Genomic DNA, 72,089 nt, shown 5'->3' with positions numbered 1-72,089 from the left:
TGAACAGTCCCCGGCAGTCAGGGGGGGAGGAGAAGTCTCTAGCCGAGATCGGTCGGTGGGAGTGGAAGGATCTGTCAAAGATTGGGAGGGGGATAGCCCAGCACAAGGAAGGTCCTAGACTTCCTTGTAAGGCTCGAAGCAGCACTCCTGCCCCACATGGAAACCTAAAATAAAACTATAAAACTAACTTGCTGGACCTCTTCTGGCCCCGGATCAGGCACCCGGCAGATTTGGCTGATGGGGGGAGCCAACACTGCCCCCTACCCCCGCCCGCTCAGACCTCCAACTAAAATTGCAAATCGTGTCCTGTTGACATCATTGGGCCCAATCTGCATATTTAAAGTAGGACCCCGCTTCCTTCCTGCGGGTGCCTCGCTCACCTGCTCAAAAGAGCAGGTTAACATCTGGACACGGCGGGCAGAGCCAAAAGAATTGAAGCCATTCTCCAAGCATGTTGCTACGGAAGCCATTTTGAAGGTGGCATCTTTCTTTAAAGAGCTATTTTAAGCTACAAAACACAGTGTAGAGGGAAAATCCAAAAGGAAATAGTAAAACAGACTTTCATAACTTGGAACAAGACCAATTTCCGATCCATCACAGATATCATTCAACTATTTTGCAACAGGGCTGCTCTGGACAGTATCTTTGGACTTAGCAAAGATCAGCCAATTTAAGGTTTACCTCTACATAACTGAGGTTACAGATACCCTGTTTTGGCTGTTCGTCATGGACCCCAACGTCTCAAAGGCATCAGTGGGAGCATTCCTGAGAAATGCTCCAACTGTACTTACCACCTGTGAACCTGAGGCCTTCTCTGCAGATGACGCTAATCACTGACTGACATTGGCTCCCGTCTCCCTACTCCCAACACCTCAAATTTAAAATGTTCATCCTTGTGTTTAAATCACATCATGGTCTCACCCCTCCCTATCTCTGTAACCTCCTCCAGCACTACAACCCCCTGAACTTCCATTCCTCTGACTCTGCGCTCTTGTGAAACCTTCAACCTACCTTTTGCGGCCGTGCTTTCAGTTACCCAGACCCCATCGTCTGGAATCCCCTCCTTAAGCCCCTCTGCCTCTCCTCCTTTAAGACCTTCCTTAAAGGAAGAAAGGTGTAGGGGCCATAATCTTAAAATTAGAGATAGCCCATTTAGGAATGAAATGAGGAAGCATCTTTTCACACAAAGGGCAGTGGAAATCTGGAACTCTCTTCTCCAAAAAGGCTGTGGATGTTGGGTCAATTGAAATTTTCAAGACTGAGATTGCTAGATTTTTGTTAGGTAATGAATCAAAGGCGGGTAAATGGAGTTGAGGTACAGTTCAGCCATGATGGCGGACAGGCTCGAGGGGCTGAATGGCCTAAGCCTGTTCCTATGTTCTTTATATCCTGCCTCTTTGATCAAGCTTTTGGTCACGCCTCCTAATAACTCCTTCTTTGGATTGGCATCCATTTCTTCCTTTGTGGCTCTGTGAAGTGACTTGGAATGTTTTTCTCTGTTAAAGCTGCCATAAAAATACAAGCTGTTGTTAGATTTAATGCATCCGAACACACCCGAGCTCTCAGGAAGCAAAAAGGGGAAATTGTACACTCCTGACAATACGCTGAAAAAATAGAAAAACAATTATCTTCCATTTGAACAACTGTGCGCCAATGGGAAATTCACCCCAACTTAACTCACCCACTAAATTCCTGTTTATTTAATTCCCATGTTCCGTGGTTCTGAAAATAACAGGGCCTACAAAACAGCAATGACCACATTTCAAGAAGTAATTCATTGGTTGTAAGACATTTTGAGACATCCTGAGAATATGATGAGGCAAGATCACAACATACTTATTGTTGAGGAAGGCCATTCGGCCCATCTTAATTTGTCCTTCCAGAACAACCCTGCATTCCTCCCCCCACCACCATTGCTGCATCTATTTATTTCTTAAATGATTGAAAGGTTTTTGCCTCCATCACTTTGCCCAGAAGTCCATTCCAAGTGTCAATCACTTTCAGTCCTAAAGCTACCTCTTACCAGCTTGGACCTGTGTCCCCTTGTCTTACTCCCACTCTTTAACTTAAAGTAGTATTCTGGATCTACTTTTTCCATATCATTTACTACCTTGTGTACCTCGCTAAGATCACCACTTGGTTGCCTCCTTTCAGACTGAAAAGTGTCTCCAGTCTTTCCTCATAATTCAGACCCCTGACATTAGGGATCAGCCTCATGGTTCTTCTCTGCACTGTCTCCCTTGCTTCTCGGCAACCAGATCCGAACACAGTATTCAAGGTGTGGTGTAACCAGAGAACTGTACAGTTTGATCAGTTTGATTCTCTTGTGCATCACCGATTTTCATTGCTCCACCATTGGTGGCCGTGCCTTCAGCTGCCTAGGCCCTAAGCTCTGGAATTCCCTCCCTCAACCTCTCCGGCTTTCTACCTCTCTCTCCTCCTTTAAGATGCTCCTTAAAACCTACTCCTTTGACCAAGCTTTAGGTCACCTGTCCTAATATCTCCTTGGTGTCAAGTTTTGTTTGATAACGCCCCTGTGAAACACCTTGGGATGTTTTACTACATTAAAGATGCTATATAAATACAAGTTGTTGTTGTAAAGAGAGAGAATGTGCATTTATACAGTGCCTTTCACAATCTTTGGGCATTCCAAAGTGCTTGACAGCCAATTAAGTACTTTTGTAGTGTAGTCACTATTGTAGTGTAGGCAGATTTGCACACAGCAAGATCCTGCAAACTGCAATGCGATAAATGACCAGATAATTTGTTTTAATGATACTAGTTGAGAGATTAATATTGGCGAGGAGAATTTGCATGTTCTTCTTCAAATTGCACCATGGGATCTTTTATGCCCACCTGAGAGGGCAAATTTTGTTTGATGACCCTCCTGTGAAATGCCTTGAGATGTTTAACTGCATTAAAGGCATTCTATAAATGTAAGTTATTGTTGTTGTTTGTTGTTGATTTCCTCTGACTTGTATTCTACTGTTTTGGCAATGTACATAAGAACATAAGAAATAGGAGCAGGAGTAGGCCAATCAGCCCCTCGAGTCTGCTCTGCCATTCAATAAGATCATGGCTGATCTGATCCTAATCTCAAATCTAAATTCATGTCCAATTTCCTGCCCGCTCCCCGTAACCCCTAATTCCCTTTACTTCTAGGAAACTGTCGATTTCTGTTTTAAATTTATTTAATGATGTAGCTTCCACAGCTTCCTGGGGCAGCAAATTCCACAGACCTACTACCCTCTGAGTGAAGAAGTTTCTCCTCATCTCAGTTTTGAAAGAGCAGCCCCTTATTCTAAGATTATTCCGCCTAGTTCTAGTTTCACCCATCCTTGGGAACATCCTTACCGCATCCACCCGATCAAGCCCCTTCACAATCTTATATGTTTCAATAAGATCGCCTCTCATTCTTCTGAACTCCAATGAGTAGAGTCCCAATCTACTCAACCTCTCCTCATATGTCCGCCCCCTCATCCCCGGGATTAACCGAGTGAACCTTCTTTGTACTGCCTCGAGAGCAAGTATGTATTTTCTTAAGTATGGACACCAAAACTGTATGCAGTATTCCAGGTGTGGTCTCACCAATACCTTATATAACTGCAGCAATACCTCCCCGTTTTTATATTCTATCCCCCGAGCAATAAAAGCCAACATTCCGTTGGCCTTCTTGATCACCTGCTGCACCTGCATACTAACTTTTGGATTTTCTTGCACCAGGACCCCCAGATCCCTTTGTACTGCAGTACTTTCCAGTTGCTCGCCATTAAGATAATAACTTGCTCTCTGATTTTTCCTGCGTAAGTGCATAACCTCACATTTTCCAATATTGTATTGCATCTGCCAAATCTCCGCCCACTCACCCAGCCTGTCTATATCCCCCTGTAGGTTTTTTATGTCCTCCTCACTCTCCACTTTCCCTCCCATCTTTGTATCATCTGCAAACGTTGATATGTTACACTTGGTCCCCTCCTCCAAATCGTTAATATAGGTTGTAAAGAGTTGGGGACCCAGCACCAACCCCTGCGGAACACCACTGGCTACTGGTTGCCAGTCCGAGAATGAACCATTTATCCCAACTCTCTGCTTCCTGTTAGATAACCAATCCTCCACCCATGCCAGAATATTACCCCCAATCCAGTGATTCTTTATCTTGAGCAATAATCTTCTATGTGGCACCTTGTCGAATGCCTTCTGGAAGTCTAAATACACGACGTTCACTGGTTCCCCTTTATCCACCCTGTACTTTATGTCCTCAAAGAACTCAAGCAAATTTGTCAGACATGACTTCCCCTTCATAAAGCCATGCTGACTTTGTCCTATTAAATTATGTTTATCCAAATGTTCTGCTACTGTCTCCTTAATAATAGACTCCGAAATTTTACCCACCACAGATGTTAGGCTAACTGGTCTATAATTTCCAGCCTTCTGCCTACTACCCTTTTTAAATAAGGGTCTTACATTAGCAGTTTTCCAATCTGCCGGGACCTTTGCCGAGTCCAGAGAATTTTCGAAAATTATTACCAAAGCATCCACAATCCCTACTGCCACTTCCCTCAAGACCCTAGGATGTAAGCCATCAGGTCCAGGGGATTTATCCGCCTTGAGTCCCATTAATTTACTGAGTACCAATTCCTTAGTAACTTCAATTGTATTTAGCTCCTCCCCTCCTAGAGCCCCCTGTTTGTCCAGCGTTGGGATATTCTTAGTGTCCTCTACCGTAAAGACTGAAACAAAATATTTGTTCAGCATTTTTGCCATCTCCATGTTTCCCACCATTAATTTCCCGGTCTCATCCTCTAAAGGACCTACGTTTGCCTTAGCCACCCTTTTTCTTTTTATATAACTGTAGAAACTCTTGCTATCTGTTTTTATATTTTTTGCTAATTTATTTTCATAATCTATCTTCCCTTTCTTAATCAATCCTTTAGTTACTTTTTGCTGTCTTTTGAAGACTTCCCAATCTTCTATCTTCCAACTAAGTTTGGCTACCTTATATGTCCTTGTTTTTAGTCGGATACTATCCTTAATTTCTTTACTTAGCCACGGATGGCTGTCATTTCTTTTACACCCTTTTTTCCTCAGTGGAATATATATTTTTGGAAAGTTGTAAAATAACTCCTTAAATGAACACCACTGCTCATGTACCGTCTTACCCTTTAATCTATTTTCCCAGTCCACTTTAATCAATTCCGCTCTCATACCATCATAGTCTCCTTTATTCAAGCTCAGTACGCTTGTTTGAGAACCAACCTTCTCACCCTCTAATTGGATATGGAATGTAACCATGTTATGGTCACTCATTCCAAGGGGATCCTTAACTAGGACATTATTAATTAATCCTGGCTCATTACACAGGACCAGGTCCAAGGTTGCTTGCCCCCTTGTAGGATCAGTTACATACTGCTCAAGAAATCCATCCCTAATACACTCAATAAACTGTTCCTCAAGGCTGCCCTGCCCAATTTGATTTGTCCAGTTAACATGATAGTTAAAATCCCCCATAATTATAGCTGTTACCTTATTACATGCCCCGACTATTTCCTGATTAATACTTCTTCCAGCAGAGTTGCAACTATTAGGAGGCCTATATACTACACCCACTAGTGTTTTTTTCCCCCTTATTATTCCTTATCTCTACCCAAACTGTTTCATTATCCTGATCCTTTGTCCCAATATCATTTCTCTGTATTACAGTGATTCCTTCCTTTATTAACATAGCCACCCCACCTCCCCTTCCTTCCTGCCTGTCCTTCCTGATTGTTAAATACCCTGGCATATTTAATTCCCAGTTGTTGTCACCCTGCAGCCATGTTTCTGTAATGGCCACAAGATCATACCCATACGTAGTTATTTGTGCCGTTAACTCGTCCATTTTGTTACGAATGCTACATGCATTCAGATAAAGAACTTTCAAATATGTTTTGTGACACTTAGTTCCTGCTTTTCCCTTTTTTACTCCATACCTTCTGTCCCTTCCTGACACGCTTTCCTCTGTCTCCCTGCTCAGGTTCCCAACCCCCTGCCACAGCTTTGATGCTGGGTCAATCGCCTTACGCCTTCTAGTTTTCATTTTATCTGTCATGCCTAAAGTACACTTTCTTTCCGCCGCTCTACGCTTTTCCCTTTCACTTGTTCTTGAACAACTGTTTGTACTATTTGTATTGTAGATTTCCCCTGGGTCTTCCCCTCTCTTGTTGCTCTCAATTTTATTCCCTTCTGACTCCCTGCTCAGGTTCCCATCCCCCTGCCACTCTAGTTTAAACCTTCCCCAACAGCACTAGCAAACACCCCCGCGAGGACATTTGTCCCGGTCCTGCTTGGGTGTAACCCGTCACGCTTGTACAGGTCCCACCTTCCCCAGAACCGGTCCCAATGTCCCAGGAATCTAAATCCCTCTCTCCTACACCATCCCTGCAGCCACGCATTCATCCTGTCTATTCTCCTGTTCCTATACTCACTAGCACGTGGCACCGGTAGTAATCCTGAGATCACTACCTTTGAAGTCCTGCTTTTTAATTTATCTCCTAACTCCTTAAATTCACCTTGCAGGACCTCATCCCTTTTTTTACCTATGTCGTTGGTACCAATATGGACCACGACTACTGGCTGTTCACCCTCCCCCTCCAGAATGCAACATTCTATTGGCTGTGTTGATTGCTGCCCTGCATTGGTTGGCCACGATGACTGTCCAGTCTACTAGGATGCCTAGGTCTCTTCCAGCTTCATCCTTAACTATTTCAACACTATTCATATTTATGTTGCCTATTTTTCCTTCTTATGTGTAATACTTCACATTTGTCTGCATTAAATTTCAATTACAATTGTTCGGGCTACTCCCATATTTTGTTTAGCTCGTTCTCCAATTTCTGAGCAGCCTCTTTCGATTCCGCTGTCCCTACTAGTTTGGTATCATCTGCAGGTTTAACCAGCTTCCAAGACATTGATGTAAATTAGAAACAGTACTGGTGCCAACACTAAGACCTGGGGCACCCCAATCAGTACTTCCTCCCCCACCCTGACATTAACTCCTAATGAGTACCCATTGTTTTCTGCTCTTCAGCACTACATAAATGCAAGTTCTTTCCTTCTTTCTTTAACATCTGAACATTTTTTAGTGGGCTAAGGAAACAGGTACTGAGGTTTGGCTTATTCACCCTCTCTAATACTATCACTGAAAATCACTCCTGGAACTTGGGATCTCTGTAGAGATAGTGCCTGTGTTAGGTTTGATCATTTTATACCAGCTGGCAGAGGAACTGGGATAGGGCAAGAAGTTAGAAAATGCTAACAGGTCATTTATAGTCTGGACTAATTGAATATGGAATAAATGAAATCTTGTGACCGATCTTTTGGCTGAGACGTTAAACAAGGCCCTCTCAACTGGACACAAGATATCCCATGACACCATTCAAAGAGTAGGGAAGTTCTCCCAGTGTTCTGGCCAATATTTTTCTCTCAACCAACATGATTGAAAACAGTTTTTCTGGTCATTTATCACCTTGGTGTTCATGAGACCTTGCTGTGCCCAAATTGGCTGCAGTGTTTGCCTACATTACAACAGTGACTATACTTCAAAAATACTTAATTTGGATGTCCTGAGGCTGTGAAATGTGTTGTATAACTCTTCTTCTTTCCTTCCCCCTCCCCTGAGCATGTGCCGTCTACAATAACCTTGGTTAAAGCAAATTAAATCCTACTAAGCAATGAAGTGTGTACCTCAAACATTTAAGTTGGGAACAACAGTTGTTAAAAAAAAAACACTTGGAGGCCTCCCTTCTCTTTTAGAGCATGTTTCATTATTCCTCTGTAATCCTATGCTGTTATTTTTTGCTGCCTATGAAACTTAGGAACAAAATGAATCAGTGTGTTGCAAGGGGAAGAGAGATTCTGCAGTACGTCTATATGTAACAGTTCTATGAATGCCTGATTACACTTCTGTGAAGCGCCTTGGGGTGTTTTCCTATGCTAAAGGTGCTATATAAATGCAAGTTGTTGTTGTACTAGGGTATGTCTTATATTAGTGCAAAGAATAATTATACAACGTAATTTTAATTGCATGTAGTGCAATGATTAATATGACAACATAATACAAAATATTTTTGATTATACAGAATGTAAATAATGCTCCAATGTAGAAACATATATAAAATATCATGGTATCATAGTATGTTACAGCACAGAAGGAGGCCATTCGGTCCATTGTGTCTGTGCCGGCTCTTTGAAAGCGCTATCCAATTAGTCCTACTCCCCTGCTCTTTCCCCATAGCCCTGTAATTTTTTTCCCTTTAAGTATTTATCCAATTCCCTTTTGAAACCGTGCACCCACCAAGTGCACGGTTCATACTCCTGTGACTCGGCCAACGTTGTCTACCTCATACGTTGCAGGAAAGGATGCCCCGGAGCATGGTACATTGGCGAGACCATGCAGATGCTGCGACAACGGATGAACGGACACCGCGCAACAATTGCCAAACAGGAGGGTTCTCTCCCTGTCGGGGAACACTTCAGTAGTCATGGACATTCAGCCACCGACCTTCGGGTAAGCATACTTCAAGGCGGCCTTCGAGACACACGACATCGCAAAATCGTCGAGCAGAAATTGATAGCCAAGTTCCGCACCCATGAGGACGGCCTCAACCGGGATCTTGGGTTCATGTCACACTACACGTAACCCCACCAGCGAACAAATGTTATCTGTTTTTAATATAATGGGTCATTGACTGTCTTCCTTCTCTCTCTCTCTCTTTTTTTTGGGGGGTTTGTATATTCGGTGGCCTTTTAGGTGACACCTTTCTGTCTGCTCACTGTGATTGCCTTGGCAACGGGCAGTAATCACCAGGCATTGTTCTGTGATTTTCAAATGCGAAGGATTCGAAAATGTAATTTCGACACGATTCACCTGAGGAAGGAGGAAGCCTCCCAAAGCTTGTGGAATTTAAAATAAATTTGTTGGACTATAACTTGGTGTTGTAAAATTGTTTACTTTTGAAAGTTGTTATTGAATCATCTTCCAGCACCCTTTCAGGCAGTGCATTCCAGATCATAACAATTCTCTGCGTAAAAAAATGTTTCCTCATGTCCCCTCTGGTTCTTTTGCCGATCACCTTCAATCTGTGTCCTCTGGTTACCGACCCTTCTGCCACTAGAAACAGTTTCTCTTTATTTACTCTATCAAACATAGAAACATAGAAAATAGGAGCAGGAGTAGGCCATTCGACCCTTCGAGCCTGCTCCGCCGTTCAATATGATCATGGCTGATCCTCTATCTTAATACCATATTCCCGCTCTCTCCCCATACCCCTTAATGCCTTTTGTGTCTAGAAATCTATCTCGTTCCTTCTTAAATATATTCAGTGATTTGGCCTCCATTAAATATATTAAAGAAGGAGCTAGATAGATTTCTAGACACAAAAGGCATCAAGGGGTATGGGGAGAGAGCGGGAATATGGTATTGAGATAGAAGATCAGCCATAGGAGAAGGGTGAGTCACAAACCAAAGTTTTAAATTTAGGTAAGGCTGACTTTGGAGGGATGAGGCAGAAGTTGACCACAGTAGACTGGGCAGAACTATTAATGGATAAAACGACAGACAAACAGTGGGGGGTATTAAAAGAAGTATTTGGTAGAATACAAGACCTGTACATATCCCTGAAGGGCAAGAGCTCTATGTGTGTAATTAAACAACCTTGGTCAACAAGAGAAGTGGGAGATAATATACAACTAAAAGAAAGGGCTTTAACGAAAGCAAAGAACAGTAGAGATCCCGAGGACTAGGAGAGATATAAAGAACAGCAAAAGGATGCAAAGAAAGTGGCAAGAGCTGCAAAAAGGGAATACGAGAAAAAACATGCGAGGAATATCAAGGACAACACTAAAGGTTTTTACAAGTATATTAAGAAAAAGAGAGCGGCTAAGGGTAATGTGGGCTCCTTAATGACAGACGCAGGTGATATTGTAATTGGAAATCAGGAAAAGGCAGATTTGCTAAATACTTACTTTGTATCGGTCCTCATAGTAGAGAATGAGGATAAAGTACCAGGGATACAAGGAAAAATAAAAATAAATCAAGGGAAGGGAACTAACTAAATTCAATATAAGTTAAAAAATGGTAATGGAGAAAATAATGAGATTAAAGATAGACAAATCTCCAGGACACGATGGTTTCCATCCCAGGATAATTAAAAGAAACAGGTAAGGAAATTGTAGATGCTCTAGTCACGAGCTTCCAAAACTCTCTAGATTCAGGAATTGTCCTTTTGGATTGGAAAATTGCCAATCTCTTTCCATTATTTAATAAGGATAAAAGAGATAAACTAGGAAATTATAGGCCTATTAGTCTAATGCCTGCTGTGGGGAAGTTACTAGAATCTGTTATTAGGGACAGAGTGACTGAGCACGTGGATGCACATGAACTGATCAGAGAGTCAGCTGGATTTGTAAAGGGTAAGTCATGTCTAACGAACCTTGTTGAAGAGGTAACCTTTTTGAGGAGGTAACTAACATGGTAGATAAGGGAGTGTCTATGGATGTTATTTCTATGAACTTCCAGAAAGCATTTGATAAGGTTCCACATAAGAGACTATTAACAAAAATGAGAGTGCATGGATGTGATTAGTGGTATCCCCCAGACATCAGTACTGGGACCTCAGTTTTTCACTATATTTATAGACTTAGATGAAGGAATAGGGAGCCATAAATGCAAGTTTGCTGATGACACCAAGTTAGACGGCACAGTATATAGTGTAGATAGGAGCAGAAAGCGGCAAAGGGACATTGATGGACTAAGTGAGTTGGCAAAACTGTGCCAAATTGAGAGTGAGCTCATCCACTTTGGACCTAAGAAAGATAGATCAGAGCATTTTCTAAATGGTGAGAAGCAAGGAACTGTGGATGAGCAGAGAGATTTAGCGTCCAAGTACAGAAATCACTAAAGACTAGTGGACAGGTACAAAATATAATTGAAAAGGCTAATGGAATGTTGGCCTTTATCTCAAGGGGGCTGGAATACAAAGTCATGTCTAGTACCACCACTATGGTGGAGCTAACATAATCTATTATTGTCACTGACAGGAAGTGGGAGGACAATACTCACCAAACCCTTTGTCTGGAATGTGCAATTTAATCCAGTCTGCTGCAGAGTAATTCAAGTTCTCTGCAACGTGTAATTTGATCCAGTCATTATCAGGCAGGTTACAGAGTTCAGACAAGGCAACTAACATTACTGATTTCAGAGGACAGCACTAACACTAGCGAGTTCAGAGAAGGCATGGCCCTGACACAACTGAGTTCAGAAAGGGTTAAGGCCATGGTGGGATTTTAATATGGGGATGAGAATTTTAAAATCAAGGAGTTGATGGACCGGGAGCCAATGTAGGTCAGCGAGCACAGGGATGATGGGTGAACGAGACTTGCTGTGAGTTAGGATACGTGCAGCAGAGTTTTGCATGAGCTCAAGTATATTGAGGGTGGAAGATGGGAGGCCGGCCAGGAGAACATTGGAATGGTCAAGTCTGCGGGTAACAAAGGCATGGATGAGGCTTTCAGTAGCAGATGGGCTAAGGCAAGGCCTGAGACGGGCAGTGTTGAGGAGGTGGAGGTAGGTGGTCTTTACGATGGAGAGGATATGGGGTCGGATGGATGCCAAGGTTGCGAACAGTCTTTTTCAGCCTGAGACAGTGACCAGGGAAAGGGGTGGAATCAGTAGCGAGGGAACGGAGATTGTGGCAGGGACCGAAGACAATGTCTTTGGTCCTCGCAACATTTAATTGGAGGAATTTCTCTATCTACCCGATCAAAACCTTTAATCATCTTAAACACCTGAATTAGATCACCCCTTAATCTTTTACATTTAAGGGAATACAAGCCTAGTCTATGCAACCTGTCATCATAATTTAACCTTTTCAGCCTCTGTACCATTCTGGTGAATCTGTGTTGCACCCCCTCCAAGGCCAATATATCCTTCCTGAGGTGCGGTGCCCAGAACTGAATTTAATACTCAAGGCTCGAGGGGCTGAATGGCCTACCCCTGTTATCATGTTTCTAAGATCCATCTTCGTGACCGTGCTTTTGGTCATTCCTCCTAATCTCTTGCTTCTTGCTTGGCGTCTATTCTCCTTATAACTAATGGCCTACTCCTGATCCTATGTTCCTAATATCTATAAGGCTGCAGTTACTCCGGCACTTTCACATCGATGCCAAACGGTTTCAGGAGTGTGATCCGACTCCCACCTGCACTAAAGCCATCTCATGCGGGTTTGTGCTAGCTGCAGTATAACTTCAATCCAGCAGGAAGTTTCACTTTAAAGGCTGGCCACCTGGGAACTTCTAAAACATTGTACAGAACCCTTTTAATGAACAATGCTCCCATATTAAAAACCAGTAGCCCAGGTAACAGAGCTCTGCAAATGCATCCAAGCAAGTATGCGGAAGCTCCTTTGTGGCTGGCCTCACTTCAGCCTCGACTGATGTGCAGCTAGCAGTATAACTCCATTCTGTTTTGCACACACCAGTCTGAGACCAGCTGATTATGTTGTTTGTTTGCTCCAATCTTTTCCCTTGCTGCCTACTCCTGAACACACTGACATATGTTATCACATGTACCTCGTGTCTGGACCTTGAAAGTGAGTGTCAGCAGGCTTGGGAAGGCATCACAGGCAGACCTGATCTTCACCTGACACCCACGCACATTCACAGTGTTATCGATTCGCGGTCAGGAGTGAGAACTCTCGCTGATCTTTTCCTCACCAGCCCAGGGCACTAAGGTCAATTGTAACCCAGGCCCCTAGTGCCTCCTGGCCTAAATCAGGATTAAATCAGCTAACTCAGCACCAAAGGATCAAACTTTAAACCTTCCTGGTCTGTTTAGCTTAATACTATAACACACACTGCACTAATCCCCTCAACTATCGATGGAGCTCAGTTATTTTCCTTTTACAACGTTGAGTAGACCCTGCCTTCAAGTTTTACCCAGAGCTGTCAACAATGGACAAATGGCAGGTGTGAGACTTTTTAGCCGTGAATCGTTTACTGTCATGTACAACACCATAGATCACTCCAGTGAGCCCTCATTTCCTACTGACTGAACTATGACCGTATGCACACAATATCCGGTAATGTAGTCTTGGCTAGGAGTTGAACAGAACACCTTTGTTACTACAATTTGCTCAGTGCAATTGTCATGAGGCCAGTTGTGTTCTCCTAGCCTTCAGATGGCAGAAGGATAAACATTCTCCTAGATTATGCAACTTAGGCTACCAACTACAAATAGGGTTGCCAACCATCCAGGATTGCCCTGGAGTCTCCAGGAATTAAAGATTAATCTCAAGTTGCAAGCAACCCGGGAGAAAATTCATGGGGACATTAAAAAAATTGTGTTTTTCTTCATTTTCTTTAAGCACTTTGTTTATTAGTTCTAAAAATATCAGCGATGGGGAAAAAAGGGTGTATGGCTGACAGTCAAGAATCATCCAACTGGGTAACAAAGAGTCTTTTTGCTTTAAAATTGGAGTGGGAAGGCCACGAGGATAGGACTTGTGTGGTGGGGGTGGGGTGGTTGGAGGCAGGAGGTCATATGGTGAAACCTCGTAGAATATGTCCATCCAAAGTTGGCAACCCTAACTACAAATCAGGTTTATTGAGAACAAAGATTGAATAATAAGGAGAAAATCAACATAGCAGATTTTACTTGATTACAGAATTTTTTAACTTACACTGTCCTGGATACAAAAATAATAAATCTCGTGGCACTTCACTAACTCTGCTAATGATAACAAACCCGGACCAACATCCATAAAACAAATTTATGTGAATGATTTAGTCCATCTTCACGGAGTCTTCTGGTGTGCCCCTCTATCTCGATAGGTCTAGAAGAACTGAGGAGCTGCAGCAGACTGACTGGGATATGCCTCCTGTCCCCTCTGAAGTACAAATTAGGACACAGGAAATCAAAAGAATGTCTTTTGCAATAAAGGGAAGAAAAGGGAGGAGGTCCTGCTGAGGGAGTATCAGAAGTTAGGAGCTAAATAAAAAAGCAGGACCTCAAAGGTGGTTATCTCAGGATTATTACCCGAGCCATGTGCTAACTGGCATAGAGAGAAACAGATCAGGAAGGTGAAAATGTGGCTGAAAGAGTGGTGTGGGAAGGAGAAGTTCCATTTCATGGGACAGTGGCACCAGTACTGGGACAAGAGGGAGCTGTACCGTTCGGACGGGCTGCACCTGAACCAGGTTGGGACCAAGGTCCTAGCCGAAGGATAAATAGGGTGGTAAAAAGGACTTTAAACTAATAAATGGGGGGAGGCCTCAGTCAGAAACAATAGTAGAAATGATAGTTTAAAGATTAAAAAAAGGGATAGAGCGGAGTTCAGATCACAAACAGTGATATAGATACTCTAGGTGAAGGGAATACTAAAATAACTATAGTAGTTACAGCAGGAATGACAAGTAAGAAACATGTTAAGTTAAACGGTGTGAGAAAGACAGCATCAGGGCAGGACAGGTTAGGGTCTCTTGCCCAAATAAGAGTTTTATATACTAATGCATGGAGTATAAGAAATAAATTGAGTGAATTAGAGGCTCAAATACAGCTCAGAGGGTACAACATGGTGACCATTACTGAGATACTATTACAACATTAGTAGGAGAGGATATAGATAAGGGAAAGCTATCAGCGGAGACTCTATGATTAGAATTGAGGAATAAGAGAGGACTTTAAACTGTAATAGGAGTTTTCACCTCCTGATAGACTGCCCCTTCACGCAGAGGGTGTGGACAGAAATGCGTTGGTATCTGTCCCGGTTCATCCCCAACAATTTGGTAACACAGGACGCTGTGCTCTACGGCTATTCCCTGGGACACACACCGAGACAGATATCAACTGCGGCTGGAAGACCATCAACTCGGTGAAGGAGGTCCTTTGGTCCGCCCGAAACCTGCTGGTCTTCCAGCTGAAAGAACCGTCCATGACCGAGTGTTGCCGACTGGCACACTCCAAGGTCCAGAAGTACGTGCTGTGGGACGCACTGAAGCAACGTACGACCTACGCAAAGGCTCCATGGGGAAAGGCCACCGTGTAAGGCCATCACACCTTGTATTGTACAGCATGTATTATAAGATATGTACTGTGTTTAAATTGTAATAATGGAATTGTATTGTGTACGATCTATGTTGTATTGTTTTGAATTGTGGTATCTTTAAATTTTATGAAATATAGTATATTTGAAATATATAAAAAAAGGGAATTTTCTACAGGCCTCCTGATAACAGCAATGAAGTGGCTGAATGTATTAATTCAGAGATTAGAGAGGCTTGTAGCAAAAGCAGAGTTGTTTTAATGGGAAACTTTAATTTTCATATAGATTGGGAAGAGCAGAGTAGCTCAAGTCAGAAAGGTAGTGAATTTCTTGAGTGCACTCAAGATAGTTTTCTGGAGTAATATGTTATACAACCAACAGAGGGCAGGCCATACTAGATTTAGTAGTGAGTAATGAACCAGACTTTGTTAATAATCTTAACAGTAAGGGAACATTTATCTAACAGCGATGATAATATGATCGAATTCAATGTTAGGTTTGAAAAGGAGAAACATAACACAGTTGCTAAGATTTTAGTTTTGGGTAAGGCTAACTTTAACGGGATGAGACAGAGACTGACGACAGAAAACTGGTCGAAACTGTTATCGGGTAAAACTACAGATCAACAATGGGGTCGGTTCAAAAAATAACTTATCTTAATACAGGACCAGTATATACCCCTAAGGGACAAGAGCTCTACTTACCAAATAAACAGCCATGGTCGACAAAAGAGGTGAGAGATAACATAAAACTAAAGGAAAAAGCATACAAAAGTGCAAGGAATAGTGTAGATCCAGGAGATTGGGAGAGGTATAAAGAACAGCAGGAAGACAAAAAAAGATAGCAAGAGCTGCAAAAAGGGAATACGAAAAGAAACTTGTGACGGATATCAAGATTAACACAAAAAGTTTTTATTATATTCAAAGAAAAAGGGTGGTCAAAGATAACGTGGGCCCTTTAAAAACAGATGCGGGTAATATTGCAAATGAAAATAAGGAAATGGAAGACTTGTTGAATAATTACTTTGTGTCAGTTTTCACAGTAGAAGAAGAGGATAATATACCCGACATTCCAGGGAAACTAATAATGAATCAAGGAGATTAAAATGAAATAGAAAAAGGAGGCTTACTGACGATCTGGATTCTTTCCCCTCAGTCTGGTTTAGTAAAAACTGAAGTCGAATACATTTTAAAGTTCAGCACAACTTTAATAGCAGGGTTCTTAGTCTGCAGCATGGATTTGGACTCCTGATAGAGTCCCTCTATGCTGGCAGAGCAAGAACAAGAAACATACAGAAATCCACACGTTTTTATACAAATCAATATGGGTTGGAACATACTTAACGAGGGTCAACACCAATCATAAGCCGGGCACAGGTTGCCATGTGAGGTTACATTATTTCCGGCCAATCATAGATAATCATGTGCTGACCATGTTGCTGTTAGACATCAAAGGGGATACTTCCTCACCTTCCAACTTGGAATGTTCTTCCCTGTCCCTTCTGTTCCTTATCTCCCAACCTGGAATGTCTTTCAACTTTGGCTAAGCTCGTTACCTATATTGATCTGCCATAAACATGGAGACATTCAGACCAGTCCTTGAATCACATCAAAGACTCTACATTGATAAGACAATGCAAACCTGCTGACTACACAAACATATGGCCCAGCAGGAGGCCAGGCCACCTGTACCAATCTCAGTTACTAACTAATTAACCCTTTCTAACCATTTTGCATTCTGCTTCTTTGCCACGTAGACATTTTAATATTTTACTGAAAACTGACCACGTAGGGATTCTCATTACGACAAATGTAAGGTTCATAATACAGTAGCGAAATAGGCTGAATACAGAAAGTACGGAGGAGATCTAAAAAAGGGAATAAGAGGGGCAAAGAGAGAATATGAGAATAGATCAGAGGCTAACATAAAAAGGAAACCAAAGTCTTTTATAAAGATATAAATAGTAAAAGGGTAGTGAAAAGAAGGATGGGAACGACTAGGGACAAAAAAGGAGATCTTCTTGTGGAGTCAGAGGTACTGAATGAATACTTCACATCGGTCTTCACTAGAGAAGAGGATGCTGCCAATGTAGCAGTAAAGGAGGAGGTAGTAGCGATATTGGATATGATAAAAATAGATAAAGAGGAGGTACTTAAATAATTGGCAGTACTCAAAGAATAAAAGCATGGGATGCATCTTATGTTACTGAGGGGAATAAGGGAGGAAATTGCAGAGGCTCTGGTCACGATCTTCCAATCCTCCTTAGATATGGGGATGGTGCCAGAGAACTGGAGGATTGCAAATTTTACATCCCTGTTCAAAAAAGGGGAGAGGGATAAACCCGGCAATTACAGGCCAGGCAAGCTAAATGTCGGTGGTGGGGAAACTTTTAGAGACAATAATCCGGGACAAAATTAATGGCACTTGGAAAAGTATGGGCTAACAAATGAAAGTCAGCATGGATTTGTCAAAGGAAAATCGTTTGACTAACTTGGTTGAGTTCTTTGATGAAGTAACGGAGAGGGTTGATGAGGGTAGTGCGGTTGATGTTGTGTATATGGACTTTCAAAAGACATTTGATAAAGTACCACATAATAGGCTTGTTAGCGAAATTAAAACACATTGGATTAAAGGGACAGAGGCAGCGTGGATACAAAATTAGCTAGGGGACAGAAAACGGAGAGTAGTGGCGAACGGTTGTTTTTCAGACTGGAGGGAAGTATTCAGGGGTGTTCCCCAGGAGTCAGTATTAGGACCACTGCTCTTTTTGATATATATTAATGGCCTGGACTTGAGTATAGCGGGTGTTAGCGTAAAATTTGGGCTGTTGGGTTAAAGGCAACGATGAAGTGACTAATGGGTACATGGCAGTGGTATTTACCCTAAAACCACACTGAAATGCGCTTTGTGTAGATTAGACTAACCCTAATTAAAAGCTTAAATATAACGCTTGACTACTAACAAAATGGACACTATTAAACAAAATGGACACTATTAAATAAAATGGATTCTGTGACTGTGGGAAAGACAGTTAAAAGTGTTGAGTTTGTACATTCCAGAACTGGCTTACAGACTGGGAATACAAAAGACATTTCACAACGAACTGATAAAACTATAGAACCAGACTGCGTGAAACAAAGGCATACTGTCTTAAGGCGATAATAGTTGTTCGGACTTAATTGGTTAATGTGTAAGCAGTCCGTTGTTGCCATGCAGGCTTAATTGGTTAATGTGTGTAATCAAGATTAATGATGTAAAAGCTACTGAAAATCTGTATTTCAAAGGTATAAAAAAGCATGACAACCATTTTAAAGTTGAGAAGGTAGCTGCGTTCACTACGGAGTGTCCAGTCCTTCTCCCAAAGCTTTGTCCAATAAACTGCATGTTGAATCTTTAAGTCTGACTCCGAGTGGTGATTTTTCCCACAACAGCGGGTATAATTTCAAAGTTTGCAGATGACACAAAACTCGGAAATGTAGTAAATAATGTGGAGGATAGTAACTGACTTCAGGAGGACACAGACAGACTGGTGAAATGGGCAGACACATGGCAGATGAAATTTAATGCAGAGAAGTGTGAGGTGATGCATTTTGGTAGGAAGAATGAGGAGAGGCAATATAAACTAAATGGTACAATTTTAAAGGGGGTGCAGGAACAGAGAGACTTGGGGGTGCATATGCACAAATCCTTGTAGGTCGCAGGACAAGTTTAGAAGGCTGTTCAAAAAGCATATGGGATCCTGGGCTTTATTAATAGAGGCATAGAGTACAAAAGCAAGGAAGTTATGCTAAACCTTTATAAATCACTGGTTAGGCCCCAGCTGGAGTATTGTGTTCAATTCTGGGCAGCACACTTTAGGAAGGATGTGATGGCCTTAGAGAGGGTGCAGAAGAGATTTACTAGAATGGTGCCAAGGGATGAGGCACTTCAGTTATGTGGAGAGACTGGAGAAGCTGCGGTTGTTCTCCTTAGAGCAAAGAAGGATAAGGGGAGATTTGATAGAGGTGTTCAAAATCATGAACTGTTTTGATAGAGTAAATAAGGAGAAACTGTTTCCAGAGGCAGAAGGGTCAGTAACCAGAGGACACAGATTTAAGGTGATCGGCAGAAGAGCCAGAGGCGACATGAGGAAACATTTTTTTACGCAGTGAGTTGTTATGATCTGGAATGCACTGCCTGAAAGGGTGGTGGAAGCAGATTCAATAACAACTTTCAAACTGTAATTGGATAAATACTTGTAGGGGTAAAATTTGCAGGGTTATGGGGAAAGGGTAGGAGAGTAGGACTAATTGGATCGCTCTTTCAAAGAGCCGGCACGGGCACGATGGGCCGAATGGCCTCCTTCTCTGCTGTATAATCTATGATTCTATACTCTTTCTGTTACTTGTTCAAAGAATTCAATATAGTTGGTCAAACATCACTTTCTGTTTTGAAATCCATGCTATTATATTTTTGGTTTCTAGATGTTTTTCTATTACATCTTTGAGTAAGGATTCCATTATCTTTCCTACCACCAATGTTAAGCTAACTGGCCTATAGTTCCCTGGACTTGTTCTATCTCCCTTTTTAAATATAGGAATCACATTAGCTGTCTGCTAGTCCTCTGGTACTGTTCCCTTTTCTAATGAACTTTTATATATATGTAGTAGTGCCTCTGCTATCTCTTCCCTAACTTCTTTTAATATGCATAGATACAATCCATCCAGACCAGGGATTTTATTGTCTCCAAGCTTGATTAGTTTATCAATTATCTCCCCCCTTTCTATCTTAAAATTGTTGTTATATCTTTCTGATCTCTGCTTCTAACATCATGTCAATTGCTATGTCTTGAACTCCTCCACACTCTTCGATGCAGCAATGGAAATCATGTAGGAATTTCCTTACGGGTTTTCACGATTGGCTGCTGTAACTTTGGCTAAAGATCAACGGAAATCCCAGATAGACGTGTAAACGGAGTTTCTGCCAAGGATACGGCAACTGATCATAAAAACTCTGCAAGGAAATTCTTGGCCATGGTTTCTGCTCCTCCAGTGGCCTAGTTGGTAAAGGCATCACCTGGTGTGGCACTAAGCCCTACAGACCAGAAAGTCCCAGGTTAAATTTCTGTGAGAGAAAAACCAGGACATTGTAGACCTGTTAATTTAACATCTGTTGCGGGGAAGTTATTGGAATCTATAATTAAGGACAGAGTGACTGAGCACCTAAAGAAATTTGAACTGTAAAGGTAGGTCATGTCTAACAAAACTAATTGAATTTTTTGAGGAAGTAACTAAAGTAGTAGACAGGGGAATGTCTATGGATGTAGCTTATATGGACTTCCAGAAGGAATTTAATAAGATTCCACACAAGAGATTGTTAGCTAAAATTAAAGCACATGGAATTGAAGGCAAATTATTGACCTGGCTAGGAGATTGGTTAGGTGGTAGAGGACAGAGTAGAGATAATGGGTATGTACTCGAATTGGAAGGAAGTGACTAGTGGTGTCCCATAAGGATCTGCGCTGAGGACTCAACTATTCACTGTATTTATTAATGACTTAGATAACAGAATAGAGTGCCATATATCCAAGATTGCCAATGACACAAAGATTGGTGGCACAGTAAGTCGTGTAAACGGGAGCATAAAATGACAGAAACGTTGATAGATCAAGTAAATGGGCAAAACTGAGGCAGATGGATTTCAACACAGGTAAGTGTGAGGTCATCCATTTTGGACCAAAAAAGGATAGATCCAAGTTATATTTAAATGGTGAAACGCTAGGAACAGTGGAGGTGCAAACAGGTTTAGAGGTCCACGTACGCAGATCACTGAAATGTAGTGGTCAGGTAGAAAAAAATAATCAAAAAGTCTAATGGAATGTTAGCCTTTATAACTAGAGGGCTAAAATATAAAGGGAGGAAGTTTTGCTACAGCTACAGAAAGCTCTGGTTAGACCACATTTGGGGTACTGTGTACAGTTCTGGACACCGCACCTTAGAAAGGATATATTGGCTTTGGAAGGAGCGCAGCGCAGATTCACCAGAATGTTACCAGGGCTCCGAGGGTTAGATTATGAGAGATTACATAAACTAGGCTTGTATTCCCTGGAATATAGAAGGTTAAGGGGTGATTATATTGAGATCTTTAGGATTTTGAAAGGAATTGATAGGGTAGATAGTGAGAAACTTTTTCCACTGGTGGGGGAGTGCAGGACAAGGGGACATAACCTTACAATCAGGCCATTCAGGAGTGTTTCCTAACACTTCTTGACACAATGGGTGATAGAAGTGTGGAACTCTCTACCACAAAAAGCAGTAGATGCCAGCTCAATTAATATTTTTAAATCTGAGATTGATAGATTTTTGCTAGCCAAGAGTATTAAAGGTGGAGCGAAGGCGGGTAATTGGAGTTAGGATGCGGATCAGGCATGATCTCATTGAATGGCGGAACAGATTCAAGGGGCTGAATGGCTTACTCCTGTTCCAATGAAATTAAAGTAAAAACTGTTTTTATTTCAGATTTCTAGCATCCGCAGTATTTTGCTTTAATATAAAATTGAAGGGTTTCCTTGGCTGTGAAGCACTTTTTGGATGTCCTGAGGTTGCGAAAGGCGCTATAGATATACAAGTTCTTTTTTTCCTGAACCTGCAACAGATGCTAGACACAAATCTATCTGCGCGCAGTTCCAAGCACTTTTACATTAAAGTGATTATCCAGACAAAGCACCAGGCCTGCGGTAAGTAGTTTCTACTTGCTGTATGGTCAAAATTGTTTTTAATAAGAAGAATGCTTTGTCTCTATGAACTGGTTGCCCCACTAGGGCAATTTCCTGGTGATGCTTGTACATTTTATCTCAACAGGCCACCGTAGTAAACATTTTAAAGTGCTATAAGAAACTGTCTGTAAGTTAAGGGGAGATTTTAATTTTGGGCTCCTGGCACATGCTGGGAATGTATCTCAGGAATAATAATGGGCAAAACATGAGCTGTGCATGTGCTTTTTCCTGATATGCACCAGAAGCAGTGAAGTAGAAAACCTCCCTTTTCGTTTTTTGCAAAGCAGTCGAATAAATTATCATATTAACAGGTAAACAACAAAGCAGCACAAAGATAGCTGCAAACAAACACACCGACCACAGCCTGTTAAAGCTGAAGGACCCAACATATGGGAAGGACCTCCCATTTCGAAAGGCACCGAGTCTCTGCAGCACTGTTTGGGCACAACAATTATTGTGTGATTTTAATAATTCACAGAACAGTAATAATGCTAGCACGCGGTGGCTGCGTAGTTGAGTGACTTGAGTGCAATATCCTACACCCTGCACACTAGGCGCTTGGCAGGTCTCAGAGCCCCCTTATATGGGTTGCTGGTACAATTTATAAAGTAGAATGAGTGGCTCTCACTTTCAACGAGTGACACAGGCGGGTTGGTCAATAGAAAGACTTGTTACATCGACTTACATTGAAAGTACAGCACAGAAACAGGCCAATTGGCCCAACTGGCCAATGCTGGCATTTATGCTCCACACGAGCCTCCTCCCTCCATACTTCATCTAACCCTATCAGGATACTCTTCTATTCCTTTCTCCCTCTTATGCTTATCTAGCTTCCCCTTAAATGCATCTATGTTATTTGCCTTGTGGTAGCATGTTCCACATTCTTACCACTCAGAACTGTGCACAATACTCCAAGTGTGGTCTAACCAAGGCTCAATACAAGTCCAACATAACTTCTTTTATTTTCAATTCCATCCCTCTAGAAATGAACCCCAGTTGTTGCTTTGGCTTTTTTATGGCCTTATTAACCTGCATCGCTACTTTTAGTGATTTGTGTATCTGTACCGAGATCCTTTTGCTGTTTAGATTCTTATTATCCAAACAGTACATGGCCTCCTTATTCTTCCTATCAAAATGCACCACCTCATACTTATTTACATTGAAATTCATTTGCCAATTACACTCCCATTTTGCAAGTTTATTAATGTCCTCCTGCATTTTGACGCTTTCTTCCTTTGTATTAACTACACCCCCAATTTGGTGTCGCCGCAAATTTTGAAATTGTACTTCCGATTCCTGAATCCAAATTGTTAATGTAAATTGTCAACAAGTGTCCCAGCACCAATCCCTGTGGAACACCAGTTCCCACCTTTTGCCAGTCTGAGTAGCTACCCTTAACTCCTACTTCTGTTTTCTAGCCAACTTGCGATCCATTCTGCTACCTGTTCCGACTCCACATGTTCTGATCTTACCCATGAGTCCACAATGCGGTACCTTACCGAAGGCCTTTTGAAAATCCAAATATATTACATCTACTACATTATCCTTGACTACTCTTTCTGTTACTTCTTCAAAGAATTCAATAAGGTTGGTCAAGCATGACTTTCCCTTCTGAAATCCATGCTGACTATTCTTTATTATATTTTCATTCACTAGATGTCTTTCTATTACATCTTTGAGTAAAGATTCCATTATCTTTCCTATCACCCAAGTTAAGCTAACTGGTCTATAGTTCCCTGGACTTGTTTTATCTCCCTTTTTAAATATAGGAATAACATTAGCTGTCCACCAGTCCTCTGGCATTATTCCCTTTTCTAGTGAATTTTTATATATTCGTAATAGTGCCTCTGCTATCTCCTCCCTAACTTCTTTTAATATTCGCAGATGCAATCCATGGGTCTCATCCTCCCAAAGTTTGAGTAGTTGCACGTCACTGCTTTGTGTTTATTTTTTCCCAATGTTTTTCCAATCCTACCCTGTAAGCACTGACTCATGTTGGGGTGCAGCTTCAGCTTCAATACATTGCCCACCTGACCGTTCTTCACAGGTGACCCTGGACAGCGAGTGCTGACAGGCTATTTGACCACAGAAGACATCATGGCTGAGCCCCATCCTGTCATTCACACACACCCACTCTCAAGCAGGAGACATTGGATCGCAATCAAGAGCGGGAATCCTGTCTGATCTCTCTGCTCCTTAACCCAGAGGCACTGAGGCTAACAGTAGTACCCCATCTCCCTGGCTGGGGAACAAACCTGGCACCTTCCTGTTGTGTCTGGCTCAGTGGTGTCCCATCAGAGATGTTCGGACATTGTATTTAAATCACATATATAATATTTAAGGGCAAATTGTGTGCTGCTCTGTGCCACTGATGGGGCCCTGAATGCAGCCAGCACATATTGGAACATTGCAAATGGAGCACATCTAAGTGTCTGCTCTTCAAATCTTTTCCACATTTTTTTGTTCTTCATGTGTATACAGGAGCTTTTATTAATCCAAGGTTGTAGTGTAATATTTCCAAGATTGCAGTGTAATATTTCTATGTTCATGACAATCCCATTTTCTCTCAAGTTGCTCAGTGCTGCAGTTGATGGTTTATCCTCTTGACTCTTTTTCCATAAACTTAAGGGGCTCCTCAGGGCTCTTTTGTTTCTCGTACTCTGTTCCCTCTCAATGTCAATAGCACCAATCGTAACCACGTTTTCCTCCACACAATTAGCAACTTCCTTCAGATTGCATGGCCAGAGTGCTCACAGCTATCATTTCTCTTGCATTGCAATCGTTGAATGGCTAAGTCTTGAACCCCTCCATGCCCTTTGATGCAGCATGGAATTCTTGTTACTTTTGGTTCTTTATAGACATACACTGTAATTTCCTTACGGGTTTTCACAACCGGCTGCTGGAACCTTGGCTAAAGATTGACAGAAATCCCAGATAGACGTATAACAGGGTTTCTGCTAAGGTTACGGCAGCCGATCATGAAAACTCTCCGAGGAAATTCCTGGCTATGGATTCTACTCCTCCAGTGGCCTAGTCAGTAAAGGCATCACCTGGTACAGCACTAAGCCCTACAGACCAGAAAGTCCCAGGTTAAATTCCTGGCCTGTTCTCACCTGGAACAATAGTTAGGAATGTTACAGTTGGCCTCAACACCCAGTGGACTAGGAAGGAGAGAAAAAAATAGCTGAGACTGCTGTTCCTGTGGGCTCTCCAGTGACCCCTGCTGGAGAGAGTGCATGTGGACATTCGGTAAGAAGAGATTCGGGCTGTTTTGTGATCTCTTCCACAGCCAAGCTGACTGCCACTATTCACTTCTGATGCTTGGAACTAAAGGATGGCCCCTTGGGCAAGATACTGCTATTATTTGTGGCACTTACCCTAGTAAGAGTCTGTCTTCAGTACAGGAAGAGAGACAAGAAGAAAACAAAAAGAGACGGTGATATATCGCCCAAGACCACCCAATGGCTATCACTTTCAATCTTTGTTGACGACATCTTCTGTCCTTCATTTGACATTCCTGGTCTCATAATTTCCTCTGAGTTCAAGTAAAACTCCCACATCTATTCCATCGCAATGGATGCCTCCAAGCAACTTGGTTTCCTGTTCTTTTCCCTCAACAAACTCTTTTATACAGGCCAAGTTCATTCAAACCTTGAATATTGTTCTGTATCTGGGCAGGTTCTTCGAACACCTCAAGTATGGACAGGATACAAGAAAAAGTTTAGTCTTCTGACAGGCAATCCTTCTCTCATCTGAAGTCACCTATCTTTCCCCCCCCCTCCCTTTTCTGTTGATGCTGCAATGGGTTTTGCTCTAAACTTGTTTTTCTTATTCTATACTTGAAGCTGAGGAGGAACATGCTGGAAATATTCAGGTCAGGCAGCATCTGTAGAGAAAGAAACAGAAATCTTGTTTCTTTCTCCACAGATGCTGCCAGAACTTCTGAGTACTTCCAGCATTTTCTGTCTTTAAATGAGATTTCCAGCAACCAAAATATTTTGCTTTTGATACAGAATTATCAATGCTCTTCCTCCTCCTTGTGCTGAAATCAAGACTCATTGCACCATCTCCTACAGTAACTCCATCTTCCCCAAGGCCTTAAAACCCCTCCCTGGTCTTCACTTCCTCCTATAGTCACATGGCTCCTGCAACCCACACATCATGTCACCCAATTACACCTCCACTTATTACCTCATCTCTTTTCAATGTTGGCAATAATCTGCTTTGGTTCATCACCTGTTCCTCGATAGAAAAACTCACATGGCTTCTTAATCTCTTTGGCTCCCTCTATTATGCATTTTTTCTTTGATTTGTTTCACTATCTCCTTTATTCTTGTGGTGGTTCTCCTTTCCCCACATCTCTTCCATACTTTACTTCTGTCCTTACTCAGTCCCTGGCCCACTGGGTCCAGATTTAGGGTTGCCATCCCTCCCGGATTGCCCCGGAATGGATGATCGATCAGGCAGGCGCTGCTGCTAATGACCTGGGAGAAAAGTACTTCTGCATGCTGGTCGGCACCTGGAAAGAGCAAAAGTCGATGTTTCGGGTATGGACCCACCCAGGGTTCTGAGGCGCTTCCAGCGGAAAACCCTTATAAATAAAAGCATGCAGCCCCATGGCAGCCAAAACAGTACAGTACAACTCTGCAAAGGTTATTATTCCCACAAGAATATGGAACAGGAAAGGTTTGTGAAAGCAACGTCTCAACAAACCATTAATCATCTGCAAGGAAATCCAACAAAACTCCAGAGCACTTACCAGGAAATATGTTTATGTACACATACGTTTGCAGATGCCAACAAATGTCACGTGATCAAACCCCCAGGGCTCAAGTCCAACCAGTTGGCAACCCTAGTCTAGATTCAAGATTGAATGTTCTCTAGAATTTATTACCCATTCCAACTTTTGGGCTGAGAGAATAGCATGAAGTGCAGGACTCACCATAGAGATTGGACTTTGGGAATTGGTAGTTACTGGCTCAAAGACATGGGGAGAAAAAGCTCAATAATGGAGCAAACATATGCATAGTTAATGGTACAAGAGTATCAGAAATGGACATCGTGTACAGGAGCATCCTTCACCATTTTTAATTTAATAAAACGACTGATGGTCAGTGGGAAATGTTTAAACAAACATTTAACGTAATACAGAATCAGTTTATACCCCCGAGGGGCAAGAACTCTACTTGCCAAAAAAAAAGCCATAAACAACTAAAGAAGTAAGGGACAGTATAAGACATAAGGAAAGGGCATACAAAAAGGCAAAAAATGGCACAGATCCTGGCGAATGGGAAAGATACAAAGAGTCACAAAACAGATAGTAAGAGCTACAAAGAGAGTATGAAAAGAAATTTGCAAGGGATATCAAAACCAATACGAAGAACTTTTATAGTTACATTAGGAAAAAGAGGGTGGTCAGGAGCAGTGTTGGCCCCTTAAAAACTGAAAGTGGGGATATTGTCATTGATAATGGGGAAATGGCGGACATGTTGAACAATTACTTTGCATCAGTATTTACAGTAGAGAGGATAGCATGCCAGAAATCCCAAGAAAACTAATATTGAATCAGGGACAGGGACTCAATAAAATTAATAAGTAAAGCAACAGTAATGAAGAAAATAATAGCACTAAAGAGTGACAAATTCCCAGGACCAGATGGCTTCCATCCCAGAGTTTTAAAGGAAGTAGGTGAGCACATTGTGGATGCCCTAACTATAATCTTTCAAAGTTCTCTAGATTCAGGAACTGTCCCTCTAGATTGGAAAATTGCACGTCACTCCGCTTTTTAAGAAAGGAGAGGGAAACCAGGGAATTATAGACCAGTTAGCCTAACATCCAGAAGGCATTTGATAAGGTCCCACATAAGAGACTGTTAGCTAAGGTAGAAGCCCATGGAATCGAGGGAAAAGTACGGACTTGGTTAGGAAGTTGGCTGAGCGAAAGGCGACAGAGAGTAGGGATAATGGGTAGGTACTCACATTGGCAGAATGTGACTAGTGGAGTCCCGCAGGGATCTGTCTTGGGGCCTCAATTATTCACAATATTTATTAACGACTTAGATGAAGGCATAGAAAGTCTCATATCTAAGTTTGCTGATGACACAAAGATTGGTGGCATTGTAAGCAGTGTAGATGAAAACACAAAATTACAAAGGGATATTGATAGATTAGGTGAATGGGCAAAATGTGGTAGACAAATGTGAGGTCATCCACTTTGGATCAAAAAAGGATAGAACAGGGTACTTTCTAAATGGTAAAAAGTTAAAAACAGTGGATGCCCAAAGGGACTTAGGGGCTCAGGTACATAGATCATTGAAGTGTCATGAACAGGTGCAGAAAATAATCAAGAAGGCTAATGGAATGCTGGCCTTTATATCTCGAGGACTGGAGTACAAGGGGGCAGAAGTTATGCTGCAGCTATACAAAACCCTGGTTAGACCGCACCTGGAGTACTGTGAGCAGTTCTGGGCACCGCACCTTCGGAAGGACATAATGGCCTTGGCGGGAGTGCAGCGTAGGTTTACTAGAATGATACCCGGACTCCAAGGGTTAAGTTACGAGGAGAGATGACACAAATTGGGGTTGTATTCTCTGGAGTTTCGAAGTTTAAGGGGTGATCTGATCGAAGTTTATAAGATATTAAGGGGAACAGATAGGGTGGCTAGAGAGAAACTATTTCCGCTGGTTGCAGATTCTAGGAGTAGGGGGCACAGTCTAAAAATTAGAGCCAGACCTTTCAGGGGCGAGATTAGAAAACATTTCTACACACAAAGGGTGGTAGAAGTTTGGAACTCTCTTCCACGAACGGCAATTGATACTAGCTCAATTGCTAAATTTAAATCAGAGATCGATAGCTTTTTGGCAACCAAAGCTATTAAGGGATATGGGTCAAAGGCAGGTATATGGAGTTAGATCACAGATCAGCCATGATCTTATCAAATGGTGGAGCAGGCACGAGGGGGCTGAATGGCCTACTCCTGTTCCTAAAATATTCCATTATCCTTTGGCAATTAGTCTGTCATCCCTACACACATCTAGTACTGCCTTCCTCAAAGATCAGGTGGAGTAAGCTTACGATGTCCATCCTGTCATCTGGAGGACAAGCTCAATCAGGTGGGTAGAAACTGCCATCTATTCAACAACTTGAATGTATGTATTGCCTCTAATATAGGAAAACCTTTCTGAGCTGCTTCAGAGACAAGGAAAAAAGGGAGAGATTCACACATAGGAGTTGCAGGTAAGATGGGCAAGAACTTAGTGGAGAGGAGTGATAGTTTGTAGGGGCAGAGGGGGCAAGTGTTTTGTTTAGATGGGGTGATTTTGAAAACGAGGGATAATAGCCTTGGGTATTATCCCTCGTTTATCAGCTCACGCGAGGTCCAGCCAAGTGAAGTATGGTTGGCAGTTTAGTCGGAATGAGGTCAAGTAGTCAGGAGTTGCAGGTACCTACAAGTTGTTGGTAGCTGATGTAGTGATATAGTACCCCTGTAGCTGTCCAACTGTAGAGATTCAGCAAGGTCTCAATGTACAGTTGTCTCTAAGAATGACGCCACTAAAGGCAACTCTAATTGGAAACAGTGAGGTTCTGATTTAGTGCTATGGCAGTAGGTGTATTGTCAGCACCTCAATTGAGGTCAGGGATGAAGTTGGTGTTGGCTTATCTTGCATTTGGCTAGCCAAGTCGCAATCCATCTGTACAACCTCCCAGTGCAGTGTCCACTATGCTGAACCGCATGGGCCTAATGACACTGTTTTCAATTTCAAGGGGGGCAGGGACAGAGGGAGTTACATAAGAACTAGGCGCAGGAGTAGGCCAATCGGCCCCTCGGGCCTGCTCCGCCATTCAATAAGATCATGGCTGATCTGATAGTAACCTCAAATCTAAATTCATGTCCAATTTCCTGCCCGCTCCCCGTAACCCCTAATTCCCTTTACTTCGAGGAAACTGTCTATTTCTGTTTTAAATTTATTTAATGATGTAACTTCCACAGCTTCCTGGGGCAGCAAATTCCACAGACCTACTACCCTCTGAGTGAAGAAGTTTCTCCTCATCTCAGTTTTGAAAGAGCAGTCCCTTATTCTAAGATTATGCCCCCCAGTTCTAGTTTCACCCATCCTTGGGAACGTCCTTACCGCATCCACCCGATCAAGCCCCTTCACAATCTTCTATGTTTCAATAAGATCACCTCTCATTCTTCTGAACTCCAATGAGTAGAGTCCCAATCTACTCAACCTCTCCTCATATATCCGCCCCCTCATCCCCGGGATTAACCGAGTGAACCTTCTTTGTACTGCCTCGAGAGCAAGTATGTCTTTTCTTAAGTATGGACACCAAAACTGTATGCAGTATTCCAGGTGCGGTCTCACCAATACCTTATATAACTGCAGCAATACCTCCCTGTTTTTATATTCTATCCCCCTAGCAATAAAAGCCAACATTCCGTTGGCCTTCTTGATCACCTGCTGCACCTGCAAACTAACCTTTTGATTTTCTTGCACTAGGACCCCCAGATCCCTTTGTACTTTCCAGTTTCTTGCCATTATGGGGGCTATGCGAGAAAAAAACAAAATCAACAGTCTGAGAGGGTTAAAAAAAGATGCTGACAGTGAAAGAGAATCTGAAATCACAGGAACGGCTAATGGATGCCCGAGGTAGAACAACTGTGCCAGATCTGCCCCAGAATGGCATGGTAGAAACTGGTAAAATTACTTAACTATTTCTAACATTTAAAGAGGTAGAATGCCAAGGAGAAAAGCAAATTGCTGTGGTATCCTCAATGAGTCAGTTTATTATTTTCAATTCCAAAAAGCAGCAACTCCAGAATGTGCTTTCTGCAGGTCAAGTACTGCTCTATGGATTAATTGTAGAACCAATTTAGAAAGCTCATTCATGGCTGTGGGCAATGAAAACAAGGAAAATATAAAATGGAAACAACTTGCTTTTAAGTCTCTTTATTAACTTAATATATTGTAAACAAATTTACAAATTAACAGGGATACTTTGTCTTCCCATCTGAGAACATGCACGATGTCATTTGATTATTTTTGGCAGCTAGTCATAACTGCATTGTTCTTGTTAGACGTCTTCAAAATGTTGTAGGATATGATATGCCTGCAAAAAAAATGTATATGGGGAAACTTAAAAACAAGCATTGCTAACAAGGATAATACCAGAACTGAGGGATTATACCCATCAGGAAAGATTGAACAGGCTGGGGCTCTTTATCTAGAAAAGAGAAGGCCCTGATAGATGTCTAAGATTATGAAAGGTTTGGATAAGGTAGAGAAAATGTTTTCACCTGTGGGAGATACCAAAACTAGGGGTGATAACATAAGGGAGTCACTAATAATTCCAACATGGAATTCAGGAGAAACTTCTTTACCCAAAGTGGTTAGAATGTGGAACTCGCTACTACAAGGAGTAGTTGAGGCAAACAGCATTGATACATTGAAGAGGAAGCTAGATAAACAATGGAGAAAGGAATAGGTTATGCTGATAGGGTTAGATGATGTGGAGTATGGATCAGATGGGCTGAATGGCCTGTTTCTGTGCTGTACATTCTATATAAACTACAGCTTCAGCACAATTCAACTCACAGAAGGGCAATCCCACAACAGACACTGCCAATATTACATGGGACACATCCTCTACGGCATCTTACACCAAGAGTGTCCACAAGTAGGCCCCAAGCCCAGACAATTCAACCCTCAAAACCCAGGCCCATTTGTGTCTTTATATTTCTTATTCACTGGTTTGTTCTGTTTGAACATGGAGGTGATGGGGGCTTGTAAAAGGCTGTTAGCTCTCTTAACTAATGACAGTTTTTTGGTTTAACATTAATTCACTAACAGCATCAGCAATGAGATTCATGTAAATTAATAAGAGTATTTAGCCTTATACACATGCTTCTGCAGATCCAAGGTGTGCATTGTGTGGCCCCCAAAGCTTGGTGTGCTCCCACCTCTCTAGTACCAAATCCAATTTGTGCCAAGTTAGCAGATCTTACCCATTTTATGCAGCAAGGGAGGTAGAATTATATTCTACACCTGTGCATTAGTCAGGGCTCTGCTCAAGATGGTCATCAAGCGATCCCTAAAGGAAGACTCCACCGCAATGCTCCTCGCCAGCACACACTGCTTAGGCTTACGTATGAAGAATGGGACGGGGAGGTGAAGCACCAAGTTTCTAACACCGGGAAGCCAAAATCCAATCACCAGAGCACACCAATATAGGGCGGCACATCACCCTGAAGCAGAATCAACCCAATACAAAACATGTAATCTCGAACGCAAACTTAGCCCACTAAAGCAGCAACAAATTGAGGTCTAATCTCAGCAGTCAGATCCGTTTGAATTTTTCATCACAAGTGTCAGGTTTGGGATAGTATCATCACTGATTAGACCATATTGAGAAGTGAAGTTCAATAGCTAAACATTGACTTCCTTCAGCTTCTATTCAAGCACCCCAAAAGTATATTAAATGCTGCACTTACCCCTTGGCCAAGGTAGAAGATACTTCCATCCATTCCAGCTGTACTGTTGAAAACAATGAAAAGTACCTTACATAAAACAGGTACTACAACACTTGAGTTTCAAAACCTCAAAGTGGCTTTGATCAATTTTCAAATAATACTTTCACAGGTCATGACAAGTACTGAAGCTTAGCAAATCTGATTCCAATAAATTGAGATTCTTAAAATCAAGCGGCTCAATTATTGAAGCTCGGCTTACCTTCAGGCACTGCTGTTAAGTGTCAGATCAAGCCACTGTAGAGTTGTCTGTTCATTGCAGCACTGGCACAATTAGGGCATGTCTTAAAAAAAATTAAGATTATGCAACATTGGCAAGATTAGTCACATTTAAATATCACATTGCACATCAATGCATCTACAAGCCACCAGACACTGGTCAGTCAAACCTCAGCAGTCAGATCCGTACTTTTTTTTCATCAGAACTTCAGGTTCGGGATTTTTTCATCATCAGTAAGACCAAGAACCAAGTGCCAAGCAAAACTAGAGCTAGGGAGAAAGCTGTGTCAAGAACAGGATTTGGCTGCAATGCCTTCTGTGCTTGAATAATCTAATCTAACAAGAGTGACCATCCAGACAGACACGAAGAACTACCACTCCAAGGTGACAGAAGGCAGTCAGCACCTGAGAAGCTGTACTCCAGAATAAGTCAGTCGTCAGGAAGGAAAAACTTACAATTACTTAGGCTGATTCAAGTCTCAATCTCTTGCTGCAATAAAGTGGCAGCATATGCGCACAATCCCCGCAGAGGCAGACAGTTGATGCTTTTCCTTAGAGGCTGTTGTCGCAATCTACCCATCAGCCAGCTGCAATTCAGAGCTGGTAAAGGGCTAGGACACTGTCTAGTTTCTAAGCTTAGACTGTCGCACATCAACTGAAGAAAATTAAAGACAGGTGTGTAATTTAAGTGCACCGTTATTCATATCGTGTTACAGAAAATGTTGCACTAGCACAACTTCAGCTGGCGCAACCTCCCTTTACCTAGTTACAAAGGAGCACGGGCTTATTACATCTGTCCCTGCACATACAATAAAGATCATTCCATTCAAAACGATATCCCGGAGAGCCAATTGTTTTAACTATACACAGATAGTTAATAAAACAGAACACAGAAAAACACTAAAGGAGAACTGTAGTTACCTGTGTCCATCGCTAAACAAAGACCAAACCTCTGGAGGGTAATCCATTATGTATATTGTGAGTAACTTTGTATACTTGGTATACATTGATACCTATGAGGGGGAGAGTGCTATTAGACCATTTATTAAATCAGACACGGTCAAATCTCAGCAGTTAGATCCGTACATATTTCATCAGAACTTCAGGTTCGGGAATTTTTCATCATCGATAAGACCAAGAGCATCCATACAAGCTATACACTTCCGCCCATTATAGTTTCAGGAACACAGGGCTTTATAATATTCCCACCTCAGCCCCTACATCCTCCAAGCTCTGCAAAGTAACTCAACTTGCATTTTTCTGGTTCTCATGTAGATTGTTTAAAAAAAAGTTCGATAAGGGAGAGAAGTGGTAGGAAAGGTTATGAGAGGGGAATAGCTGAGAGGGGGGGGGGGGTAAGGGTAAGAGACATGTGTCAAAACACCAGTAAGCCAGTGTCAGACTGTGCAGACGAGGACATACTGGATTCAAAAACAAGGCTGACGAGGACAATGGAACCACTGCAGCTTAGTGTGCAGGACTGTGCAAAACAGGGCTTTCAGCAGCAAGAGCTCTGGATTAACTGGAATGAGAGTGATGGAGGAGCAGAGATGGGCAAGAGTACAGGCTTCTAAGAACAGCATTCAAGAAATCAATTCCAGGTGATAAAAGCATGGATTAGGGCTTCACAGCACTGGGAGGGGTTGGGGCAAAACCAGGGAGTACTCTAGAGATGGACAAATGCAGCTTTGATGAGACTGGATGTGGGGGTTAGAAGGTCAGTTGTGGATTGAGCAAGGCACCAAGCCTGCCAATCACTTTGTACAGCTCACTGCACCTGACCTTGTTCCACATGCTATTTTTGAATACAACTTGCATTTATATAGCTCCTTTCATGTAGAAAAACATCCCAAGGCAACAGGGATGCAGTGCCCAGTCAACCATCATAAAAGTGCATTGGAGATCCTGTTAACTTTGGGAAAGTCAGAATTAGGCTACCTAGCAAGGCCCTAGATTGTACTGCATATATCCAGCCCTGTCAGTTGGCAGCTCTCATTTCAGTCAGAAGTGTTCAAGCCCAATTTAGACTAACACTTCAATGCAATACTACATTATGAAAGGTACTACCTTTCTATTGAGCCATTAAAACAGAGGCCTACTGTCTGTTCAGTGGCCATAAAAAAATTCATAGTACTATTCGGAGAGATTTAAGATCACCAAAACATAGAAGGGCTAGGACATCAATTTTAAAGAAACCAGGTGGTTAGGATATGGACGGCCCTTCCAGATGCAATGACAGAAGTGGAATCCATAGTTTTTAAAAAAGGTTTTGGGAAAAGGACTAAGTGGATGTTTAAGACCGAACAGTGCTGTAAACTTCTATTATTCTGGAGCTGGGAGTTCACCATGCACCTTGGAGAACATTCCTCCCTCAGGTGGCACCACCAAAAATAGCTCAACTGGTCACTCATTTCATTTATATCTGCATAAAGTGACAAGTCCTAGCCAGAAAGGAGATGATTGGGTAATTCCCCCGTCAATCACACCAGGAGATGACGAGTAACTGGGATTGATTTTAAGCACATGATTTGTATTGTAACTATCCTCCAGTCGCTGCATTTTGCTGGACAAATAATCCTGCTGCACCTGGGAGACCGTTTGCTGTGGTTCCGGTCATGAATTCAGAGACTCCTGCAGCTTTAAACCACACCCTGCCCCACATGCAACTCATTGGCTGACAGTGGTGTCAATATTCACTGTTCATTTATGCTTGGGATCTGTGTATACTTGGCACTGTGACTAGTGCACACACGCTCAGACCCAGAGCGCGTTGGACCGTGCGCGCACATTTTACATCACCAACTGCCCTCCACTAAAAACGCGGATCGGAGGCCAAGCACAAAAGAATGCAGCCATGCAGGTAGCCATGGGGCGGGGGCGAGGAGGAGAGCAGAGCCCGGAAGAAGGGGAGAAGCAGGGGGACGGAATACTTTGTCACTAAGATTGAGACTATCCGTTCAGCTGTGTCGCTTCCCTCCCTTCCCCTAGGCCACCAAGCCCAAACTTCCCCTAAGGTTCCTCCCTGCCCTCGCCCTGAACTCACATCTTTCCTATCTCCCCTCATGCCCTCTCCGAGCTCATCTTGACCACGAGACTCACCTCCTGCTCCCTCAACCCTATTCCTACCAAACTGCTGATCACCCAACCTCCGTTCCTGGTCCCCATGTTAGCTGATATTGTTATCGGTTCCCTCTCCTCAGGTACTGTTCCCCCTCCCCTTCAAATCTGCTGTCATCACCCCCCTCAAAAAACCCACCCTTGATCCCTCTGTCCTATCCCTCATCTTTCTCAACCCATCTGCAGCCTTTGACATGGTTGACCATACCATCCTCCTCCATCGCCCAACTGGGTGGGACTGCACTTGTCTGGTTCCAGTCAGAGAATCACCTGTAATGGTTTCTTTTCCCATCCCCATACCATTACATCTGGCGCCCCCCCAAGGATCTACCCTTGACCTCCTCCTATTTCTCATCTACATGCTGCCCCTTGGCGACATCATCCAAACACATACCAACATACAGTACTGGAGCAAAAATTTCCTCCAACTAAATATGGGGAAGACCGAAGCCAGTGTCTTCAGTCCCCGCCACAAACTCTGTTCCCTCTCCTCGGCCACTATCTGAAGCTGAACCAGACCGTTCACAACCTTGGCGTCCTATTTGACCTCAAGATGAGCTTCCGACCACATCCACCCCAGCACCAAGACTGCCTACTTCCACCTACATAACATTGGTGTTTCCATTCCTGCCTCAACTCATCTGCTGCTGAAATCCTCATCCATACCTTTACAACGTCTAGACTTGACTATTCCAATGCTGTACTGGCCAGCCTCCCATCTTCCACTCTCAATATACTTGAGCTCACGCAAAACTCCGCTGCACGTATCCTAACTCGCAACAAGTCTTATTCACCTGTGCTTGCTGACCTACATTGGCTCCTTGATTTTAAAATTCTCACCCTCATGATGAAATCCCTCCTTGTCCACGCTGTGCACTCTGAACTCGGCAGTAAAAAAAAGTAGCAACTTTAAAAAAAAAGATTAATAGTTTCCACTTACCTATGTTCAGAGTCTTGACTTCCCATCTGTATAGTCATTTTGTATCTTGTGTGCACACACCTATGAGCGTAATAAGGAAAAGCCAGATTTTAAAAAGTGCCTCAAACTAGGCAGGCAGTCGTCAGTCAGCAGACAATGGTCAAATCTCAGCAGTCAGATCCGTATGCTTTCTCATCACAACTTCAGGTTCGGGATTGTTTCATCATTGATAAGACCAAGAACCAATATGCTAAATAAGACCAGCGTTAAAAGCTTGCTGGGGGGAAAATGACAGTTTCCTGTTCAGTGCTTTTGTACACCAACGCTCCAGGTAGACACTCTCACCATCCCAAGAACTGAACTTAATGTGGCCCAGAACCTCAGCGACCAATCTTATGCAGCTACTATATTTCTATAAGTCTCCACTTTTACAAAGAATGCACAGCACAGAAGCAGGCCATTTGGCCCAACGGGTTCATACCCCACAAACCCCCTTCCACATCTAACCCTTTTAGCATATCCTCCTATTCCCTCCTCCCTCATGTATTTAACTAGCTTCCCCTTAAATCTATGCTAGTCGCCTCATCTACTCCTTGTAGTAGCAAGTTCCACATTCTAACCACACTCTGGGTAAAGACGTTTCTCCTGAATTCCCTACTGGATTTATTAGTGGCTATCTTATATTTATGGACCCTGGTTCTGGTCTACCCTATCAAATTCTTTCATAATCTTAAAAGACCTGTATAAGGTCACCTCAGTATTTTTTCTAGCGAGAAGAGCACCAGCCTATTCAATCTTTCCTGATAGGTGTAACCTCTCATTTCTGGTATCATCCTAGAAAATCTATTTTGCACCATCTCCAAAGCCTCAATTCTTTCTATAATAGAGATCAGAACCATGCACAGTACTCCAAGTGTGGTTTAATACAAGTTTAACATAACTTCTCTGTTCAATTCTATCTTTAGAAATTAACCCCAGTGCTTGGTTTGCTTTTTTATTATCTTATTAACCCACATCACTTTTAGTAATTTGTGTATCTGTCCCCCATAAGCCCTCTACCCTGTTTAGGCTCTTATTTTGTATGTGGCCTCATTAATCCTATCAAAACATCCCATCCTTCCAAATTCAGCATTATCTGCAAATTTCACTTCCGATTCCAGTGTCTAAATTGTTTGTGTACATGGTGAACAACAGTGGTCCCAGCACCGATCCTTGTGGAACACCACTTCCCACCTTTTGCCAGTTTGAGTAACTACCTTTAACCCCCTTCTCTTTTGTAACCAGCTTGCTACCCATTCCTGCTGAGATACAGCCCCACAGATACCATCTAGGGCTATTACTCATAGGTTACAGGCAACTTTTTACATACAAAATTGGCCATTCTAAACATTTACAGAAGCTATTGCAATAGGTTCAGTTTCACTGTATGACACAGCACAGGAGGCTGCCATTTGGCCCATCATGCATTGCCAGCTCTTTGAAAGAGCTATCCAGTTAATCTCACTGCCCTGCTGTTCCCTCATGGCCCTATAAATTTCATCTTGGGGATTCCCTTTTATGTTTGCTGCTAATCTATTCTCATACTCTCTATTTGCCCCCCTAATTCCCTTTTTGAGATCTCCTCTGAATTTCTGTTTTCAGCTTGGTTCTCTACTGCATTATGAACTTTACATTCATCATAAGCCTTCTTTTTGTGTTTCATTTTAATCTCTATATCTTTAGTCATCCAGGGAACTCTAGCGTTGGATGCCCTTCCTTTCCCCCTCATGGGAATGTGCCTACTCAGTTCCCAAACCATCTCTTCCTTGAAGGGCTCCCATTGTTCAATTACTGCTTTCCATCCCGATTTATTCCAATCCACCTGGGCAAGATCCCTTTTTACTGAAATTAGCCTGCCTCCAGTTAACTATTTTGACACTTGATTGGTTATGGAACAGGAACATTCTAAACCTAAATTATATTATGATCACTGTTCCCCCAAATGCTCCCCCACTGAAACATGCGCCACTTGCATTCCCCAGAACTACTTCCTTCATCGTAGGGCTGGAAACACAATGATCAAAAAAGTTCTCTTCTACACATTTCAGTAATTCCTCCCCCTCTTTGCCCGTTTCATTGTTACTATCCCAGTTTATGTTGGGATAATTGAAGTCCCCCATTACCTCTGCTCTAGTTCTTGCATCTTGCAGGCAAATTAGCTGCTATCTCCTTTCCACTATTTGTTGACACAAAAGCAAAATTGCAAGACATTTAACTTATAGAAGATAAATAGTTTGGTATTGGAGTTGTTAAATGCATTACATTTAGCAACCCAGGTTAACAGCCCTCAGTGAATTTCCCCAATCTATGCAGATCCCACCACCCCGACAGTTATTCCCACATTCCTCAGTAAGTGAAAGCCTTCAAGTTTGCGTTAAGAACTGGTGTTCCTTACTACCTGGACTGGCGCCAGCTCGCCGCACTACTGCAGCCGAGGCTGCGAAGCCTGCGCACGCCCGTACACTTTAACTTAGCGGCCGCCTCGGGCTTGCAAGCCAATAAATCTCAAACTGACCACCAATGCGGAGCACGAGATCAGGAGAGGAGCGTGGGTGTAAGAGGCCTCGCACTGAAACCGGACCGAACAGAAGGTTGTTAGCACCGCCACAGGACCACCCAGTCATACTCACCACACCCGCTCCCATCACAAAAGGGAGAAGGAAATGGCCGCTCACCTTATAAAGCACAGGCCGGATCCGCGGAGCCCTCCCCGTGACGTGTCCGTCGTGCACGCGCAGGCGGCAGAACGCTTGCGCGGCCGGGATTGGGGGAGGGGCAGCAGGACGAGCACCTCATTCTGAAAACTGGTCTGTTCTGTTGTGGGCCATTTTAAAAAAGAACATAGCTCAATATACATTTATAATAAAAGGGGGAATCGGCAATATAAAATGTTAATGAGGGGAAACATGCCATCTCTCCCGCCATTTGCCCTGCCAGAGCCTTGATTAAGTTGGTGGGGGGGCTTCTGTCACCCAAAGGTGTGCAGACAGGTCACAGGGGCACTCTTTGGGCAAGTGGGCAGTGCCACGCACAGGCCCCACAAAACAAATTTGAAATTTAAGGTTTGGCTGTTTCTTTGTCCCCACTGGGACCTGTGACAGCACGTTTCATCCTCCAGGCCCCTGTACCGTGAATCACTAGCAAAGGCTGGGGGGCCTGCCTCCTGTTTGGCGATGTCCTGGAGGTCAGAAATACAACTGGGGTCGGGAGGTCATCAATGGAGCGAGTGGAAGTGTCCATCTGCCTGCCTCATTTCCGCCAGTTCAACAGCCAATCCGTCACCCAAACCAAAAGGTCCTGTGGCCCCGTTTGAAGGAGAGCGGGGAGTTTTTCCCCTCCTTGCCTTGCACCATCATCCCTTTTGTCATTTAATCATTCCTGCCCTCTATCCTATCACAGACCTACCCCTTTGTTCTTTCCCACCCCTCCCTGGCTCTGTACTTGCTTAAAAAACTGTTACTCTCTAACATCTTCCAGTTTTGATGAAAGGTCATCGACCTGAAATGTTTTTTTTTCATTTTTTTTGAGATTCAATTCTCTGGACCTTGAACCTTCACATACATTTCTCCAAACCAGTCTTCTTTTTTTTTGTGTTTTAGGCCCCCTTTAATACCTGAAATGTTAACTGTTTCTCTCTCCACAGATGTTGCCAGGCCTGCTGAGTGTTTTCCAGCATTTTCTATTTTTATTTCAGATTTCCGGGGGTATCTGCAGTATTTTGTCTTTGCTGAGTTTTTTTCCTGTGTCCTAGCCAACATTTATCTTTTATCATGGTACTGGTGTGTCAAATTGCTTTGCATGCACAGAACTTTTCACCCCCTCCACACCAATTTGCTGATGCCTTGTCAAGTGATGCAAGTCATTTTTTATGCCCTGTACTATCAAATAGTTTCTAAACAACGTGAAGTAACCAATGCTGCATCATATAACAGTACCGTATTGACTTATCCAAACTGCTATTTGCACACTGAAGACTCAAATGGTTTCTCTTCAGTACGAATTCTCTTACACACAAGTCACTGGATGTGTCGCACAGTCTTTTGCACATTGTACTTTTAAAAGGTCTTCGATAAGGTACTGCATCGTAGACTCATGACTAAGGTCAGAGCATGTGGAGTCAGGGGACAGGGAGCAGACTGGATAGCAAGCTGGCTACAACACAGAAAAGAAAGTAGGGGTTAAGGGTAGCTACTCAGTCTGGCAAAAGGTGGGAAGTGGTGTTCCACAGGGATCGGTGCTAGGGCCACTGCTGTTCATCATTTACATAAACGATTTGGTCCCGGGAATCAGAAGTACAATTACAAAATTTGTGTACAACTTCAAATTGGAAGGTATAGTCAATACTGAGAAAGACTGCGACAAATTACAAGACAACAATAAGAAACTTGCAGAATGGACGTGTAATTGATAAATGAATTTCAATTTGGGAAGTGTGAGGTGGTGCATTTTGGTAGGAAGAATTAGGAGGCCACATGCTCCTTGGAAAATAAGAGTCTAAATGGGGTAGAGGAGTGAAGGGATTTAGAGGTACAGATACACAAATCACTAAAAGTAGCAACATAGGTTAATAAGGCCATAAAAAACACACAAATAAAGCACTGGGGTTCATTTCTAGAGGATACAGTTGAAAAGCAGAGAACTTATATGGATCACACTTAAGATTACTGTGCACAGTTCTGGTCTCCATATTATAAAAAGGATATAGAGGCACTGGAGAAGGTGCAAAAAAGATTTACAAGGATGATACTTATCAGGAAAGGCTGAACAGGCTATGGCTCTTTTCTCTAGAAAAGACTGAGGGGTCACCTGATAGGAGTCTTTAAGATTATAAAAGGGTTTGACATGGTAGACGTAGAGAAAATGTTTCTACTTGTGGGGGAGTCCAAAACTAGGGGCCTTAAATATTAGATAGTCAACAATAAATACTTCTTTACCGAGAAAGCGGTGAGAATGTGGAACTTGCTACCACTAGGAATAGTTGAGGCGAATAGCATAGATACCTTTTAGGAGAAGCTGCTAAACACATGAGGGAGAAAGGAATAGAAGGTTATGCTGATAGGGTTAGATGAAGATGGGTGGGAGGAGGCTAAATGGATCATAAAAACCAGCATGGACCAGTTAGGCTGAATAGCCTGTTTTTGTGCTATAAATTCTATGTAATTCTCTGTGAGGTCATCCACTTTGGACCTAAGAAAGATAGATCAGAATATTTACTAAATCAAAAAATAATTTAAAAGGCAAATGGAATGTTGGCATTTATCTCAAGGGGGGACTGGAATACAAAGGGGTGGAAATTTTGTCAGTTATACAAAGCTCTTTTTAGACCCTGTCTGGAGCACTGCCTTCAGTACTGGCCACCGCACCTCAGGAAGGATATATTGGCCTTGGAGGGGATGCATCGCAGATTCACCAGAATGATACCAAGTCCAAAAGGGTTAAATTATGAGGATAGGTTGCATTGATTAGGCTTGTATTCCTTTGAGTATTGAAGATTAAGAGGTGATCTAATGGAGGTGTTTAAGATGATTAAAGGAATTTGATTGGGAGAGTCTGTTGGCAGGCAAAGGGACGTCTGGTAAGTGGGAGGCTTTCAAAAGTGTGTTAACCAGGGTTCAGGGTAAGCACATTCCTTATAAAGTGAAGGGCAAGGCTGGTAGAAGTAGGGAACCTTGGATGACTCGGGAGATTGAGGCACTAGTCAAAAAGAAGAAGGAGGCATATGACATGCATAGGCAGCTGGGATCAAGTGGATCCCTTGAAGAGTATAGAGATTGCCGGAGTAGAGTTAAGAGAGAAATCAGGAGGGCAAAAAGGGGATATGAGATTGCTTTGGCAGATCAGGCAAAGGTGAATCCAAAGAGCTTCTACAAATACATAAAGGGCAAAAGGGTAACTAGGGAGAGAGTAGGGCCTCTTAAGGATCAACAAGGTCATCTATGTGCGGAACCACAAGAGATGGGTGAGATCCTGAATGAATATTTCACATCGGTATTTACGGTTGAGAAATGGAGATGCCGGTGATGGACTGGGGTTGACAATTGGGGTTGACAATTCCACATCCTGAGGAAGGAGAAAATCTCCGAAAGCTTGTGAATTTAAAATAAAATTGCTGGACTATAACTTGGTGTTGTAAAATTGTTTACAACGGTTGAGAAAGGCATGGATGTTAGGGAACTTGGGGAAATAAATAGTGATGTCTTGAGGAGTGTACATATTACAGAGAGGGAGGTGCTGGAAGTCTTAACGCGCATCAAGGTAGATAAATCTCCGGGACCTGATGAAATGTATCCCAGGACGTTATGGGAGGTTAGGGAGGAAATTGCGGGTCCCCTAGCAGAGATATTTGAATCATCCACCGCTACAGGTGAGGTGCCTGAAGATTGGAGGGTAGCAAATGTTGTGCCTTTGTTTAAGAAGGGCGGCAGGGAAAAGCCTGGGAACTACAGACCAGTGAGCCTGACATCTGTAGTGGGTAAGTTGTTAGAGGGTATTCTGAGGGACAGGATCTACAGGCATTTGGAGAGGCAGGGACTAATTAGGAACAGTCAGCATGGTTTTGTGAGAGGAAAATCATGTCTCACGAATTTGATTGAGTTTTTTGAAGGGGTAACCAAGAAGATAGATGAGGGCTGTGCAGTAGACGTGGTCTACATGGACTTCAGCAAAGCATTTGACAAGGTACCGCATGGTAGGTTGTTACATAAGGTTAAATCTCATGGGATCCAAGGTGAGGTAGCCAATTGGATACAAAATTGGCTTGACGACAGAAGACAGAGGGTGGTTGTGGAGGGTTGTTTTTTAAACTGGATGCCTGTGTCCAGTGGTGTGCCTCAGGGATCGGTGCTGGGTCCGCTGTTATTTGTTATTTATATTAATGATTTGGATGAGAATTTAGGAGGCATGGTTAGTAAGTTTGCAGATGACACCAAGATTGGTGGCATTGTGGACAGTGAAGAAGGTTATCTGGGATTGCAACGGGATCTTGATAAATTGGGCCAGTGGGCCGATGAATGGCAGATGGAGTTTAATTTAGATAAATGTGAGGTGATGCATTTTGGTAGATCGAATCGGGCCAGGACCTACTCCGTTAATGGTAGGGCGTTGGGGAGAGTTATAGAACAAAGAGATCTGGGAGTACAGATTCATAGCTCCTTGAAAGTGGAGTCACAGGTGGATAGGGTGGTGAAGAAGGCATTCAGCATGCTTGGTTTCATTGGTCAGAACATTGAATGCAGGAGTTGGGATGTCTTGTTGAAGTTGTACAGGGCATTGGTGAGGCCACACTTGGAGTACTGTGTACAGTTCTGGTCACCCTATTATAGAAAGGATATTATTAAACTAGAAAGAGTGCAGAAAAGATTTACTAGGATGCTACCGGGACTTGATGGTTTGACTTACAGGGAGAGGTTAGACAGACTGGGACTTTTTTCCCTGGAGAGTAGGAGGTTAAGGGGTGATCTTATAGAAGTCTATAAAATAATGAGGGGCATAGATAAGGTCGATAGTCAAAATCTTTTCCCAAAGGTAGGGGAGTCTATAACGAGGGGGCATAGATTTAAGGTGAGAGGGGAGAGATACAAAAGGGTCCAGAGGGGCAATTTTTTCACTCAAAGGGTGGTGAGTGTCTGGAACGAGCTGCCAGAGGCAGTAGTAGAGGCGGGTACAATTTTGTCTTTTAAAAAGCATTTGGACAGTTACATGGGTAAGATGGGTATAGAGGGATATGGGCCAAGTGCAGGCAATTGGGACTAGCTTAGTGGTATAAACTGGGCGACATGGACATGTTGGGCCGAAGGGCCTGTTTCCATGTTGTAACTTCTATGATTCTATGAATTAATAGGGTAGAGAGAAACAAATTCCTCTGGTGAGGGAGTCCAGAACAAGGGGCAAAACCTTAAAATTAGAGCTAGGCCATTCAGGGGTGATTGTCAGGAAGCACTTCTTCACAAAGGGTAGTGGAAATCTGGAACTCTCTCCCCCCAAAAAGTTGTTGACAGTTGTCAATTGAAAACTTCTAAACTGAGATTGATAGATTTTTGTTAGGCAGGGTTACAGAAGCAAGGTGGGTAAATGGAGTTAAGACACCGACCAGCCGTGATCTAATTGAATGGCGGAACAGGCCCGAGGGGCTGAATGTCCTACTCCTGTTCCTATGTTCCCATTTCGCTGCTGTAAGAATTCTCTGGTGCACTGCCAGGTCACTAAAAACTTGAAAATGATTTTTAAAAACAGCTCAAACAGTTTCTCTCAGCTGTGAATTTGCTGGTGTTTTTTTCAAATCACTTTTTACAAATTGTGCATTCAAATGGTGTCTCTCCAGTGAGGACTTGCTGATGCAGATTCATGTGAACAGAGGTGTAAAATTACCTTTCACACCGTACATTCAAACAGTTTCTCTTCAGTGTGAATGCGCTGGAGTACTTTCAAGACACAAGCTTTGCAATATCGTTTTGAACACATGGCAGATCAAAATGATTTCTCTCCTGTGTGAGCCCTTCGGTGTTTCAGATGATCGGACTGGTCATTTCTCAGCATTTCAGCTTCTTTTAGTATTTGCATGTTAATCATTTGTTCCAAAGTATCAAACTATTAAGTATCTCAAGTGGACATAAAAAATCCCAGAGAAGAAGAGCAGAGGGGTTCTACTGGTGTCCTGGCCAATATGTATCCCTCAACCAACATCATTAAAACAGATTATCTGGTCATTATTTCATTGCTGTCTGTGGAACTTTGCTGTGTACAAATTGGCTGCTGTGTTTCTTACATTACAACAGCAACTACACCTCAAAAATACTTAATTGGCTATTAAACGCTTTGGGACGTCCTGAAACCATAGAAGGTGCTATATAAATGCAAGTCTTTCTTTTCAAAGTATCTAAGCACGCTCCATTTACCAAAGCTGAATGCACACAACAAATGAATCAGTAACCATCCTGTGGGTTCTCAGCTCTGCCAACTCTGCTGCCCGTATCCTAACTCGCACCAAGTCCTGTTCACCTATCACTCCCGTGCTCGCTAACCTACACTGGCTCACGGTCTGGGAAAGCCTCAATTTTATAATTCTTATCCTTGTTTTCAAATCCCTCCGTGGCCTTGCCTCTCCCTATCTCTGTAATCTCCTCTAGCCTTACACCCTCAAAGATCGCTGCGCTCCTCCAACTCTTCCCTCTTGCGCATCCCCGATTTTAATCGTTCCACCATTGGCGGCCGTGCTAGCTCCAGCTCCTTTGTGTCGATGTCTGATTTCATTTGATTTCAAGGAGTCGCAAACATTTTTTTTTCCTGTTGGCATCAATGTAGCTCAAAGTCTCTTGTCAGGCACTCCAATGTCAGGTGTACACAGTCCCAACAATGTGTGGGAAAGGTGCAGTCATTTTCCTCTTGTGACCTCCTTGGGTCTGATTACTGTACTGACTTTACACAATTACAACTTGTATTTATATAGCACCTTTAATAGTAAAACCTCCCAAGGCACTTCACAAGACCTTTATCAAACAAACTTTGATATCAAGACACATATTGGGACAGGTGACCAAAAACTTGGTCAAAGAGATGTTTTAAGGAGCATTTTAAAGGAGAGGTAGAGAGAGGGAAGAGGTTTAGGGAGGGAATTCCAGAGCTTATGGCCCAGGCAGCTGAAGGCACAGACACCAATGGTGGAACAATTAAAATCAGGGATGCGCAAGAAGGAAGAGTTGGAGGAGTGCAGAGATCTTTGAGGACTGTAGGAGGTTACACAGAGAGGGAGGGACGAGGTCATGGAGGGATTTGAAAACAAGGATTAGAATTATAAAATTGAGGCTTTCCCAGACCAGAAGCCAATGTAGGTTAGCGAGCACGGGAGTGATGGGTGAACAGGCCTTGGTGGGAGTTAGGATACGGGCAGCAGAGTTTTAGATGAGCTCAAGTTTATGGAGGGTGCAAGATGGGGGGTTGACCAGTTGAGTCTAGAGGTAACAAAGGCATCACAATTTAGTCAGTTCTTTGCTGCAGACTCACATTCACTAAAAACTCCCTACGCTCATTTCCTGTAGGATTCGGGGTTATTAGAAATACAGATAGTAAGGTGGGCCAGATTGATAAAAGGTATTTTCCCGCCTGTTACTATTTACTGATAGGAGGTGGAACAGTTTTAAACAGCATGTTATAAACTTCTGGACTATTGGAACAGTTTTGCAGTCTGTGATATATTTCCCTAAACCGTTTTTAAAAAAACTCTATAACTTAAGATTGAATTCTTGCCTCGGGCCCGTCTCTGCCTGGCCCGGAGCGGGCCCGTCTCTGCCTGACTACAGGCCCTTCCATACTCGGCCTCCTTCCCAACTTTCACCTCCCTGCGCTTCCAGTCCATTGGTTTCCTTTTGTATACAAATGCGCATGTGCGGCACTAGCCTTCTGGGGAATAGGGCGGTTTCTCCGTCGCTGTGACTTGTGGGACAAAACGTTTCCATTCTCTGTCCTCCGAGCGCTTTTTAACTGTCGGAGTTTGTTCCGTTTTTACCCGGAATGCGTTTAATTTTAAAATTGCTGCATATATTTTATCATTATTACCCCACACTAAAATTGGAACGATAAAGAGAAGATTAGCATGGTTCCAGCGCAAGGATGACATGCAAATTCGTGAAACATTCCATATTTTGAGACAGTTTCGCAATCATCGTCGCGAAAATGACAAAACATACTGTTTACTCTATTTGTGAAAAATAATGTCCGACTCTCTGTATCTGAATTTACGGGCAATATACAATGCATTTACTTGTACAGACAACATTCATGCGAACATAGTTATTTTAATGTAATATCGATCCAGACCCTCAAAGCTGTTTGGGGCAATGTTTGTGTTTTAGCCGTGCATCCACAGCCACACACTAAAAATGCAATATCGTAGAATGACTGAATACCCCACTGACCGACCCAAGAAAAGATGGAGAAGAAAACAGTAATGTGACCAAAAAAGAGCTTTTGCGTGGTACTCATTTCCAGATGTCATCTTTGCCTAACTCCCCAGATCTATTCTGAACTTTCAGGCGGACGTGTGGCCCAGTCGTATCTATTGCCAGTGCTAGCTCCATATCACATTAAAACTACTGCAATGTAACGTAATCTAATGTAATCCCACTCCCTGCGCTTTACCTGTATCTAATTCGTTCTTAAATGTCATGATTGACTAAACTTCGGTGGTTACTTGTGTTAATGCAGTTCATGGCCTAATCGTTTTTTTTTGCAGGAAAATATTTCTTCTAAGCTCTCATTATACTTCTAATACCAATCTTAAATGTAACTTGCTTGCTATAATAAATTCAGCAGTGAAATTTTTAAAAACTGTATATTTTCCCCATCCCTTTCAAACGTCCGTGACTCAATTAAATAAGCCTTAGATTTTCAAGTCTGTCAACATAACTATATATTTTCATCCCGGGTATTATATGGGACAGGCTAGATGAACCAGTTGGTCTTTTTCTGTCCATTTTTTTCATATGTTCGTATTATTTAATAAGTCCAAGATGCACCTTTTCCAATATACTTTCGTCACATTTTGAGATTTTGCCTATTTGGCCTAGAAGGGATTTTTGGTTTAAATGATAATGTGCCTGAATTTGCTGAAAACTTGTACCATAGTAATGCCGCATCTACGGCGTACGCCACTGTTATGCTGCAGAGATTCCAGGAAGTTATGGCATGAGTGACTTATGCCATTACATACGCCACACTATAATTTGCTGGGACTTTTACACTGCTCCACAGAGACCCTTGCCGAAAAAGTAGAACAGCTAATTATCATAACTCCACCCCACCATTAAAATCAATGGCGAGATCGAGTTTGCTGAATTGATGCCGCATGTGATCACCATAGCCACTGAGACCATTACAGAGTGGCGCTGCAGCAAAGGAGTTACGATATAAGGATTAAGTTGGGGTAGGGGTGCGGGTGGAAGTGTGTTAATGAATTTAAGTGATAGCTGGGATGTATGGATTACAAACAGTCAGGTTCAGCCAGACAGTGTCTAGGAAGTGGGGAGGGAAATGGTGTAAGTGGCAAGGGTGCAGAATATTTGGCTGGAGCTGAACATGATGAATTTGGTCTCCCCAGTGTTGAGCTGCAGGAAGTTATGATTAATTCTGCGAATTGACATTGGTCAGGCAATCTGACAACATGGAGGCAGTTGAGGGGTCAAGAGAGAGAGAGCTGTGGTACTGACCTCAAGTCTGCAGATGGCATTGCCAAGGGAGCGCATGTTGATAAGGAAGGGATAATGCATTATTGTCAGTCACAGAGGACCTAGTGCAAAACCCAAATAGAACTTAGTTGGCTTGGTTTCATGGGTTTGAAGGTTGGAAATAGCCCATGGAATATGGTTTTGCCATCCCTATTGAATAGTGATTAGGACCAGCTATTTTTCCCCATCCCTAACACAGAGGCACCATGACTAATTGTAACATCCCTACAACTGCTCTGATTGAGATCAGCTACATCAGCACAAATCAAGTAATTGCCCTTTCTGATTTCCTGATCTATTTATAACAGTGTTGGAGATTTCCACTCTGGGCTAGCAGGATGGCATAATTGAAGTAAATCTTCCAGGCCAGGGGCAGACCAGGCAATCGCAGGTCCAGCAGAGTTCATGCCCACTGATTTGGTTCGAGGTGGACCATGTTCAGACTCCTGTGGCCCAGCTCGTTAACCTGAAGCAAGTGAGTGACTGGCATGTGCAAAGCCCATATTGGGAGCTCAGGAATTTATAGGCGGGAGATATGACATTCAAGCTGGATCTTCAAGGGGAAGGGTTTGTGGAAGCACATCTTACATTGCAGTAGTACAGAAGATGGAACGGGTTGAAGAAGCAGCATCGAGTCTCCAGGTTCTCAGATGCCAGCACTGAAGTCTTTTTGGCACAAGTGGACTTCAGGAAGGCACTTATCCTTTGGTATTAAAGGGCACAGCGTCCACAGAATAGTGCATGGAAGGAGATGGCAACCCGTATTAAGGTGCAGAGTAACTCTCAAAGGCGATGGCTTCAAGTGCTCAAGAGGTTCCTAAGTCAGTTTGCGAAGTCTGGTCCAAGCAGCATGAAATACTGTGAAGTAGGAGACCACAGTATGCATGACACACTGTACTTGCCCTGCCCCCTCACACTGGGGGTAGAATTGGCCTTCAGTGGTAGTGAGGAATGGGCGATAATGAATTGGCAACCCTTTATACACCATGCCTGATTTTTCTTATTCACGCAATGGGAAAGAAAATTGGGCCCGGTGTAAAACGGGTTGCCGATTCGCCATCGCCCGATTCGTGCTACCGCAAAGACCAATTCCCCTCCCACTATCCTTTATTCATTTTAGTGCTTATCGTCCATGACTATTTTAGGACAAAATAATGTTGCCAGATCATCAGCAACCGACCGAGCTGCCTTCACTCACACTCTTCCGAGGAAACTGCAATCTACTTCCCACCAGTATCAATTTAGCAGCACCCTGCATGTTCATGTAATCACATTTACTGTTACCTCCCCAATGGATTTTACACCATAATTGATGGAGAATCATGGGCTGTGAGTGTTGGATTCACGATATAATGGATGGGAAATCATGGGCTGTAACTGTGGGATTTCACGATATAATGGATATGGAATCATGGGCTGTGAGTGTGTGATTTCACTATATAATGGATATGGAATCATGGGCTGTGAGTGTGAGATTTCACTGTGCAATGGATGGGGAATCATGGGCAGTGAGTGTGAGATTTCACGATATAATGGATATGGAATCATGGGCTGTGAGTGTGAGATTTCACTGTGCAATGGATGGGGAATCATGGGCAGTGAGTGTGAGATTTCACGATATAATGGATATGGAATCATGGGCTGTGAGTGTGAGATTTCACTGTGCAATGGATGGGGAATCATGGGCAGTGAGTTTGAGATTTCACGATAAAATGGATGGGGAATCAGGGGCTGTGAATTGGGATTCACAATAAAATCAAGATGAAATCATGGGCTGTGAGTGTGGGATTGCACAATACATTGGATGGAGAATCATGGGCTGTGAGTGTGAGATTTCACTGTATAATGGATGGGGAATCATAGGCTGTGAGTGTGGGATTTCACTGTATAATGGATGGGGAATCATAGGCTGTGAGTGTGGGATTTCACTATATAATGGATGGGGAATCATGGGCTGTGAGTGTGTGATTTCACCATATAATGGACGGGGAATCATGGGCTGTGAGTGTGGGATTTCACTATATAATGGATGGGGAATCATGGGCTGTGAGTGTGGGATTTCACCATATAATGGATGGGGAATCATGGGCTGTGAGTGTGGGATTTCACTATATAATGGATGGGGAATCATGGGCTGTGAGTGTGGGATTTCACCATATAATGGATGGGGAATCATGGGCTGTGAGTGTGAGATTTCACAATATAATGGATATGGAATCATGGGCTGTGAGTGTGAGATTTCACTAAAAATGGATATGGAATCATGGGCTGTGAGTGTGATATTTCATTATATAATGGATATGGAATCATTGTCTGTGAGTGTGAGATTTCACGAAATAATAGATGGGGAATCATGGGCTGTGAGTGTGGGATTTCACTATATAATGGATGGGGAATCATGGGCTGTGAGTGTGGCATTTCACAATATAATGGATATGGAATCATGGGCAGTGAGTGTGAGATTTCACAATATAATGGATGGGGAATCATGGGCTGTGAATGTGGGATTTCACAATATAATGGATGGGGAATCATGGGCAGTGAGTTTGAGATGTCACGATAAAATGGATGGGGAATCAGGGGCTGTGAATTGGGATTCACAATAAAATCAAGATGAAATCATGGGCTGTGAGTGTGGGATTTCATGATATAATGGATGGAGAATCATGGGCTGTGAGTGTGTGATTTCACTATATAATGGATGGAGAATCATGGGCTGTGAGTGTGGGATTTCACGATATAATGGATGGAGAATCATGGGCTGTGAGTGTGGGATTTCACGATATAATGGATATGGAATCATGGGCTGTGAGTGTGAGATTTCACTGTATAATGGATATGGAATCATGGGCTGTGAGTGTGAGATTTCACTATATAATGGATATGGAATCATGGGCTGTGAGTGTGAGATTTCACTAAATAATGGATATGGAATCATGGGCTGAGTGTGAGATTTCACTATATAATGGATGAGGAATCATGGGCTGTGAGTGTGAGATTTCACGATAGAATGGATATGGAATCATGGGCTGTGAGTGTGAGATTTCACTGTGCAATGGATGGGGAATCATGGGTTGTGAGTGTAGGATTTCACGATGTAATGGATGGGGAATCATGGGCAGTGAGTTTGAGATTTCACGATAAAATGGATGGGGAATCAGGGGCTGTGAATTGGGATTCACAATAAAATCAAGATGAAATCATGGGCTGTGAGTGTGGGATTGCACAATATATTGGATGGAGAATCATGGGCTGTGAGTGCGAGATTTCACTATATATTGGATGGGGAATCATAGGCTCTGACTGTGGGATTTCACTGTATAATGGATGGGGAATCATAGGCTCTGACTGTGGGATTTCACGATATAATGGATGGGGAATCATAGGCTGTGAGTGTGGGATTTCACTATATAATGGATGGGGAATCATGGGCTGTGAGTGTGTGATTTCACTATATAATTGATGGGGAATCATGGGCTGTGAGTGTGAGATTTCACTATATAATTGATGGGGAATCATGCGCTGTGATTGTGGGATTTCACTATATAATGGATGGGGAATCATGGGCTGTGAGTGTGGGATTTCATTATATAATGGATGGGGAATCATGGGCTGTGAGTGTGGGATTTCACTATATAATGGATGGAGAATCATGGGCTGTGAGTGTGTGATTTCACTGTATAATGGATGGGGAATCATGGCCTGTGAGTGTGTGATTTCACTGTATAATGGATGGGGAATCATGGGCTGTGAGTATGAGATTTCACTATATAATGGATATGGAATCATGGGATGTGAGTGGGAGATTTCACTGTATAATGGATGGGGAATCATAGGCTGTGACTGTGGGATTTCACTGTATAATGGATGGAGAATCATGGGCTGTGAATGTGGGATTTCACTGTATAATGGATGGGGAATCATGGGCTGTGAGTGTGAGATTTCACGAAATAATGGATATGGAATCATGGGCTGTGAGTGTGAGATTTCACTATATAATGGATGGGGAATCATGGGCTGTGAGTGTGGGATTTCACAATATAATGGATGGGGAATCATGGGCTGTGAGTGTGAGATTTCACGATATAATGGATATGGAATCAGGGGCTGTGAGTGTGAGATTTCACTAAAAATGGATATGGAATCATGGGCTATGAGTGTGATATTTCATTATATAATGGATATGGAATCATGGGCTATGAGTGTGGGATTTCACCATATAATGGATGGGGAATCATGGGCTGTGAGTGTGGGATTTCATTATATAATGGTTGGGGAATCATGGGCTGTGAGTGTGGGATTTCTCTGTATAATGTATGGGGAATCATGGGCTGTGAGTGTGGCAATTCACCATATAATGGATGGGGAATCATGGGCTGTGAGTGTGGGATTTCAAGAAATAATGGATGGGGAATCATGGGCTGTGAGTGTGGGATTTCACTATATAATGGATGGGGAATCATGGGCTGTGAGTGTGGGATTTCATGATATAATTGATGGGGAATCATGGGCTGTGAGTGTGGGATTTCACAATACAATGGATGGGGAATCATGGGCTGTGTGTGTGAGATTTCACTATATAATGGATGGGGAATCATGGGCTATGAGTGTGGGATTTCACTATGTAATGGATGGGGAATCATGGGCTGTGAGTGTGGGATTTCATTATATAATGGATGGGGAATCATGGGCTGTGAGTGTGGGATTTCACTATATAATGGATGGCGAATCATGGGCTGTGAGTGTGGGATTTCATTATATAATGGGTCGGGAATCATGGGCTGTGAGTGTGTGATTTCACAATATAATGGATGGGGAATCATGGGCTGCGAGTGTGGGATTTCACCATATAATGGATGGGGAATCATGGGCTGTGAGTGTGGGATTTCACAATATAATGGATGGGGAATCATGGGCTGTGAGTGTGGGATTTCACTATATAATGGATGGGGAATCATGGGCAGTGAGTGTGGGATTTCACTATATAATGGATGGGGAATCATGGGCTGTGAGTGTGAGATTTCACATATAATGGATGGGGAATCATGGGCTGAGAGTGTGGGACTTCACAAAATAATGGATGGGGAATCATGGGCTGTGAGTGTGGGATTTCATGATATAATGGATGGGGAATCATGGGCTGTGAGTGTGGGATTTCACAATATAATGGATGGGGAATCATGGGCTGTGTGTGTGAGATTTCACGATATAATGGATGGGGAATCATGGGCTATGAGTGTAGGATTTCACTATGTAATGGATGGGGAATCATGGGCTGTGAGTGTGGGATTTCATTATATAATGGATGGGGAATCATGGGCTATGAGTGTGGGATTTCACTATGTAATGGATGGGGAATCATGGGCTGTGAGTGTGGGATTTCACAATATAATGGATGGGGAATCATGGGCTGTGAGTGTGAGATTTCACAATATAATGGATGGGGAATCATGGGCTGTGAGTGTGGGATTTCATGATATAATGGATGGGGAATCATGGGCTGTGAGTGTGGGATTTCACAATATAATGGATGGGGAATCATGGGCTGTGTGTGTGAGATTTCACGATATAATGGATGGGGAATCATGGGCTATGAGTGTAGGATTTCACTATGTAATGGATGGGGAATCATGGGCTGTGAGTGTGGGATTTCATTACATAATGGATGGGGAATCATGGGCTGTGAGTGTGGGATTTCACTATATAATGGATGGGGAATCATGGGCTGTGAGTGTGGGATTTCATTATATAATGGATCGGGAATCATGGGCTGTGAGTGTGTGATTTCACTGTATAATGGATGGGGAATCATAGGCTGTGACTGTGGGATTTCACTGTATAATGGATGGAGAAGCATGGGCTGTGAATGTGGGATTTCACTGTATAATGGATGGGGAATCATGGGCTGTGAGTGTGGGATTTCACTATATAATGGATGGGGAATCATGGGCTGTGAGTGTGTGATTTCACTATATAATGGATGGAGAATCATGGGCTGTGAGTGTGTGATTTCACTGTATAATGGATGGGGAATCATGGGCTGTGAGTATGAGATTTCACGATATAATGGATATGGAATCATGGGATGTGAGTGTGAGATTTCACTGTAAAATGGATGGGGAATCATAGGCTGTGACTGTGGGATTTCACTGTATAATGGATGGAGAATCATGGGCTGTGAGTGTGTGATTTCACTGTATAATGGTTGGGGAATCATGGGCTGTGAGTATGAGATTTCACGATATAATGGATATGGAATCATGGGCTGTGAGTGTGAGATTTCACTATATAATGGATGGAGAATCATGGGCTGTGAGTGTGAGATTTCACTAAAATTGGATATGGAATCATGGGCTGTGAGTGTGATATTTCATTATATAATGGATATGGAATCATGGGCTGTGAGTGTGAGATTTCACTATATAATAGATGGGGAATCATGGGCTGTGAGTGTGGGATTTCACTATATAATGGATGGGGAATCATGGGCTGTGAGTGTGGGATTTCACTATATAATGGATGGGGAATCATGGGCTGTGAGTGTGAGATTTCACGATATAATGGTTGGGGAATCAAGGGCTATGAGTGTGGAATTTCACCATATAATGGATGGGGAATCATGGGCTGTGAGTGTGGGATTTCACCATATAATGGATGGGGAATCATGGGCTGTGAGTGTGAGATTTCACTAAAAAATGGATGGAGAATCATGGGTTGTGAATGTGGGATTTCTCTGTATAATGTATGGGGAATCATGGGCTGTGAGTGTGGGATTTCACGAAAAAATGGATGGAGAATCATGGGTTGTGAATGTGGGATTTCTCTGTATAATGTATGGGGAATCATGGGCTGTGAGTGTGGGATTTCACTATATAATGGCTGGGGAATCATGGGCTGTGAGTGTGGGATTTCACCATATAATGGATGGGGAATCATGGGCTGTGAGTGTGGGATTTCACTATATAATGGATGGGGAATCATGGGCTGTGAGTGTGGGATTTCACCATATAATGGATGGGGAATCATGGGCTGTGAGTGTGAGATTTCACCATATAATGGATATGGAATCATGGGCTGTGAGTGTGATATTTCACTCTATAATAGATGGGGAATCATGGGCTGTGAGTGTGGGATTTCACTATATAACGGATGGGGAATCATGGGCTGTGAGTGTGTGATTTCACGATATAATGGATATGTCATCATGGGCTGTGAGTGTGAGATTTCACTAAAAATGGATATGGAATCATGGGCTGTGAGTGTGACATTTCACTATATAATAGATGGGGAATCATGGGCTGTGAGTGTGGGATTTCACTTTAGAATGGATGGGGAATCATGGGCTGTGAGTGTGGCATTTCACAATATAATGGATATGGAATCATGGGCAGTGAGTGTGAGATTTCACAATATAATGGATGGGGAATCATGGGCTGTGAATGTGAGATTTCACAATATAATGGATGGGGAATCATGGGCAGTGAGTGAGATTTCACAATATAATTGATGGGGAATCATGGGCTGTGAGTGTAGGATTTCACTATATAATGGATGGGGAATCATGGGCAGTGAGTTTGAGATGTCACGATAAAATGGATGGGGAATCAGGGGCTGTGAATTGGGATTCACAATAAAATCAAGATGAAATCATGGGCTGTGAGTGTGGGATTGCACAATATATTGGATGGAGAATCATGGTCTGTGAGTGTGAGATTTCACTATATAATGGATGGGGAATCATAGGCTCTGACTGTGGGATTTCACTGTATAATGGATGGGGAATCATAGGCTGTGAGTGTGGGATTTCATGATATAATGGATGGGGAATCATGGGCTGTGAGTGTGGGATTTCACAATATAATGGATGGGGAATCATGGGCTGTGAGTGTGGGATTTCACTATATAATGGATGGAGAATCATGGGCTGTGAGTGTGTGATTTCACTATATAATGGATGGGGAATCATGGGCTGTGAGTGTGAGATTTCACTGTACAATGGATGGGGAATCATGGGTTGTGAATGTGGGATTTCTCTGCATAATGTATGGGGAATCATGGGCTGTGAGTGTGGGATTTCACAATATAATGGATGGGGAATCATGGGCTGTGAGTGTTGGATTTCACGATATAATGGATGGGGAATCATGCGCTGTGATTGTGGGATTTCATTATATAATGGATGGGGAATCATGGGCTGTGAGTGTGGGATTTCACTATATAATGGATGGGGAATCATGGGCTGTGAGTGTGGGATTTCATTATATAATGGATGGGGAATCATGGGCTGTGAGTGTGGGATTTCACGATATAATGGATGGGGAATCATGGGCTGTGAGTGTGAGATTTCACTAAAAATGGATATGGAATCATGGGCTGTTCGTGTGATATTTCACTATGTAATGGATATGGAATCATGGGCTGTGAGTGTGAGATTTCAAAATATAATGGATGGGGAATCATGGGCTGTGAATGTGGGATTTCACAATATAATGGACGGGGAATCATGGGCAGTGAGTGTGAGATTTCACTGTGCAATGGATGGGGAATCATGGGCTGTGAGTGTAGGATTTCACTATGTAATGGATGGGGAATCATGGGCAATGAGTTTGAGATTTCACGATAAAATGGATGGGGAATCAGGGGCTGTGAATTGGGATTCACAATAAAATCAAGATGAAATCATGGGCTGTGAGTGTGGGATTGCACAATATATTGGATGGAGAATCATGGGCTGTGAGTGTGAGATTTCACTATATAATGAATGGGGAATCGTAGTCTCTGACTGTGGGATTTCACTGTATAATGGATGGGGAATCATAGGCTGTGACTGTGGGATTTCACGATATAATGGTTGGGGAATCATGGGCTGTGAGTGTGGGATTTCATCATATCATGGATGGGGAATCATGGGCTGTGAGTGTGAGATTTCACGATATAATGGATGGGGAATCATGGGCTGTGAGTGCAGGATTTCACTGTATAATGGATGGGGAATCATGGGCTGTGAGTGTGTGATTTCCCTATATAATGGATGGGGAATCATGGGCTGTGAGTGTGTGATTTCACAATATAATGGATGGAGAATCATGGGCTGTGAGTGTGGGATTTCACTATGGAATGGATGGGGAATCATGGGCTGTGAGTGTGGGATTTCATGATATAATGGATGGGGAATCATGGGCTGTGAGTGTGGGATTTCACTATATAATGGATGGGGAATCATGGGCTGTGAGTGTGGGATTTCACAATATAATGGATGGGGAATCATGGGCTGTGTGTGTGAGATTTCACCATATAATGGATGGGGAATCATGGGCTATGAGTGTGGGATTTCACTATGTAATGGATGGGGAATCATGGGCTGTGAGTGTGGGATTTCATTATATAATGGATGGGGAATCATGGGCTGTGAGTGTGGGATTTCACTATATAATGGATGGGGAATCATGGGCTATGAGTGTGGGATTTCATCATATAATGGATCGGGAATCATGGGCTGTGAGTGTGTGATTTCACAATATAATGGATGGGGAATCATGGGCTGTGAGTGTGAGATTTCACGATATAATGGATGGGGAATCATGGGCTGTGAGTGTGAGATTTCACTAAAAATTGGATATGGAATCATGGGCTGTGAGTGTGATATTTCATTATATAATGGATATGGAATCATGGGCTGTGAGTGTGAGATTTCACTGTATAATAGATGGGGAATCATGGGCTGTGAGTGTGGGATTTCACTATATAATGGATGGGGAATCATGGGCTGTGAGTGTGGGATTTCACTATATAATGGATGAGGAATCATGGGCTGTGAGTGTGAGATTTCACGATATAATGGTTGGGGAATCAAGGGCTATGAGTGTGGGATTTCACCATATAATGGATGGGGAATCATGGGCTGTGAGTGTGGGATTTCACCATATAATGGATGGGGAATCATGGGCTGTGAGTGTGAGATTTCACTAAAAAATGGATGGAGAATCATGGGTTGTGAATGTGGGATTTCTCTGTATAATGTATGGGGAATCATGGGCTGTGAGTGTGGGATTTCACGAAAAAATGGATGGAGAATCATGGGTTGTGAATGTGGGATTTCTCTGTATAATGTATGGGGAATCATGGGCTGTGAGTGTGGGATTTCACTATATAATGGCTGGGGAATCATGGGCTGAGTGTGGGATTTCACCATATCATGGATGGGGAATCATGGGCTGTGAGTGTGGGATTTCACTATATAATGGATGGGGAATCATGGGCTGTGAGTGTGGGATTTCACCATATAATGGATGGGGAATCATGGGCTGTGAGTGTGAGATTTCACCATATAATGGATATGGAATCATGGGCTGTGAGTGTGATATTTCACTATATAATAGATGGGGAATCATGGGCTGTGAGTGTGGGATTTCACTATATAACGGATGGGGAATCATGGGCTGTGAGTGTGTGATTTCACGATATAATGGATATGTCATCATGGGCTGTGAGTGTGAGATTTCACTAAAAATGGATATGGAATCATGGGCTGTGAGTGTGACATTTCATTATATAATGGATATGGAATCATGGGCTGTGAGTGTGAGATTTCACTATATAATAGATGGGGAATCATGGGCTGTGAGTGTGGGATTTCACTATAGAATGGATGGGGAATCATGGGCTGTGAGTGTGGCATTTCACAATATAATGGATATGGAATCATGGGCAGTGAGTGTGAGATTTCACAATATAATGGATGGGGAATCATGGGCTGTGAATGTGAGATTTCACAATATAATGGATGGGGAATCATGGGCAGTGAGTGAGATTTCACAATATAATGGATGGGGAATCATGGGCTGTGAGTGTAGGATTTCACTATATAATGGATGGGGAATCATGGGCAGTGAGTTTGAGATGTCACGATAAAATGGATGGGGAATCAGGGGCTGTGAATTGGGATTCACAATAAAATCAAGATGAAATCATGGGCTGTGAGTGTGGGATTGCACAATATATTGGATGGAGAATCATGGGCTGTGAGTGTGAGATTTCACTATATAATGGATGGGGAATCATAGGCTCTGACTGTGGGATTTCACTGTATAATGGATGGGGAATCATAGGCTGTGAGTGTGGGATTTCATGATATAATGGATGGGGAATCATGGGCTGTGAGTGTGGGATTTCACAATATAATGGATGGGGAATCATGGGCTGTGAGTGTGGGATTTCACTATATAATGGATGGAGAATCATGGGCTGTGAGTGTGAGATTTCACTATATAATGGATGGGGAATCATGGGCTGTGAGTGTGAGATTTCACTGTACAATGGATGGGGAATCATGGGTTGTGAATGTGGGATTTCTCTGCATAATGTATGGGGAATCATGGGCTGTGAGTGTGGGATTTCACAATATAATGGATGGGGAATCATGGGCTGTGAGTGTTGGATTTCACGATATTATGGATGGGGAATCATGGGCTGTGATTGTGGGATTTCATTATATAATGGATGGGGAATCATGGGCTGTGAGTGTGGGATTTCACTATATAATGGATGGGGAGTCATGGGCTGTGAGTGTGGGATTTCATTATATAATGGATGGGGAATCATGGGCTGTGAGTGTGGGATTTCACGATATAATGGATGGGGAATCATGGGCTGTGAGTGTGAGATTTCACTAAAAATGGATATGGAATCATGGGCTGTTCGTGTGATATTTCACTATGTAATGGATATGGAATCATGGGCTGTGAGTGTGAGATTTCAAAATATAATGGATGGGGAATCATGGGCTGTGAATGTGGGATTTCACAATATAATGGACGGGGAATCATGGGCAGTGAGTGTGAGATTTCACGATAAAATGGATGGGGAATCAGGGGCTGTGAATTGGGATTCACAATAAAATCAAGATGAAATCATGGGCTGTGAGTGTGGGATTGCACAATATATTGGATGGAGAATCATGGGCTGTGAGTGTGAGATTTCACTATATAATGAATGGGGAATCGTAGTCTCTGACTGTGGGATTTCACTGTATAATGGATGGGGAATCATAGGCTGTGACTGTGGGATTTCACTGTATAATGGATGGGGAATCATGGGCTGTGAGTGCAGGATTTCACTGTATAATGGATGGGGAATCATGGGCTGTGAGTGTGTGATTTCCCTATATAATGGATGGGGAATCATGGGCTGTGAGTGTGTGATTTCACAATATAATGGATGGAGAATCATGGGCTGTGAGTGTGGGATTTCACTATGGAATGGATGGGGAATCATGGGCTGTGAGTGTGGGATTTCATGATATAATGGATGGGGAATCATGGGCTGTGAGTGTGGGATTTCACGATATAATGGATGGGGAATCATGGGCTGTGAGTGTGGGATTTCACAATATAATGGATGGGGAATCATGGGCTGTGTGTGTGAGATTTCACCATATAATGGATGGGGAATCATGGGCTATGAGTGTGGGATTTCACTATGTAATGGATGGGGAATCATGGGCTGTGAGTGTGGGATTTCATTATATAATGGATGGGGAATCATGGGCTGTGAGTGTGGGATTTCACTATATAATGGATGGGGAATCATGGGCTATGAGTGTGGGATTTCATCATATAATGGATCGGGAATCATGGGCTGTGAGTGTGTGATTTCACAATATAATGGATGGGGAATCATGGGCTGTGAGTGTGAGATTTCACGATATAATGGATGGGGAATCATGGGCTGTGAGTGTGAGATTTCACTAAAAATGGATATGGAATCATGGGCTGTGAGTGTGATATTTCACGATATAATGGATATGGAATCATGGGCTGTGAGTGTGAGATTTCACTATATAATGGATGGGGAATCATGGGCAGTGAGTGTGGGATTTCACTATATAATAGATGGGGAATCATGGGCTGTGAGTGTGGGATTTCACTATATAATGGATGGGGAATCATGGGCTGTGAGTGTGGGATTTCACTATATAATGGATGGGGAATCATGGGCTGTGAGTGTGGGATTTCACGATATAATGGATGGGGAATCATGGGCTGTGAGTGAGGGATTTCACCATATAATGGATAGAGAATCATGGGCTGTGAGTGTGAGATTTCACTATATAATGGATGGGGAATCATGGGCAGTGAGTGTGGGATTTCACAATATAATGGATGGGGAATCATAGGCTGTGAGTGTGGGATTTCACTGTATAATGGATATGGAATCATGGGCTGTGAGTGTGGGATTTCACTATATAATTGATGGGGAATCATGCGCTGTGATTGTGGGATTTCACTATAAAATGGATGGGGAATCATGGGCTGTGAGTGTGGGATTTCACGATATAATGGATATGGAATCATGGGCTGTGAGTGTGATATTTCATCATATAATGGATATGGAATCATGGGCTGTGAGTGTGAGATTTCACTAAAAATGGATATGGAATCATGGGCTGTGAGTGTGACATTTCATTATATAATGGATATGGAATCATGGGCTGTGAGTGTGAGATTTCACTATATAATAGATGGGGAATCATGGGCTGTGAGTGTGGGATTTCACTATAGAATGGATGGGGAATCATGGGCTGTGAGTGTGGCATTTCACAATATAATGGATATGGAATCATGGGCAGTGAGTGTGAGATTTCACAATATAATGGATGGGGAATCATGGGCTGTGAATGTGGGATTTCACAATATAATGGATGGGGAATCATGGGCAGTGAGTGAGATTTCACAATATAATGGATGGGGAATCATGGGCTGTGAGTGTAGGATTTCACTATATAATGGATGGGGAATCATGGGCAGTGAGTTTGAGATGTCACGATAAAATGGATGGGGAATCAGGGGCTGTGAATTGGGATTCACAATAAAATCAAGATGAAATCATGGGCTGTGAGTGTGGGATTGCACAATATATTGGATGGAGAATCATGGGCTGTGAGTGTGAGATTTCACTATATAATGGATGGGGAATCATAGGCTCTGACTGTGGGATTTCACTGTATAATGGATGGGGAATCATAGGCTGTGAGTGTGGGATTTCATGATATAATGGATGTGGAATCATGGGCTGTGAGTGTGGGATTTCACAATATAATGGATGGGGAATCATGGGCTGTGAGTGTGGGATTTCACTATATAATGGATGGAGAATCATGGGCTGTGAGTGTGTGATTTCACTATATAATGGATGGGGAATCATGGGCTGTGAGTGTGAGATTTCACTGTACAATGGATGGGGAATCATGGGTTGTGAATGTGGGATTTCTCTGCATAATGTATGGGGAATCATGGGCTGTGAGTGTGGGATTTCACAATATAATGGATGGGGAATCATGGGCTGTGAGTGTTGGATTTCACTATATTATGGATGGGGAATCATGCGCTGTGATTGTGGGATTTCATTATATAATGGATGGGGAATCATGGGCTGTGAGTGTGGGATTTCATTATATAATGGATGGGGAATCATGGGCTGTGAGTGTGGGATTTCATTATATAATGGATGGGGAATCATGGGCTGTGAGTGTGGGATTTCACTAAAAATGGATATGGAATCATGGGCTGTTCGTGTGATATTTCACTATATAATGGATATGGAATCATGGGCTGTGAGTGTGAGATTTCAAATTATAATGGATGGGGAATCATGGGCTGTGAATGTGGGATTTCACAATATAATGGATATGGAATCATGGGCAGTGAGTGTGAGATTTCACTGTGTAATGGATGGGGAATCATGGGCTGTGAGTGTAGGATTTCACTATGTAATGGATGGGGAATCATGGGCAATGAGTTTGAGATTTCACGATAAAATGGATGGGGAATCAGGGGCTGTGAATTGGGATTCACAATAAATTCAAGATGAAATCATGGGCTGTGAGTGTGGGATTGCACAATATATTGGATGGAGAATCATGGGCTGTGAGTGTGAGATTTCACTATATAATGAATGGGGAATCGTAGGCTCTGACTGTGGGATTTCACTGTATAATGGATGGGGAATCATAGGCTGTGACTGTGGGATTTCACTATATAATGGTTGGGGAATCATGGGCTGTGAGTGTGGGATTTCATCATATCATGGATGGGGAATCATGGGCTGTGAGTGTGAGATTTCACGATATAATGGATGGGGAATCATGGGCTGTGAGTGTGTGATATCACAATATAATGGATATGGAATCATGGGCTGTGAGTGTGGGATTTCACAATATAATGGAAGGGGAATCATGGGCTGTGAGTGCAGGATTTCACTGTATAATGGATGGGGAATTATGGGCTGTGAGTGTGTGATTTCCCTATATAATGGATGGGGAATCATGGGCTGTGAGTGTGTGATTTCACTATGGAATGGATGGGGAATCATGGGCTGTGAGTGTGGGATTTCATGATATAATGGATGGGGAATCATGGGCTGTGAGTGTGGGATTTCACTATATAATGGATGGGGAATCATGGGCTGTGTGTGTGAGATTTCACAATATAATGGATGGGGAATCATGGCCTATGAGTGTGGGATTTCACTCTGTAATGGATGGGGAATCATGGGCTGTGAGTGTGAGATTTCACTATATAATAGATGGGGAATCATGGGCTGTGAGTGTGGGATTTCATTATATAATGGATGGGGAATCATGGGCTGTGAGTGTGGGATTTCACGATATAATGGATGGGGAATCATGGGCTGTGAGTGTGAGATTTCACTAAAAATGGATATGGAATCATGGGCTGTTCGTGTGATATTTCACTATGTAATGGATATGGAATCATGGGCTGTGAGTGTGAGATTTCAAAATATAATGGATGGGGAATCATGGGCTGTGAATGTGGGATTTCACAATATAATGGACGGGGAATCATGGGCAGTGAGTGTGAGATTTCACTGTGCAATGGATGGGGAATCATGGGCTGTGAGTGTAGGATTTCACTATGTAATGGATGGGGAATCATGGGCAATGAGTTTGAGATTTCACGATAAAATGGATGGGGAATCAGGGGCTGTGAATTGGGATTCACAATAAAATCAAGATGAAATCATGGGCTGTGAGTGTGGGATTGCAAAATATATTGGATGGAGAATCATGGGCTGTGAGTGTGAGATTTCACTCTATAATGAATGGGGAATCGTAGGCTCTGACTGTGGGATTTCACTGGAAATGGATGGGGAATCATAGGCTGTGACTGTGGGATTTCACTATATAATGGTTGGGGAATCATGGGCTGTGAGTGTGGGATTTCATCATATCATGGATGGGGAATCATGGGCTGTGAGTGTGAGATTTCACGATATAATGGATGGGGAATCATGGGCTGTGAGTGTGTGATATCACAATATAATGGATATGGAATCATGGGCTGTGAGTGTGGGATTTCACAATATAATGGAAGGGGAATCATGGGCTGTGAGTGCAGGATTTCACTGTATAATGGATGGGGAATCATGGGCTGTGAGTGTGTGATTTCCCTATATAATGGATGGGGAATCATGGGCTGTGAGTGTGTGATTTCACAATATAATGGATGGAGAATCATGGGCTGTGAGTGTGGGATTTCACTATGGAATGGATGGGGAATCATGGGCTGTGAGTGTGGGATTTCATGATATAATGGATGGGGAATCATGGGCTGTGAGGGTGGGATTTCACTATATAATGGATGGGGAATCATGGGCTGTGAGTGTGGGATTTCACAATATAATGGATGGGGAATCATGGGCTGTGTGTGTGAGATTTCACCATATAATGGATGGGGAATCATGGGCTATGAGTGTGGGATTTCACTATGTAATGGATGGGGAATCATGGGCTGTGAGTGTGGGATTTCATGATATAATGGATGGGGAATCATGGGCTGTGAGTGTGGGATTTCACTATATAATGGATGGGGAATCATGGGCTATGAGTGTGGGATTTCATCATATAATGGATCGGGAATCATGGGCTGTGAGTGTGTGATTTCACAATATAATGGATGGGGAATCATGGGCTGTGAGTGTGAGATTTCACGATATAATGGATGGGGAATCATGGGCTGTGAGTGTGAGATTTCACTAAAAATGGATATGGAATCATGGGCTGTGAGTGTGATATTTCACGATATAATGGATATGGAATCATGGGCTGTGAGTGTGAGATTTCACTATATAATGGATGGGGAATCATGGGCAGTGAGTGTGGGATTTCACTATATAATAGATGGGGAATCATGGGCTGTGAGTGTGGGATTTCACTATATAATGGATGGGGAATCATGGGCTGTGAGTGTGGGATTTCACTATATAATGGGTGGGGAATCATGGGCTGTGAGTGTGGGATTTCACGATATAATGGATGGGGAATCATGGGCTGTGAGTGTGGGATTTCACCATATAATGGATAGAGAATCATGGGCTGTGAGTGTGAGATTTCACTATATAATGGATGGGGAATCATGGGCAGTGAGTGTGGGATTTCACAATATAATGGATGGGGAATCATAGGCTGTGAGTGTGGGATTTCACTATATAATGGATATGGAATCATGGGCTGTGAGTGTGGGATTTCACTATATAATTGATGGGGAATCATGCGCTGTGATTGTGGGATTTCACTATATAATGGATGGGGAATCATGGGCTGTGAGTGTGGGATTTCACTATACAATGGATGGGGAATCATGGGCTGTGAGTGTGGGATTTCACAATATAATGGATGGGGAATCATGGGCTGTGTGTTTGAGATTTCACAATATAATGGATGGGGAATCATGGGCTATGAGTGTGGGATTTCACTATGTAATGGATGGGGAATCATGGGCTGTGAGTGTGAGATTTCACTATATAATAGATGGGGAATCATGGGCTGTGAGTGTGGGATTTCACTATAGAATGGATGGGGAATCATGGGCTGTGAGTGTGGCATTTCACAATATAATGGATATGGAATCACGGGCAGTGAGTGTGAGATTTCACAATATAATGGAAGGGGAATCATGGGCTGTGAATGTGGGATTTCACAATATAATGGATGGGGAATCATGGGCAGTGAGTGAGATTTCACAATATAATGGATGGGGAATCATGGGCTGTGAGTGTAGGATTTCACTATATAATGGATGGGGAATCATGGGCAGTGAGTTTGAGATGTCACGATAAAATGGATGGGGAATCAGGGGCTGTGAATTGGGATTCACAATAAAATCAAGATGAAATCATGGGCTGTGAGTGTGGGATTGCACAATATATTGGATGGAGAATCATGGGCTGTGAGTGTGAGATTTCACTATATAATGGATGGGGAATCATAGGCTCTGACTGTGGGATTTCACTGTATAATGGATGGGGAATCATAGGCTGTGAGTGTGGGATTTCATGATATAATGGATGGGGAATCATGGGCTGTGAGTGTGGGATTTCACAATATAATGGATGGGGAATCATGGGCTGTGAGTGTGGGATTTCACTATATAATGGATGGAGAATCATGGGCTGTGAGTGTGTGATTTCACTGTATAATGGATGGGGAATCATGGGCTGTGAGTGTGAGATTTCACTGTACAATGGATGGGGAATCATGGGTTGTGAATGTGGGATTTCTCTGCATAATGTATGGGGAATCATGGGCTGTGAGTGTGGGATTTCACAATATAATGGATGGGGAATCATGGGCTGTGAGTGTTGGATTTCACTATATAATGGATGGGCAATCATGCGCTGTGATTGTGGGATTTCATTATATAATGGATGGGGAATCATGGGCTGTGAGTGTGGGATTTCACTATATAATGGATGGGGAATCATGGGCTGTGAGTGTGGGATTTCATTATATAATGGATGGGGAATCATGGGCTGTGAGTGTGGGATTTCATTATATAATGGATGGGGAATCATGGGCTGTGAGTGTGGGATTTCACTAAAAATGGATATGGAATCATGGGCTGTTCGTGTGATATTTCACTATATAATGGATATGGAATCATGGGCTGTGAGTGTGAGATTTCAAATTATAATGGATGGGGAATCATGGGCTGTGAATGTGGGATTTCACAATATAATGGATATGGAATCATGGGCAGTGAGTGTGAGATTTCACTGTGCAATGGATGGGGAATCATGGGCTGTGAGTGTAGGATTTCACTATGTAATGGATGGGGAATCATGGGCAATGAGTTTGAGATTTCACGATAAAATGGATGGGGAATCAGGGGCTGTGAATTGGGATTCACAATAAATTCAAGATGAAATCATGGGCTGTGAGTGTGGGATTGCACAATATATTGGATGGAGAATCATGGGCTGTGAGTGTGAGATTTCACTATATAATGAATGGGGAATCGTAGGCTCTGACTGTGGGATTTCACTGTATAATGGATGGGGAATCATCGGCTGTGACTGTGGGATTTCACTATATAATGGTTGGGGAATCATGGGCTGTGAGTGTGGGATTTCATCATATCATGGATGGGGAATCATGGGCTGTGAGTGTGAGATTTCACGATATAATGGATGGGGAATCATGGGCTGTGAGTGTGTGATATCACAATATAATGGATATGGAATCATGGGCTGTGAGTGTGGGATTTCACAATATAATGGAAGGGGAATCATGGGCTGTGAGTGCAGGATTTCACTGTATAATGGATGGGGAATTATGGGCTGTGAGTGTGTGATTTCCCTATATAATGGATGGGGAATCATGGGCTGTGAGTGTGTGATTTCACTATGGAATGGATGGGGAATCATGGGCTGTGAGTGTGGGATTTCATGATATAATGGATGGGGAATCATGGGCTGTGAGTGTGGGATTTCACTATATAATGGATGGGGAATCATGGGCTGTGAGTGTGGGATTTCACAATATAATGGATGGGGAATCATGGGCTGTGTGTTTGAGATTTCACAATATTATGGATGGGGAATCATGGGCTATGAGTGTGGGATTTCACTATGTAATGGATGGGGAATCATGGGCTGTGAGTGTGAGATTTCACTATATAATAGATGGGGAATCATGGGCTGTGAGTGTGGGATTTCACTATATAACGGATGGGGAATCATGGGCTGTGAGTGTGTGATTTCACGATATAATGGATATGGAATCATGGGCTGTGAGTGTGAGATTTCACTATATAATAGATGGGGACTCATGGGCTGTGAGTGTGGGATTTCACTATAGAATGGATGGGTAATCATGGGCTGTGAGTGTGGCATTTCACAATATAATGGATATGGAATCATGGGCAGTGAGTGTGAGATTTCACAATATAATGGATGGGGAATCATGGGCTGTGAATGTGGGATTTCACAATATAATGGATGGGGAATCATGGGCAGTGAGTGAGATTTCACAATATAATGGATGGGGAATCATGGGCTGTGAGTTTAGGATTTCACTATATAATGGATGGGGAATCATGGGCAGTGAGTTTGAGATGTCACGATAAAATGGATGGGGAATCAGGGGCTGTGAATTGGGATTCACAATAAAATCAAGATGAAATCATGGGCTGTGAGTGTGGGATTGCACAATATATTGGATGGAGAATCATGGGCTGTGAGTGTGAGATTTCACTATATAATGGATGGGGAATCATAGGCTCTGACTGTGGGATTTCACTGTATAATGGATGTGGAATCATAGGCTGTGAGTGTGGGATTTCATGATATAATGGATGGGGAATCATGGGCTGTGAGTGTGGGATTTCACAATATAATGGATGGGGAATCATGGGCTGTGAGTGTGGGATTTCACTGTATAATGGATGGAGAATCATGGGCTGTGAGTGTGTGATTTCACTATATAATGGATGGGGAATCATGGGCTGTGAGTGTGAGATTTCACTGTACAATGGATGGGGAATCATGGGTTGTGAATGTGGGATTTCTCTGCATAATGTATGGAGAATCATGTGCTGTGAGTGTGGGATTTCACAATATAATGGATGGGGAATCATGGGCTGTGAGTGTTGGATTTCACTATATAATGGATGGGGAATCATGCGCTGTGATTGTGGGATTTCATTGTATGATGGATGGGGAATCATGGGCTGTGAGTGTGGGATTTCACTATATAATGGATGGGGAATCATGGGCTGTGAGTGTGGGATTTCATTATATAATGGATGGGGAATCATGGGCTGTGAGTGTGGGATTTCACTATATAATGGATGGGGAATCATGGGCTGTGAGTGTGAGATTTCACTAAAAATGGATATGGAATCATGGGCTGTTCGTGTGATATTTCACTATATAATGGATATGGAATCATGGGCTGTGAGTGTGAGATTTCAAAATATAATGGATGGGGAATCATGGGCTGTGAATGTGGGATTTCACAATATAATGGATATGGAATCATGGGCAGTGAGTGTGAGATTTCACTGTGCAATGGATGGGGAATCATGGGCTGTGAGTGTAGGATTTCACTATGTAATGGATGGGGAATCATGGGCAATGAGTTTGAGATTTCACGATAAAATGGATGGGGAATCAGGGGCTGTGAATTGGGATTCACAATAAAATCAAGATGAAATCATGGGCTGTGAGTGTGGGATTGCACAATATATTGGATGGAGAATCATGGGCTGTGAGTGTGAGATTTCACTATATAATGAATGGGGAATCGTAGGCTCTGACTGTGGGATTTCACTGCATAATGGATGGGGAATCATAGGCTGTGACTGTGGGATTTCACTATATAATGGATGGGGAATCATGGGCTGTGAGTGTGTGATATCATAATATAATGGATATGGAATCATGGGCTGTGAGTGTGGGATTTCACAATATAATGGAAGGGGAATCATGGGCTGTGAGTGCAGGATTTCACTATGTAATGGATGTGGAATCATGGGCTGTGAGTGTGGGATTTCATTATATAATGGATGGGGAATCATGGGCTGTGAGTGTGGGATTTCACTATATAATGGATGGGGAATCATGGGCTGTGAGTGTGTGATTTCACAATATAATGGATGGGGAATCATGGGCTGTGAGTGTGAGATTTCACGATATAATGGATTGGGAATCATGGGCTGTGAGTGTGAGATTTCACTAAAAATGGATATGGAATCATGGGCTGTGAGTGTGATATTTCACGATATAATGGATATGGAATCATGGGCTGTGAGTGTGAGATTTCACTATATAATGGATGGGGAATCATGGGCAGTGAGTGTGGGATTTCACTATATAATAGATGGGGAATCATGGGCTGTGAGTGTGGGATTTCACGATATAATGGATGGGGAATCATGGGCTGTGAGTGTGGGATTTCACCATATAATGGATGGAGAATCATAGGCTGTGAGTGTGGGATTTCACTATATAATGGATATGGAATCATGGGCTGTGAGTGTGGGATTTCACTGTATAATTGATGGGGAATCATGCGCTGTGATTGTGGGATTTCAGTATATAATGGATGGGGAATCATGGGCTGTGAGTGTGGGATTTCATTATATAATGGATGGGGAATCATGGGCTGTGAGTGTGGGATTTCACTATATAATGGATGGGGAATCATGGGCTGTGAGTGTGAGATTTCACTAAAAATGGATATGGAATCATGGGCTGTTCGTGTGATATTTCACTATATAATGGATATGGAATCATGGGCTGTGAGTGTGAGATTTCAAAATATAATGGATGGGGAATCATGGGCTGTGAATGTGGGATTTCACAATATAATGGATATGGAATCATGGGCAGTGAGTGTGAGATTTCACTGTGCAATGGATGGGGAATCATGGGCTGTGAGTGTCGGATTTCACTATGTAATGGATGGGGAATCATGGGCAATGAGTTTGAGATTTCACGATAAAATGGATGGGGAATCAGGGGCTGTGAATTGGGATTCACAATAAAATCAAGATGAAATCATGGGCTGTGAGTGTGGGATTGCACAACATATTGGATGGAGAATCATGGGCTGTGAGTGTGAGATTTCACTATATAATGAATGGGGAATCGTAGGCTCTGACTGTGGGATTTCACTGTATAATGGATGGGGAATCATAGGCTGTGACTGTGGGATTTCACTATATAATGGTTGGGGAATCATGGGCTGTGAGTGTGGGATTTCATCATATCATGGATGGGGAATCATGGGCTGTGAGTGTGAGATTTCACGATACAATGGATGGGGAATCATGGGCTGTGAGTGTGTGATTTCACAATATAATGGATATGGAATCATGGGCTGTGAGTGTGGGATTTCACAATATAATGGATGGGGAAT

The 72,089-nt window shown here is 42.7% G+C and overlaps 1 long non-coding RNA gene and 5 other non-coding genes across 8 annotated transcripts; 1 reads left to right on the top strand and 5 right to left on the bottom strand.

Annotated features, from left to right (window-relative positions):
• Positions 1 to 30,766: 30,766 nt before the first annotated feature.
• On the bottom strand, positions 30,767 to 39,321 carry LOC137324638 (uncharacterized). Of its 3 annotated transcripts, none has more exons than XR_010963689.1 (6): positions 39,284 to 39,321; positions 36,636 to 36,695; positions 33,500 to 33,591; positions 32,562 to 32,643; positions 32,324 to 32,366; positions 30,767 to 30,942 (listed from the first exon to the last, which is right to left on the bottom strand). It is a non-coding gene; the product is annotated as an uncharacterized lncRNA (long non-coding RNA). The 3 variants fall into 3 exon arrangements; XR_010963690.1 differs by lacking the exon at positions 39,284 to 39,321 and adding an exon at positions 39,169 to 39,187; XR_010963691.1 differs by lacking the exon at positions 39,284 to 39,321 and adding an exon at positions 39,052 to 39,070.
• Positions 32,160 to 32,229, bottom strand: LOC137324869 (small nucleolar RNA SNORD50). Its single transcript, XR_010963745.1, has one exon. It is a non-coding gene; the product is annotated as a small nucleolar RNA SNORD50 (small nucleolar RNA).
• LOC137324868 (small nucleolar RNA SNORD50) lies at positions 32,747 to 32,815 on the bottom strand. Its single transcript, XR_010963744.1, has one exon. It is a non-coding gene; the product is annotated as a small nucleolar RNA SNORD50 (small nucleolar RNA).
• On the bottom strand, positions 33,643 to 33,709 carry LOC137324870 (small nucleolar RNA SNORD50). Its single transcript, XR_010963746.1, has one exon. It is a non-coding gene; the product is annotated as a small nucleolar RNA SNORD50 (small nucleolar RNA).
• LOC137324866 (small nucleolar RNA SNORD50) lies at positions 36,779 to 36,846 on the bottom strand. Its single transcript, XR_010963743.1, has one exon. It is a non-coding gene; the product is annotated as a small nucleolar RNA SNORD50 (small nucleolar RNA).
• A 7,869-nt stretch (positions 39,322 to 47,190) lies between the features above and the next one.
• Positions 47,191 to 47,293, top strand: LOC137324865 (U6 spliceosomal RNA). Its single transcript, XR_010963742.1, has one exon. It is a non-coding gene; the product is annotated as a U6 spliceosomal RNA (small nuclear RNA).
• Positions 47,294 to 72,089: the final 24,796 nt, after the last annotated feature.

The sequence above is a fragment of the Heptranchias perlo genome, chromosome 8 (assembly GCF_035084215.1).
Source record: "Heptranchias perlo isolate sHepPer1 chromosome 8, sHepPer1.hap1, whole genome shotgun sequence".
Lineage (NCBI taxonomy): Eukaryota > Metazoa > Chordata > Chondrichthyes > Hexanchiformes > Hexanchidae > Heptranchias > Heptranchias perlo.
This window is presented reverse-complemented; position numbering and strand designations above follow the sequence as displayed.